The sequence below is a fragment of the Miscanthus floridulus genome, chromosome 1, assembly GCF_019320115.1.
Source record: "Miscanthus floridulus cultivar M001 chromosome 1, ASM1932011v1, whole genome shotgun sequence".
In the NCBI taxonomy this organism is placed as follows: Eukaryota; Viridiplantae; Streptophyta; class Magnoliopsida; order Poales; family Poaceae; genus Miscanthus; species Miscanthus floridulus.
The window spans coordinates 145,367,106-145,436,341 of record NC_089580.1 but is presented as its reverse complement, the minus strand read 5'-3'; the positions used below and the strand labels follow the sequence as shown (position 1 = coordinate 145,436,341).

Below are 69,236 nucleotides of genomic sequence, written 5' to 3'. Positions count from 1 at the left end.
ATGTTCACCACTTTGGTTCTAGACATTAGTTACAGAACAAATAGCACATATCCAACAATTCTGATTGGCATTAAGAACTAACTAATCGGCATATAATCACTGCCCCTCTGTACTGTAGTACTGCACATCAGCAATTCATCGAACACCTAGTGGTCAAGTACTAGCTAGCACAGCATTCGCCAAAAGAGACAGCAATACCTGAGATCCAAGGGGATACACCAGGGCATCCCAGGCTGCGGGCGTACGCCACCATCTCCCTGGCAATTGCCACCACCTGCTCGAGGTCGACATCGCACGGCGTCGAGGTCGTCGGGGGATGAGGCCGGGAAGCCGGCGTCGATGATGTCGACGCCGAGGCAGGCGAGCTGGCGTGCGACGACGAGCTTCTCGGCGCTGGTCATGGTGGTGCCCGGGGACTGCTCCCCGTCGCGGAGCGTGGTGTCGAAGATGCGGACGCAGTTGGGGTCGTCGATGAAGCCAGGGACATACTCGGGCCGCCGCCGCGGCTGCTACTGCTGAGACGACGCCCAGATGGGGCGGGCCAGCGCGCGGAGGCGGCAGCGGCGGGCGCCGGGGCTCGCCCTGACGGCGGCGGCGGAGAGGCCATGCGCGAAGCGGGGGGCGGCGCGGGAGGAGAGGGATTGGGATGCGCGAAGCGGGGGGCGGCGCTCGTGGGGGTAGGTCTCGTCGGTGGCGGTGGGTGGTCCCACAGGAGCGAGTCGAGCAGCGCCTGCATGGAGACGAGCACCGTGAGTGAGTGGTGGAGGGGATCTGGTGGCCGTCGGCGGGAGATCTCGCCACCGGGGCTGGATGTGTCGGAGTGGAGGGAGGGAGATCTCGCCGCCCGGTCTCCATCGCCACGGGGGCAGGGTGCGGCGGGGGCCATGGGAGGCGGCGGCGGGGGTAGGGGGCGGCGCCGGGCCGGCGGCGGCGGGGGCCAGAGGGAGAGGAGGGGGCGCCGACGGGAATCGGAGAGGAGGCGCGGTGGCTTGGTGTGCGGGAGCTGGGAGGAGTAGAGCTAGGGTTCAATAGATTATATATTATGTGAGTGCAATTGGAGCCATGAGATCGGCGATGGACGGCCAGAAACGGTTTGGGCCGTATGGGCCAAAACAGGACGGTCCACTTAATAAATTTTCTTTTTCTTTTTTCATTTTATTGCACCATTGTGAAGTAACACACAAAAGATCGCAGTGGTAAGTAGCGTAGTTCTTATCTTGATGACCTGGGTTCCATTCCTGTGTGGAGCATTATTTTTTTTCAAATTAAAACATGAGAAATTTAATTATAAAATACCTAAATACCTAGCACAACACCGAAGTTTTATAAGAAAAAAGCCTTCAAATCCGTGACGATTTTCATTTTCAATCTATGACGGTTACCGATTTTCGTCACAGAAATCGGGCTTGCATTTGAGCTTGAATAGACCATTTGCAGATTTGTGACGAAAATTCACAATCGTCACAGAAACTAGGCCCAAATTAGAGCCCGAATGGATCATTTGCAAATCTATGACGTTTTCTGAAATCGTCACAGAAATTTCGTCATAGATTACAAGGTTTCTTGTAGTGTCTTTAATCATACTATACTTATACAAAGACACAAATGTAGTACACAGATTAACTATAAATTTATTACGTTTATAATCCAGGAATATTTGTACATACGCTGTGTACAAGAATCTATGCATTTCAGAGAATCTATGATTTTCATAGAATAAATATAGACTTTTCAGATACACGGACATCATCGAATTATCACATCACTGATATAGACCTCTCAGCTGCAAGGACAACATGCAAGGAAGCACAACTAAACTTTATCTCCACCATCCATCTTATGACTGTTTGATCCAAGGGCTAAGGTAAAGCGGCACACGGATCGCTGACATGGCACATTGACAGGCCTCCATTCCTCCTCTTGACCTATAAATAACCACTCACTCCCTCTCATTCACACAAACAATAAGGAAGAAGAACACTCCTCAGCATTTGCTTTCGTTGTAGTACCAATGTCTGGAGGGTCGTCCAGAGGGAGAGGAAAGGGGAAGAAAACTACCTGGGGGTGGGAGGGTCCTCTTGGTCCCGATTTCTTTGAGGAAGCTCTTTATGAGAGGTTCCCAGTTGAGAGCAAAAGTGATTTCACCAAAGAGGCACCACTGACAGGATACGATGAAAGGAAAGAAGAGTGGCCAAAATGCATGCATGGTGAGGACTGCCTAGTGCAGATGTTCACCGAGGGAATAGATGGAGGTCGTCGTTTCTTCAAATGCCTGCGAGCATGGGTAATTTCTTTTACTATTTATTTCTTCATTATGTTTGTCTTGTATATCACTTACACGACATACTTTTTGTAGTCTTCCTTGACAGAAGAAAACTATGGGTTCAGTAGGTGGGTCGATCCTCGACCTATTTATCCGCATGCGGAGTACATCTATTACCTACAAGACCGTATCTTCGATCTAGAAAGGGAAGTTAGCAGCGGTTACAAGGACGACGAACAGGATGACAACAACAATGGTGCCGATTCACAGGAGGCACTCTGTAATGATCCATATTGCACCTGCCCAAACCACAAGAAAAAGGGGTCTCCCCCATCACCCCCGCCACCACCACCACCAACAACGGGAGGCTACTATGGAGAAGGTGCAACACAATTTGCTATGTGGCCACACTACTAGGATGAGTTTATGTTTTTCTTGTGGAGAAACCCAGGTTTAATTATCTAAGGCATGTTAGGTTTAATTACCGAAGGCATGGTTTAATTACCTAAGGCATATTAGGTTTAGTCAAAGAAAACTATGTACCCAGGTTCGGTACCTGTAGTCACATGCCATTTAATGTGTTTCATGTGTTGATTTCTATAATATCGTATGTCGTTAACTGTTTTTTGCAGCACGTGTTCAAATAGAAATAAGTCTGTATTATTAAGCGGAATATTAAGACCATTGATAATGAAAACAACCACATAATGAAAAGTTAGATACTATGTCATATTACACAACATATTAATAGTATAACTAAGTGCCGACAGTAGACAAAGGGGCAAATGCACTTCCAAATCCTCAATCTGAAACGTACTGAGTAAGCAACTCATCATCCGAGTACCAGTCCTCTACTACAACCCTGTTGCTGTGGCTAGGCTCAACTGCGTTGCTCTCACCTGCATGTCGCTTGTAGTAAGCGGCCTCCGCTTCGTCTGCGGCCGCTGCGGCCTGAGTGAAGAACGCGTCGTCATCCTCCTCTGCCTGTAAGCCTGCCTCTGCTAGGGCGATGAGCTCGCTCAGTCTGCCAGTGTCGTCGTCAGCCTCCTACGCCTGAATGCCCGCCTCTGCTAGAGAGATGAGCTCGCTCAGTCTGCCTGTGTCGTCGTCAGCCTCCTGCGCCTGTATGCCTGCCTCTGCTAAAGCAATGAGCTCACTCAGTCTGCTAGTGTCGTCCTCATCCTCGTCTCCATCATCACACAGCACAATCGATGATTGAACGGTGCGACCAGCTCGTGATCTATGGGCATCTAACTTCTTCTCCTCATATCTTGCACGAGCCACCTCTGCAGCATGTTCCCCGCTGCAACCAATCCCTTGATGTATAAAATGCAATCAGTTAGCAACTCGATAATATTACATTTAAAACCAGGCAACGGAAAAAGGTTTTCAAGCACTCACTGGCACATAATGTAGCAACATGCTCGTCCAAGACCTGCATCTGTACTCTTGTCTCCTCCCTTGCTTCATTCCTTGTCCTCTCCTCCTCTAACGTCGTTCGCCTCTCCAATCCTCATTTGTTAAGCCCAACATTGATCGGGTTACAAATACCGCGCTGTCTAGCAAACTCACACATCTTTTCTTTGTGATGTTTAACGAATAGGTTGACGTAGTCAGGTCCATATCCCCTCTTCCGTGCAATTACTTGCCTCTTCTTCAGTTCATCCAAGAACTTAGCTTGACCATCATAACATTCCCAACTGCATTTCCTAGTGCTCTGTTCAAAACAAATATTATATCATATATGTATTAGGAAAACAAACAAAATACGATTTCATGTTTACCAGAATTATAACAAACCTCATCATACTTAATCATATGGCCGCAATAATGACCTATTCCAAGCTCCGAAGGGACTAGGCCATAGTTGGATTTTACACCACATTCGCACATGACAGGAGGTGCTTTGTAGATTACACGTTCTTTCTTCTTTTCCTTAACCCTCCGCGGTTCTTCCGGCCATTGGTTCTTAGGACCATACAACCACTCCTTGAAACGACACTTCGCCATTGAATACACCTAAATAATGAGACATTAGTACATAAACACATATAGCTCAAGATTTTAACACATACACTTTGCACTTACTTCATGCTTGTTTGGACACACAAACTCCAACGTATTCTCAGGGTTTATCACAGCTCGATCTCCGCAATCGCACAGAGGAGGTTCCTCGAGTCGTCTAACGGCGGCTAGGTGCTTCTCCTTAGCCGTCATTGCCGGAGGGTTAGGGGGGTGGAACCCACCGCTTGAAGTGCTCACGTGGATGTCTCCCTCTAAACCAATCGTCGAAAAATAGGTACCTAGGATCAAACTTTTCTGCACCATCGATCCACTGAAAGAAAAAGCACCTCTCATGGTCCTACACAACGAGATTCCAATAATATATTAGTACCATATTTAAACAAATAAAGAAAAAGGATAGTACAAATAATTTCTTACATTAAACCGACTACATGTGTAGAAGCAACGCGCGGCTGTGTCTGGATGTTTCGATTGAAAAACATGGGCCGGGAAACCACAATCACAATTAGGGACAGGAAGGTCAGGGGGAACATGGGCATCTTTGCTAGACGCGTCGGGGTATAATTCGCGAGGACGACCCCGTTTTCGCCAAAACTCCTCCCGAAACATTTCTTGCATCTAACAAATAGGATGTAATTTAGCAAACATAAATAAAAACATCACAACAAAATATCAATGAGAACCATAACTACAATACAATCAATTTCGTTATAAGAACCAAAAGCAGTTAACATTATACCCTAAACCTAGGGTTTCTCATTTCATCCACAACAATAAAACCCATAACATAACTACATGCGGCTTGGTTTGCTAGCATTTTTCACGCCTTGAAATGAACCTACAGTTGTATAATACATATATTGAGGGATACAATGAAACCCTAAGTGATGACGATTCTTAGGTTCAAAAATCCGACTAATATATACCGAATCGATGCGAAAAAAAACAAGGAGGGGAGCGAGGATACCTTGCTCTCGAAGATCTACGGATCAAATCAAGGTTTTCAAGGTCCAATATGTCGATTCGTGAGGTAGGATGAAGTGGCGAGAAAAAAACCCGAGGAGAAAGAAGAGGAAGAACGCTCAAGGAAGAAGGCTGGGCGGGGGTTAAATGCAGGTAGCTCGGCGCCAGAGTGAGTGGCGCCGAGCTCGGCGCCAAGATCTACGGCGCCGAGCTCGGCGCCATCCGCTCTGGCGCCGAGCCCCTTGCAGGCCGTTTGCCCGTGGCCAGGAGCTCGGCGCCAGTCACCGTGGCGCCGAGCTCGGCGCCACTCACTCTGGCGCCGAGCCAAGGGTCCATTTCTGAAATTCTTTCCGCCAGGGGTCTATTTGAGAGAAACTTTCGAAAAAAGGGCCAAAAAGTAAAAAATTCGAGGGGTCTGCTGAGGTCAAGTTGGGCATTGCTGGAGATGCTGAGCCTGGCGTCGGTGTCATGCGCACGCTCACTGCCAGATTAGGAGTAGACCACGTTATTTTTGGAATATTTTGGCGGTTGAATTGAATTGCCCAACATTTCAGTTGGGGCACGTTTGAAGAAAAAAAAATCAGTTAGAGATCGTGCCTGCGGGAAGCCCTCTCGTGGGTTCAGACATGGAAAGGTCATGCGGTGGAGGTTTTAGGATTTGATTTCTTTTTTCCCCTTACGATTTGATTGGATCCTGTTGGGAGAAAACGAGAAGCGGAGAAGGTGATGCCTGTACCGTACGTGCTGCTGTCTGGTACATGGCGTGGTTGGAGTGTTGCAGGTGAAAGTTGTGCAGGTCACGGGCACGCAGTACATGAGTGTGTGGGGCGGTGCATCTCTTGTGCAGTACGTACGTGCTCCAGGACCTGGGCCAACGTCCAATCTAAACAAGGCCCATGTCTGCACGGTGCGTGGCTTGGTTTGTGAGAATCATGTGACTGCGTCGTCCCCTTACTCCCTCCTGACTTCTGTGGTACCTGCCACGTGAACAAGCAGTGCTCCTATGTGTATCATCTGATTTGAACTAGTGATTTTCCGACAAACAAGGTACTACGACGCAATGATGCATGTACTGGTTCTTTCAAAGAAAAAAAATGCTTGTACCGAGGTTGTCACAGCTCACACGTGCTGCTTACCCAAAGTACTACTGATGCAGATGCAGGCATGCCAAACCCTGAATGTGCATCACATGATGACACTTTTCCTGAATCCTGACTAAAAGAGAGAGATTTCCGCAAAGTACAACTCGGCCACATCCTTTGCTCAGGAAGACTTCACTAACGGGACATGATTATTCGCACTAGCAGCGTCTCAGTCTTGGAGATTTCCGCAAAAAGAGAGAAAAAATCTCGAGCGGAAACCAAAAGATACTTTGGCGAGGAGGCGGAGAAGACGTCGGCTCGAAGCCGGCCGTCGTCGTCGCCGCATTTCCTCCGCCGCCTCAATAATTCGCAATAATTCATGCAGCTCCGGAGGACCATTTCGCGACGGCGGCGGCGCGATACGTCCATCTCGTCGCATTGAACGCGCAGTTGGGTCTCGTTCTCGTCTCCCTTCGCTGCAGCAGCCAGCATCAGCCATCAGGTCGACGACGAAACGCCGCCGTGCTGGTGTGCTAGCTCAGTGCAGTGTCAAACCTGCCCTTCGGCTGCAGCAGAGTAAATGCGGTTCTCTGTATCTTGACTAGGAGAAGGCTTTCTGTATCGCTTTTACGTTGCTGGGAAGATGGAGATCGCCGGAGGGCGCAGTCCTGTGGATTCTGCTTGGAGCTGCAACCCCCAGACCAGTTTAGGCCCCATTTAGATGCGATTTTTTTTGACTTTTGGTTACTGTACCATTTTTGTTTATATTTGGCAAAAATTGACCAATTATGGACTATTTAGGCTTAAAAGATTCGTCTCGCCAATTATGGGCAAACTATGCAATTAGTTATTCTTTTTATCTACATTTAATGCTCCATGTATGTGCCGCAAGATTTGATATGACGGGGAATCTAAACATAGCCTTAGTTATGGCTGAAACAGGGCTCGCCTACATCCGTACATGGGCAGATCGGCTGGGCTACAGCAGACAGTTCAGATGCCCACAACCACGAGAGATCACGCACGGAGTCGTCGTAGACAAATCCAACACAGCGGTTCCCCGTTTAAAAAAAAAACAGCAGTTCCTCAAAAAAAAACAGCAGAACCACAACTCCACAAGCACACAACTAGGGCTACACACAACACGGGAGTTCAAAAAAAAAAGAGTTGAAGCAGGGGCAGGGGCGTAGGTAGATTCTGGATTGGATGGTGTGATAATCGAACAGGGAATAATTTGCATTGCCACCACGCAGGCAGAGCTCAAGGTGCAGGGTGCACATGCACTCCCTCCGGATATCAAGGCAGAGCTCAATAATTTGCACATGCACATGCACATGCACCACAGTGGGCAAGTGTCCACCCAGCCTGAGGTACCTTGCCATCAAACATGGGGCCCTGCTTTTCAATCTTACATACAAATCAGAAAGATTGCACCAATTGTTGAGCTGCTTGCCATCTAATCCAACAAGATCCTCTGCGGGTCTCGTATCTTTGCCTTGCTCCGCCTTAGGCTTAGGGTATAATAGACAGTATTGCGCAAGATCTTGTCGCAGGGGCCGTCATACGGCGCTGGCGGGGGACGTCCGGCCCACACTGCATCGGCGAACCAGCGGCCCTCTACCCGCTATCCGGTGGACCGGTACGGAAAGTGCTTCAAGTGTCTCTCCACCACGCACAGGTGAAGGCCCTAGTTTGATTTTGGTGAATTAATGAAACCCTATTATGCTAACATATTTACTCTAGTGATCATGAGATAGGTAGCACTTTCCGAGTGGTGGAGCAAATGGAGAAGATCATGATGATGGTGGTGATAGCCATGTGATGATCAAGCTCCGGGACTTGGAAAAAAAGAAAGAGAAAAACAAAATAGTTTCAAGACAAATGTGATATCCATAGGGTCATTTTGTTTTCGGTGATCGAGACACTATAGAGAGTGTGATCACATTTAGGATAGATGGTCGTACTATTAAGAGGGTAGCTCTTATCGGACAATTCGATCATCTAGTGCCACTAGGTGTGGAAAAACATGCATACGCATTTTAGGCCTAGTGCACAGTCGGTGAGAAGTAAATAACCTTTGAAAAATGATTGTGAAAATGCTAACACACTTGCACGTGATGGTGAAACACTTGGAGTGTTAGCACATTTGCAAAGGTGGTGAAAAAGATGAAGAAAAAGAGACGTTGCAGGGCTTCGGGTGCTGCCACGAGGGCACCGCCATGCCCTGTCTAGTGCACCGCCATCCCTCTGGCGGTGACCGGCTAAGGAGGCCAAAGAGGAGGTGCTCGGGTGGGGCACCGCCACCCCTAGGGTGGTGCCCACCTGGACGTTGCTGAGAAGCAACAGGAGTAAGGGTGTCATCGGAGTGTCCGGTGTTCACCGCCGTGGTGAGGGCGGTGCACTGCCTGGTCACCGCCACTGGTGGGATGGTGCCACCGACATATTTTTCTAGAGAGCGGGGAAAAGTGACTTGGTCACCGCCATGGTCATCGCCGCTATGAGGGTGGTGCACCGACATTTTTTTTAGAGGCTTGGTTTTTTCCGTGGGTTGGCCAGGTGGTCACCGCCACCCCAGGGGCGGTGCCACCTCCACCCAGTCCGGTGACCACGGCCAGTCAAACTAGTCGTTGGATTCGACCGTTGGGGGGGCACCGCCACCCCTAGGGCGGTGCCACCACCGTCATGTCCGGTGCCCTCGCAAAATCTGCTCCAAAGGGGTAATGACTCTATTTGCTTGTGGGCTTATAAATAGAGGTGGTGGCTGGCCTTGGCCACCCTCTTGGCACTTCTAACAACTGCATACACCCTTTGCGAGCTGAGCACATCACTCCACTCACTTGCACACTTGATTTCATCATATTGAGTGAGATTGGAGAGCCTCTAGTGTATTGCTTTGTAGTCTAGCATCTTGTGGCACTAGTTGGGCGATTTGGCTGGTGGAGATCTTGTTACTCTTGGTGTTTGCCGACACCTAGACAGCCCGGTGATTGGTGGATCGTCGAGCGGAGGAAAGTGATTGTCTCCGGCTTCGATCATTGTGATTGTGAGGGGTTCTTGTGCCTTCTCCGGTGGAGCGACAAAGGCAACTCTAGTGGATTGCGTGTGGCTTGTGGATCCTCATCTTGTGTTAGTTGTGCGGCACCCGGTTGCGGGTTAGGCGTGTGATGGCTATTAGCGCGTGAACCTCCAAGTGAGTGAATCGTCACAACGGGGACTAGTTTGTCGGCAAACACAAGTGAACCTCGGAGGAAAAATTAATTGTGTCATCATTGTCTCCTTGGTATTCTTTGGTATTCATTGATTGATCACTTGCCACGGCGGTATATCACTTCTACCATTCTCCCGCATTACTTTGTATTTACCTTGTGTAGAGCTTGTAGCTAGTGTAGCTCTTTAGTTGTAGTTCTCTATCTAGTTTTGATCACCTAGGTGTAAATTAGGGACATAGCTCTTGTGTGATATACTAGAGATCATAGAAATTAGAATTGGGTAGGTGGCTTGCAACACAAGTGTAGTGCTAGCACAAAACTCGCTTCGCCATCTTATTTACTAATCACTTGTCTTAGTGTTGTTGTAGAATTTTTTAATAGGCTATTCACCCCCCTCTAGCCATTAGGACCTTTCAATAGGGTGCCAACCTGTAAGCTGCCACCACGCTACCTCTGATGCAAGGGTTTCCAACACCTCGTGCGGCACTGTAAGCGTCGGTGGACGGAGCCTCCTTCTAGCTTTGGCACATCTGGTGCCACAGAAGGCCGGCCACGACGACCTGACCTAGCGCGTACATTGGGCGTTCGACCGTGTACCTAGTGTAACACCTCTAGTGTTACGAGCTTGCTTAGCACCAAGATTAAGACCTAAAAGAGATTAGCAAAAGGAACTCTTCTTGCATCCCAATCCCCCTCTGCCCACCCACTATAAGATGCCCTTGGCCCTTGCTCTCTTCTCGCATCCCAATCCCCCTTGAATTTGAAGCAAAGCTCATAGAGTGTAGATCCTTTCCGTCCGTGCAAGTTGGAGTAGCTTGGGAAGTGACCAAGTCGAGAAAGAAGTAGTTGGAGACAGAGCTACGAGATCCAGTCATCGTTCGGGGAGCTAAGAAGAAGAAAGGATATGGTTTTGTCAAGAAAGTTCAAGTCCACCTCTAGCTAGTTTTGTTCTTAGGGTTTACGATAATATATTACACACCCACTTGTTTATGGATCTGTTGGCATACGCCATGTTCTGGATAATCATTTTCTTGTTGCTTCTCCATTGTCCCTGTCTTTGCCGATTCCTGGAGTAAGCTAGTGGTTGTACTAGATTTGTTTGGAACCGTGTCATTCTTAAAATCCTTGAGTGGTTTAGTGTGCGAAGTCGTGCAACCTCCTGTATACCTTCAGATCTATGAAATGTAATCATGTTTTCTCTTTTTGGTTCTTGCTTTGAATCTTGGGACGAGATACTTTTAACAGGGGGAGGTTGTAACAGCCCTAGTGTTACGAGCTTGCTTAGCACCAAGATTAAGACCCAAAAGAGATTAGCAAAACAAGTTCGTTGGGTTTAAGAGTTTAAAACTTATCTGAAATGATAAACAAATTCTATGTGACTCACTTTTGTGGTTGAGAAAAATCAAAATAAATATTGTTAACTAGTGCTCTTAGGAGCTTAAAAATCAAATTTGAAGTTAAGATAATCTCTTTTCGTTAAGTCGGCAAACACTTGAACTTACGTTTAAAGTACTATTTTTGGTGATTTACTGTGGGCGAAATAATTAATTAGTGCTTAAATATTTTGTTCCTATGGGTTAGTATGAAGTATGGACCATTACATGAAATACTTGTGGGTTGAAGTTAATAGGGTTTAGGTCTTTTAAAAATTGTAACAAAAGTGTTAATGGCTATTAGTTTGAACTGAACCTTAACTTTTCTAAGTATGGGAAAAGTAGTAAGACAATGCAATCTTGACATTTAAATTCTAACAAAAATATTTAAACACTAGTTGCATGTTTTGGTATTGTTATTGCTTCTAAGTGAGCACTTGGGCATGGTGTGGGTTGTGGGTGTGTTGTACATCACATTGCCTTCCTTTAAAATTGCTCAAACGTTGTTAAAACGTGTGAAATCATGCTGTGGGCGCTATGTTCACGAACTGGCGTTCAGCGTGATGAGCTCGTGTTGGAATGCTTCTATCTTTCTCTCTAGTTACCCTTTTGTCATGAAGATTGCTTTCTTAGATATATGATAATGTCAACTTTAGGGTAGTGCATTTGGTTAAGCCTTAGTCGAGTTAATCAGGAGTTTTCGTGTCGCTTTAATATCCGTGCATGTCATCGTTTGTCGTTACTCAGCCTGGGTCTGCAGTCACCTCGCGCGTAGGCGGCCGCTGCCTAGCCATGGTAGTGCCATGGTCGGCCTTACTGGCTGCTGGTCGCGCACCAGGCTACGACGGCACCAGCCGTCTTCCATAGGGATGGGCCGAGCTACGGTGCTGCTGAAGCGTGGCTACCATGTGCACGCTGTCGTCCAGGCTATGCGCGGAGTCAGCCAACGCTGCGGTAGTTACTGTCGGGCCATCGTCCCACCCGCCTCTCCACTCATCCCACCTACCCGCTGTGGCACTGCTTGCCTCGGCTGATTCATAGTGTTGCTATCTCACCACCGAGGTCCTATCGCCACGTGCCATTGTCGCCTAGGTGCGCTATGTCTGGCACCCTTGCTTGTCCCGTTCCCACCATTGTTTCCCCCCTGGCAGCCGACACCTGCCATGCTGTTGTTTGTCTTCACGTCATTGTACCCGCCTCATCCTCGTTCCTATCTCCTCGCTCATCCTCATGCCGTGCTCATGGACGATCGAACCCCCTGTCCCTTTCTCGCTCTCTTTCTCTCAGAGGTGCTTAGCCTGCCTTGGCCACATCAAACTCTAGTCGAGTTCTGTCGATGCCGTTCATGCCATCCCAAGCGTCTTAGCTCAATTCTTTGCAACCATGATTAGCTTTGGAAGTTGGCTAGCCAGCCGACCCACTACGAGCCCCTCAATCCTTTATGGCCGGCCGAATTCAGAATTTCTGAGTCGCCGGTCATCTCGCCTCCGAAATAAAGCACGACTTGGGGGTAAGGCCCTACCCCTTGGAAGGGGTTCAACTAGTTGTTCCTATGAGCTCACCTTGGTCCCCTCATGGCGTTGATCATTTTTGTTTGACCAAGAACGATGTGGGTGAGGACCTGACGCATTGGTGTCAACCTTGGAGCGTCGCCGATCGAACTGTACGCATGTGGCTAGGCCACCTCGGCACTTCTTCGCCTCAACCGCCACCATAGCGTGAATCCCGGTGAGCTACTGGTGCTTACTCGCTATCTCTACCACTCCGATAGTGCCTTAGGCCCCCGGAACAGTTGTGCTGCCGCATGGTTCTACCCATTGTCGAGGCTAGGCCTAGATAGTGCACCGTTAAGCTCCCAACCACCGGCCATCCTTGCGTGTTTGGCCATAGAGCTCGATCGACCCCTCTGTCTCACCAGAGTGCCGCTAAGTTGTCCGACGTATCCGCCGTATGCCATCGGTGAGCCACGCCGTCGCGCGCACATGCCCAGGGGCGTGCCATTGCAGAGACAAGTTTTTACAGAGTGTTAGATGCGAGGCGTGCCTCTTCTGCAATAGTACGCATAGTGTCACATAATAAATTGATATATCAAGGTCTTTTATGCAAAATAGCCAGCGAGCACGAGGGATCCCGCCGTGGGCCGCTTGCTGGGCCAGCTTGTTGTGCGTGCCCGCATCCTGCGTGTAACACCTCGGGTGTTTAAATACTAAAAACTGCCATGTCATCATATGCATTGCAAAGCATTTGATATTTAGTGAAAATTTTGATATGCATACATTAAAACAAGTTTACTTTTATGTGGTATGTGTTGAATTGAATTGTTTGAATCAAGTTCAAAATTTGGTTTGGATTTGAATTTTCAAGAAAACCCTGATTTTCAGCATTTAAATCCTACCCTGAAAACTCATTTCAAAATCTAAGCACATTTTGGGGTTGAGCCTTAAAGCAAAAGTGTAGAGCTTGTCAAGTTATACAAAGTTTGTTTTTGGAGTTTTTAAAGTTGTTATGAAAAATTTGAAAAGGCGTAATTCCTTAAATGTCCCCTATTTGAATTCAAAAGTTCATTTCAAAATATAGACTGGATTTGGGGGTGGTTATAAAAGCAAAGTTGTAGAACTTTGAATTTTGAACAACTTTTATTCTTGGAGATTTTTTAGTTGTTACATGAATTTGAGAGTAATTTGGTTTTGAACACGAATGGCAATTCTGTAATTAAGTGGAACAGTGTTCACCGCCTAAGCTACACCGCTGGCGACCATCTGCTTGCTTCTAGGCGCGATCGTGGCTGTCTTCGGCGTCGTGCTGGCGCGGTAAAGACCGTGGTGTGGCTTCCCCTTGTTTCTAAGCCAAGCTATTTAGCCTGAGCCGTCGTCGTTCGTTTTCGTTTTCCCTTGCTCTGTTTTCCTGTCGCCACCGTTCAACTCTAGCGAGCTCCCACTGTCGCTGTAGTGCTCCACCGTTGTAGCTAAGCCAGTTCCAGCTCCGTCTCCTTCTTGCGCATCCATCCAGCTAGCTTTGGTAGCCTGAGTCAGCTGGGAACCCGCGGTTGGAACCCTTCTTCCTTGTGGCCGGCAACCTCACCAGAGATCTTGTTTCACCACGGCCAGCGCCCTTCGGTGAGCCGTTGCCCTTGATCAGTGTACCTATGGCTTCATCTCGATGCTGTGGTGCTTAATCCCTTGTTGCTTGGTCGTTTTGCCCACTGCAGTCGCTGGAACACTATCACCGACGATCCTTGCTCCACCGTGATCACCGTGGATGTCGACCCGCGTCGTCGTTGCTCCTCTAGTCTCGCTCTTTACTTCAACACGTTCGGAGTGAGCTACTGATGTTTCCTGAGCCATTTATTTAATTGCTACCGGTCTCCTATCGCTGGCGTAGTGCTGCCATGCCGCCGCGTCCGCCATGGCTGGCGTTAGCCTTGAATCATGCTGTGATTGAGTTAGCTAGTGTCTCCAATCGATGCGCCATGTTGTTGTGAGTGTTTTGGTACTTTGGCCATCGCCGTTGGTCTCACCGTTGGCGAGTTAGCGTCGGTCAGCGCCGTCGCCGTCGCGGTCAAAGCTAGAGGTTGGGGATGACAGGTGGGACCTGAGTGTCAGCGGCTGTGTAGTTCAAAATGAATTTTCTATTTTTTAGATTTGAATGAATAGTGATGCAATTTGTTATTTTTGTGTAGATTTATTTAGAGTTTCAAAAATTATGAAAATTTTTGTGTGACCTCTCTATGATGTATAGTATTTAAGAAAAATATGAAATATTGTTTTTCAGTACTTTTTGAATGTGATGAAAATTGCTCAATTAATTAATAAATGGATTTCCATGATTTTTCTAGGCTTATTTAATTATCTAAAAATTATGAAATTTGTTTTGCCACTTACTTATCATGTGATGAACCTTTACGAAAATTTTGAGCTCAATTAGAATAAGTTGATTTATTTTATAATTTTGAATTAAATAATTAATTCATAAAAGCAAATAGTAAACTTTAATGATTTAGGTTTTTCTTGAATTTTTTATTGAGTGATGACCTTGGGTCATTAGTTGGTAATGATCCTTGGCAAATGATGTATGAGTTATGAAAAGGGTTTAGTTAGTTTGACTTGCAACTGTACCGCGAAGGAAATTTTTGCATCCATCATCGAGCATCATGTTTCGTATCCCGCATCATGTTAAACATGGCATTGTTACTACGTGTAGTGAACGAAGGTGAACACATGGTAGTTAATCAAGTTGCGGAGGAGGTTAATCCGTCTGTTGAGGTCGGATCGGATACTTGTGGAACGTCGCAGGAACCTGACTTTTCCGTGAACCAAGGCAAGCCCCGGATGCATTTAAACCTACCTTGTGATTTACAAATTGATTTCGTTTTTTCTTTTCTTTACTGCATTAAGTGATTAGGAGTTAAGTGAAAACCTAATTGGTGCATTACCAACCTTGTTTTTCCATATCCACCTTGTTACCAGTTTTAATTCGCATATGCCTAGTTATGCTTAGCTATACTTAGAGCGATGAAAGTCGGGTGATTACCTGTCACCTGTAAGTTTTAAACGGATCCTTGGTTACTTATGTGATCATGAAATGTGAGCATGTGGAGTAATAAATCTAGACCGGGCGGACTCAGTGTGTGTGAGCCACAAGACATGGAGGTCTTGTGAGCGGGTACTTTCCGCCTATGTCGGTTAAGGTCCGTCCGTTGTTGAACTGTGTGCGGTGAGAATTTATAGTACTAACCACATACTCCGGTAAGCCTTAACTTGGCTATTCTTTTATGAGAATGGCTACTCGCGCACTAGGAGTGGAGAGATGGTGGGGATAGCATGTACCCACGTGGCAATGGGCTGGATTGGTGGAGTACTGTATTCTCGGATGGCGCGGACCCGTTCTTGTTTTAGAGGATTCGAGGGTAGGTTGATATATGTAAGTCGGGGACCTGCATATGTCGTGTGGTCTGGAATTCCCAGCTGGGTTTAATCGGTTTGAATCGTCGTTGCTCCTCGGTTATGGAGACTCACTTCTCTGTTCATCATCATAAATAATAACTGAAACTTGAGATAGACTGAGAAAGTGTTGTGTACGAAGTTTCATGATCTCAATACGGATTGTGTCATCTTTGTATATAATTTTATGAAGTTTTAATTATCGAAATAAAGAATTTTGTTAAAGAGCTTTTACGCAAAAAGAACTTTGGTTATTGTTAAAGCCATACCTTGAATCCCTGAGCCTGCATTCCTAAGTTTATCAATTCTTATTTCGGTTAAGTCTTGTTGAGTACTTTTGTACTCAGGGTTCGTTGACCCTTGTTGCAGGTGAGCCTCATGAGCAGATCTATTTTGGATCGTGCTGCATGACTATTGTTCGATCTGACGATGAGAAGTAAATGGGTGGCCCTTGGGCAGGGCAGTTTTATTGTGTGTTTTGTATTATATTATATCGCCACTCCACTATTTCATTTTGTAATAATCACCGAACCTAGTTGTGAGGTTTGAAACTAATGTTTTATAAACTAAGTTATTGTAAGACTTCTGTTGTTTTTACTCTGATGTATATATTTGAATAAATGTTGTAATATTGTAATGACTCTGTAATGTGATCCTGCTCAGAAATCGTGGATGATTCAAGGTTCCCCGAGGACACCCGACAGACTTCTTAAGTTACCAGGAATATATGCATAGTTGTCAAAGGTCGTTGAACAGTGATAAGTGCATGTGGGTCCTATAATTTAGGAGGTTCTGCCACACCGCATTGGGCCAAGCCAGGCTACTGGGGCGAATTAGTTGTTGCCGATTTTTTCCTTTTTCTTAAGCAATTCCTAATTTAGTTTCTAAGCAAACTTGTAAATTCAATATAAAATTATGTAGCTGACCAAAAAAATTGTGAAATTAATTTTGTTAAGTTTCTAAAATCATGACCTATCTGCTAGTATATTTTATTCGCATAGTTCATAGTATTTCCAAGAGTAATCTAATTAAATTGAAATACTTGACATGGTTAAAATATCAACTAGTAGGAATTATTGCGGTAAATCAATAGTAGTGTTGGCTATAGAATCTTTACAGTAAATTCCTAACATTATTAGGTGCTCACTATAATTTTTGTAGCTTCATAAAAATTAGTTGCTATGGTTGCTAAATGAGCCCTAGTACGAATATATGTATTTAATCAATAAAATGCCAAAACACCTTGGGGTTATAAAATGAAAACATTTTCCAAAAACGAAGCCTTACTTAACAACGCGGATATGTAGCCTAGTGCATTAGTCATTAGAGCTAGCTCATTAGCTTACGAAGCGTAATAGTGTTTTTAGAGTTGCGGTTGTCGTTGGTTAATTGTGTTTTCTACGCTGCATCAGCGAATATCATAATAGGAAAATGATGGATCTGGAGTCGATCAGAGTAGCAAGAGAATGGTGCCTTGGTGATCGTGTTGCCACGGTGGAATGCAAATCCTTGGTTATATCTTGCCCAAGCAAGCCCCAGTGCATAACCTCTAATATTCTACACTTTATTTTATGCTTGTGCATTAAGTTTTGAGGAGTTGAATGAAACCCACTTGCATGCATATATATATAAACCCACTTGATATATATATATATATATATCCTTATCCTATGAGTCTTGCTAGTATGTTAGGATCGTGTAGATTGCTATGCTATAGGATCTAGTAGAAGTCGAGTGATTACCTGTCACTCATGAGAGATAGGAAGGATATTATTGTTGTTATTATATTACTATGACATGGAATATATATGAAGGATAATTAGAGACCGGGCGGAATGGTACTTTGGATCTGGACTTGGATAGGCCTTCGAGCGAGGCTCGGATTGCACTTGTTCCGTTGTGTCGATCGAGGACCTTCTGTTGCTGTGCAAGGTAGTCAGGTCACCGATTTATTATCCTAAGCACATATTTGCTTATGGGAGGGGGAATACTTGTTGCTCTCTTGTCATGAGTTCCGACTCTTTCTGGACTAACTTTTAGGGGTGGGTATTAGGTGGAGGTCTAAGCACCATACTGAGACTAGGTCTCAGGTGTTGGGGGCTTGGAGTCTATGTTTGGACAGGGACCTGGACCCCTTGACAAGAGGAGGACGAGTTGGTCCCATTTATGCCCGAGGTACAAGCAGGGCGTGTGTTTCGGGGTACCCAGCTAGGATACAATGATTTGCGAATCACCATTTCTCTGAGACGGTACCACCTTGGCTATGGTCTAGCACCGTAGTAAGAACTGGAATATGAAAGATGGTAAAATGGTTCTGATTGCTTACCACCTCCTTGAAAGTAGCATAGGTGCTTACATAGAAAGGTTAGTTAAGGAACTAATGATGACTGATAATAAAATTGAATATAAGGACGCACGTTTAGTAATGCTTCTGCAGTTGCAATAACCCACAAGCCAAATAAGCCTTGCATATCCTTAGAGTCATTTATTTTCCTCTTGTCGAGTAAGTCTTGCAGAGTACAATCGAGTACTTAGGGTTTATTCCCCCTATTGTAGGTGACCGATGGATGGTAGACGACTTTTGTGTGTGGAAACCTCCTGGTGGGCTCAACGAGGATTTCCTTCTGTTGTTGACGTAGAGTTTATTCAAATTGTCACAAAATGTTTTGCAAAGGAAAAGACTTATAATCTGTTATCATTCCATGTATATAAATGTTTCTCATGTTAGCGCTTAAACTTGTCGTTATATACATTTCCGCTGAAAGCTCTGATTACATTATTATATTCTGATGTTATAATCAATTGAGGTAATATTCTGTTATGGTAATTAAGTGATGTAAGAAATGGCTAAATATGTTATAAGCTTTATTCTCTCATTTATGATCCTGAAGGAAAATTGTGAATTTTCGAGTTCTCCCCTTGGGGTGTGCTTGACGAAACGACATGATTTAGTGCACTCTCTTGGGTACTTCGTATCTAATAGAAGACAAATACTCTTGAGAGGGCATTAGATTATGCGGTTCTACCACACCTTGGGCAACATGCCAAACTTGGCTGGAGCTGTGCTGGGTGCGGCTACATGCAGCAATAGTGGGTTGAAGGGAGACGACACCGCTGTGGCAATGGGTGTCGCCACCAACAGTCATGGGTGGTCAGCAGGGGCCGCCCAGACGGCATTGACCTTCACCTCAGTTGCTGCTAGAGCTTAGGCAGGGCATAGTGAGCTGACCAACAAGGCGGGCATCGTCGAGCCTGACCCATTGACGCTGACACTGTACTCAGATGCCACACATGATCGCAACATCACGGAGGACCCGATGTTAGAGGAGTTCTCATCCTCACTCATCGGTTGTTGGATCATCACATGGCCTTCTCTTGAGCGCCTATCGTCTCCTTTGGTGCCTCCCAACTATAGGATGAGGCCCCAATTGTCGATGTTTTGAACCACCGGCTAGTAAATTTGTATCTACGCATCTGTCGAAGATGGTGTGCTCAGAGGACACAAGGATTTATACTGGTTCGGGTGAAATGTCCCTACATCTAGTCTATTGCTGCTCGTGTTACCGGCACTAGTTTGTAGTAGGGGTTACAAATGGGTGAGAGAGGGAGAAGGTCCCAAGTCTCTGGTGAAAAGATTGAACGGAGTTGAGTCTTGTTGAGGTTGTTCAGTCGTGTGCTCATGCTTCCCCCCTTCATGGGGCATCTTGCTTCCCCTTTTATAGGTGAAGGGGACGGCGCAGGTTACAGAGAGAGAAAAGGAGAAAAGTGAGGGAGAGGAAGGCATCTAGGGTCGCGCCGTCCTTCATCTCCTTTATGCGGGTCTCGTCGGTCCTATAGATGATGATGGGGATGGCTCCACGTCGTGGCCCTATTTGTCACTAGCGCTATATGCAGGCGTCGTCAGCCGGTCATGACATTCCACCCTGTTCCAGAGGCGGCGTGGTCAACAGGTATTCCCATCAGAAGTTGTATGGGGATTAGGTAGCATAGCGTCGGCATGCCCGATACTGTTGGTGACGTGAGCCCTTAGGTATGGTCTGTCATGGCCATGGGTCACATCAAGACATGCCTGCTTCCCTCCCGGTGTCAGAAGTTTGACCCTAGGGTCGTACTCTTAGACACGTAGTGGTTGGAGGTGATATGGATCCCCATCGGGTGAGACAGAACCCGTGCCTGAGGATTCTGGTGAGAGGAAGCCCACGCCCTCGGGGTTAGACAAGACAGAGCCCACGACCAAGGGGTCTACTAAGATGAGGCCCGCACCCTTGGGGTCGGGCGAGACAGAGCCCACGCCCGAGGGGTCTGGTGAGATGGGACCCATGCCCTCAGGGTCGGGTGAGACAGAGCCTGCACCCTCGGGGTCGAGCGAGGCCTTAAATACGTATTGGACCATCCTAGCGAATTAATGTTTGTGGATGTTAACTTCCTTCCTCTGAGTATCCCTAATATCGATACCCGACACTAGCCCCCTAGCCCACGGAGGAGTAGAATATTCCTTTGGAGGATTTTTTCAGGCAGAAGGACTCTGAGGGCCTCGGTCTTCCTTTGTAGCCCGCGGGGTGTCTTTGTAGGGTTGTGATTCCCATGTGTCACTATCGGACTCCTTGGGAACATTTAGCTATGGGATTTGGGGGCGGAAAAGATTTCCCTTGATTCCGATCCCTCCCTAGGATCCGATTGATCCGCCGTCATCATGTGATCGCATATTCAGTCTCCTTACGAGTCCAACTTCCCTCAAGCCCCCACGTGTAGCAGGGGTCCGACCAAGGGGTCAGCTCGTCTTGTGATCGTCCTTCCCCAAATGTTTTTTTGTTAAAACGGATGGGCTAAGCCGTGCCATGTTTTCCTCGATGGACGAATCATGGTGCTCAGTGAGCTATTAACGGGCTAGTCCGAGGGGGCCCTGGCTTCCCGTTCGTAGGGGTCTAGCATGGGTCAGCTAGTGACTGACTCCAAATTCTTGGTGGCTAATCCATATAGTTCTTGGGTCCGTTTGACCGGTCCTAAGGGCTCGCTGCCTTTCTTCGAGGAAAATCCATGGGCTATGAACCGACCAAGACTTAATCCATATAGTCGCTAGTGGGTCCATCCCTTTCCACCCCTCACTCTAAAGGTGCCTTGGAGCAGTTGTGAACCCATCGGTGGGGGCAACCTTCGAACTACTAGGCCTAAAATGGGTCGTGGGAGCATTTTTAGCTCCATATCCCTCCTTACCTGTGGCAGTTCTCGGCCCATCTATCGAGCGAACTGTCATACGGCGTGTCCTTTGAGGGAGCGGCTAGAGGTAGCGTGTGCACGATCTCCTAGCATAGGACTTATCCACCAAGATAGAGGATGAGATCATCCCCTAAAAAATTAGTTAGTTAGATAAACAAAGTGGTGGTCTTGTAATAAATGAACAAGTTTTAGTTCTTTTGTGTTATATAAAAGTTACCGCATTCTGACCATTTTTTGTTGTTAAGGCTAAAGAGCTTAAGGAGCAGGCGAAAGAACCCTGATCACGCTGGTGAGCAAGAACGCCATAGCCACTGGGGCGTAGGTTCCTTGCAGTCCGACCAACTTTACTCAGTGTTCGTTTCAATAGTTCTCGTTTTTAGATCTTAACGTGTGAAGGGGTCGGGCACAACGATTGTTTCTAAATAGGTATGCTCTTATCAACCCCGAGTGAGGCCCGGCCCCATGTCGTTGCTGGGGTCAGGTGTCACTAAGAATTGAGGACAAGATAGCAAAAAAGAAAGCATTTTTGTATTTTAGAAACACCATTCTTAGTTTTCATGGGTACATGCATATGCTAAGGGTAAGAACAACGTAGCTGCTCAATGTTCCATGTATTGACGAAGACCTTATCGTCGATGGTCTTGAGCTTGTAGGTGCTGGGTCGAAGAGCTTCTACGATGACATATGGTCCCTCCCACGATGGAGAGAGCTTGTGATGGTTTTTGTTGCTCTAGACGAGGCGGAGTACCAAGTCCCCGACATTGAAGGCCCGACCCCACACTCGACGGCTGTGGTACCAGCACAATGTCTGCTGGTACTTAGCCGAGTGGAGGGCAACATCATGCACCTTGTCGAGCTGATCCATGGCATCCTCGAGGGATGCCTTGGCTCCCTGCTCGTTGTATGCCCTGACCCTCGATGCTCCATAGTCGAGGTCCGTTGGGAGGATAGCCTCCGAACCATAGACCATGAAGAAGGGTGTGTAGCCGGTGGCCCAGCTGGGGGTCGTCCATAGGCTCCAAAGCACCATGGGGACCTCCACGACCTATCGTCTGCCAAACTTCTTCAACCGGTTGAAGATCCAAGGTTTGAGGCCTTGTAGGATCATGTCGTTCACGCGCTCGACCTGTCCGTTCATGCTGGGGTGCGCCACGGTGGCCCAATCGACACGGATGTGGTATTCATCGTAGAATCAGAGGAACTTTTCCTAGAGAACTACATGTCGTTGTCCGTGATAATGGAGTTCGGGACTCCAAAGCGATGGACGATGTCAAGTAAGAACATCACGACTTGCTTGGACTTGATCATAGAGATCTACCGAGCCTCTATCCACTTCGTAAACTTGTCTATGGTGACAAGCAAGTGAGTATAGCCCTCGGGCGCTCACTTGAGAGGTCCGACCATATCGAGCCACTAGACCACAAATGGCCATGTGATGGGGATCGTTTGAAGTGCTTGGGGCGGTAGGTGGGTCTACCGAGTGTAGTATTGACACCCTTCATAGGTGCGCACAATCTATTAAGCGTCGGCTACTGTGGTCGGTCAATAGAAGCCCTGTCAGAATGCATTTTCAACCAGGGTCCTAGGTGCGGCATGGTGCCCACAGACCCTACCGTGGATATCTCTCAGCAACTGCTTCCCTTGTTCGATGGAGATGCAGCGTTGTAGGATCCCGGTTTGGCCTCACTTGTAGAGCCCCCCCTTATTGTAGCCACTAGACAAGAACTGCTTCATGAGGGCATAGTCTTTGTATATGTGCTTGATGAGAAAGACATGGTTCGGGCATGGCCCTTCGAGCAGCTTCTATAAGTGGTCTGGGGTACCCTCGACGGGCTTCCAACCCTCCTTGCGGTCGGCAGCAGCCATGAGCGAGCCCTCGTACCATAGCTTGTTCTTCTTCTTATTGGGGTGGTTGGAGGCACCTTTGCCGGCGTCCTCGTCTCGCTTTGCCTTGCCCTTAGGACGGTCAAAAATTGCTCCAACCGCCTCCTTGCCCATGGTATGGCTGGTGGCGATGTCGAGGAGCTCCTTGGTGGTTCATGGGCCCTTGTGTCCTAGCTTATGAACCAGGGACTCGTAGGTGGTCCTAGATAGGAAGGCTCCTATAACTTCAGCGTCGGCGACGTCGAGCAGCTCGTTGCACTACCGGGAGGAGCACCAGATGTACTCATGAAGAGTTTCCCTAGACTTCTGTCGGTAGTTCTTGAGATCCCACGGGTTCCCAGGACATGTGTAGGTGCCCTAGAAGTTTCCCACAAAAATTTCCTGTAGGTCCGCCCAACTTTGAATCCGGTTGGGGCGGAAGGTGCTCCAACCAAGTTCGCGCCAAATCGACCAGGAATAATGGGAGGTTGCGGATAATAAAACTATCACTATCTGCTCCACCGGCTTGGCAAGCAAGCCGATAATCCTCGAGCCACAGTCCGGGGTTTGTTTCCTTGAAGTATTTTGGGATGTTGGTCGACGATCGATACCGTGGTGGGAAGGTGGCGTTGAGGATGTGTCGGTCGAAGGACTGAGGTCCTGGTAGGTCGAGGCTCGGGCTTCGGTCCTCGCCACTGTCATAGCGTCCACCACGACGAGGGTGGCAGCCACGGCCAGCTTCCTCCCTCTCGTCGCTTTGTCCATGCCTACGGGCATCCAAGGTGTTACGTGCATCAGGTGGAGGCTAAGACACTCATGCACTGGGGCCGTGATGCGCCCCCTACCACCATGTGGCACCTGGTAGATAGACACGTCCCTGACATGTCTTCCCAAGGGCGCACGCTAACTAGTGTCGAGCTCGCATTGCTGAGACAGCGAGCTCTGTGCTTGCTGCACTGCCGCACGCTCGAGTAGCATGTGGATCTCGCGATGGGCCCGATGATCCTCGGGTGTTGCGGGCTCCGCATGCGAGGAAGGTCCCCTAGTGCCGCACCCTTGGCTGTTCCACCCACATGCGAGGAAGGGCCCCTGCATCTTCCTCGACCTCATCATTGAGGTTGTTTGGTGGGGTAGCCACTCCCTCGTGGAAGCTTTCGACGTGTCCCTCGGGGGTACCAGCCATAAAACATTCTCGTGAGGGGTGATGGCTCCCCCTGCTGGAGTTAGTGTCGAAGAGCAACTCTGAATCTCCCGCGAGAAGGTCGTGGAAAGATTTCACGATGTATTCGGTCATCCCACAAACCCGTCGTTCGTAGGGGATGAGTGCAAGCGCTGCACCACGAGGTGGCCAATGGTCCCCGCAGCATTGCGCAGACCGAACGGGAACGATGCCAGGGCCCGAGGCGCCTCGGGTGAGGTGTTTCGGTGAGAACGGTTCCCCTCCGACGAGTTGGACCATGGCGTTGGCAAAGGAGAAGGTAAGGAAGCACAGCTCCTCTCGGTACGATCGGGGTCTTAGGAAGGCGTCGAGTTGACGCTCCAGCCTCCCATAGTCGAAGTCGAGGAGCCGTTCGCTCCTAGGGACACGGGCCTCTGATGTGTGCAGCTATAGCTCCTCAAGTGCCTCGACGATCGCGTCGAGGACAGCAGAGTGGAGAGGCTGTATGGCGGCGGGAGCCTGTGCCAACTCTTCCTCCGTCGTGACAATGAAGTCTAGGGTCCCGAAGCACACATGCGCGCCCAGGACCTAGCTGACATCGTGACTAGCCATGCGAGGCTTGATGTGTACATCGAGACATGCGAAAACCCCGTACCTGGCACGCCAACTGTCGGTATTTTGAACTACCGGCTAGTAAATTTGTATCTGCGTGTCTGGCTCGGATGGTGTGCTCGGAGGACAAAATGATTTATACTGGTTCGGACGGAATGTCCCTACGTCCAGTCTGTTGTTGCTCGTATTACCGGCACTAGTTTGTTGTAGGGGTTACAAACAGGCAAGAGAGGGAGAAGGTCCCAAGTCTTTGGTGAAAAGATCGTACAGAGTTGAGTCTTGTTGAGCTCGTTCAACCGTGTGCTCGTGCCTCTCCCCCTTCATGAGGCATCCTGCTTCCCCTTTTATAGGTGAAGGGGAAGGCGCAGATTACAAAGAGAAAAGGAGAAAAGCGAGGGAGAAGAAGGCCTCCAGATTCACGGCGTCCTTCATCTCCTTTATGCGGGTCACGTCGATCTTGTAAATGATGACAGGGACGGCTCCACGTCGTGGCCCTATTCGTCACTGGCGCTATATGTAGGCGTCGTCAGTCGGTCGCGGCGCTCCACTCCATTCCGACGGGCGGCGTGGTCAACAGGTACTCCCGTCAGAAGCCGTAGAGGGATTAGGTAGCACAGCGCCGGTATGTCTGACACAGTTGGCGATGTGAGCCCCCAGGTATGGTCTGTCGTGGCCATGGGTCACGTCGAGACATGTCCGCTTCCCTCCCGGGGTCAGAAGTTTGACCCTGGGGTCGTACTCTTAGACCCGTAGTGGTTGGGGGCGGTATGGATCCCCGTCGGGTGAGACGGAACCCGCGCCCGAGGGTTCTGGTTAGACGAAGCCCGCGCCCTCGGGGTCAGGCGAGACCTTAAATACGTCTTGGATCATCCGGGCGAATTAACATTCGTGGTCGTTAACTTTCTTTCTCTAGGTATCTCTAATATCGATACCCGACACTGGTGGTGGCGGCCGTCCAGCTGGAGGATGAGGACCCAGCGGTGGTCTCCTATGAGCCGCGGACACCACCCCGCGCCCCATTCAGTGGGCAGTGGACTCGCCGAAGACACACACGGAGCACAGCTACCCGCCAGGCTTTGGACCGGTCGACCTCACGGTGGATGCTGGCCCTTCCAGTTCATCACCGGTAGATACCCACCAGACCATGGACAACGACGACTCCGCCAAACGTTGCCTCAACAACTTCATCAACAATATGACGCGTAAGAGGGACTCTCCGCTGATTCGTAAGCCTCCCAAGCAGCCTCCTTCTAAGCCCGTGCTGCCGTGGCGGAGCAGGCGGTTGGCAGCTCAGAGCCTCTCCCGAGTACCTGCTTCCAAGCGATGTAAGATGTTGATCATGCAGCGTATGGGTTACATTAACGATTCATCAGCGCCATCCATGTCGGAGTTGGAGCCCTTTGACAAGCTCTTCGATGGCAACATGATTGAGTCCAACGCCGAAGCGTTGGACGCGCTCTTCTCGGGCGTTGCAAAGGGCTCGTCTAGGTAGCCGTAAAGACGCAAGGCCACCTCCTAGGTCGCACACCGCTGCGTCGGTATCGGTTGTTTCCTGTTATGTAATATCGAAACAAGAGGTGTTTTGCTAGGATGATCCAGCCACGACTGTGTTAGGTTGACCTCCAGCGGCGCTCGATAGAAGCGCATTGTATGTTTGTTCAAACTCTTCTACTTAATACAATGACACGTAAATCTTTTGCGTATTTGAAAAAAAAAAGTCTTCACCAAAACCTGCATCTGCAGAGCGGGAAGGTGCAGGCTTGACTCCTTTTTGGATGGATAGCGTAATCTGCGAGTGTCCGCCAATCCACAAGCTGCTGACGGTCGCGAATCCTCAACCATCAGCCACATATATTCTTTGCCCAGGAACACTCGACTAACGCCACCACAAAAAATGATGAACAAGATTTCAGTATTTTTCAGGCCAACCTCCGCTAAGAAAAAAAAATCTCAAGCTGAAACCAAAGCAAAAGATATTTGGCAAGCTAAGAAGCACGAGAAGACGCACGTCGCGGTTCCGGTCAGGGCCGGCCGTCGTGGTCACCGCAGTTCGTCAGCCCACCCCCAATAATTCACAAACCGCATTGAACGCGGCGGTGTGTTGAGGGTCGCGCTTCGTTTCCCTTTCCCCTCGCCGCCGCATCAGGTCCACGGCCAAGCGCCGCCGTGCCGGTGTGGACGTGTGAGTAAATGTGTTTCGCTGTACAAGTTTACCATTTTGGTCTCGTTCGTTTCGCTGAAAAAACAAGCCGAAACACTGTTCCAACTCATTTGTTGTGAGAGAAAAATATTGTTCCTGCTGAAAAAATAAACTGAAAAGTACGGATTATAAGACAAGTGAACAAGGTCTTCGTGTCTTCCGCTCCGACGGCCCAATACTTTTTCCAAGAGAGTTAAGGCCTTGAGGGCCTGTTTGAAATGTGAGAAAAAATTTGTACTTCTGAGTTTTTTCTTTGAAGTTGAACTTTATTGGATGTTCCTGCGTTTCAAATAGGTCAAGTCTTTTGGTGTCTTGTTGGAGCCTGGAGCACCGAAGATGCTGGATTTTTTTATTTTTTTTATTTTTAATTTTTTGCTCGTGGAGAGGATCCGGTGTAAGGCACCTGGTGGTGTGGATCGTTGTTTTTTATTTGTTTATAGGCTGATCCTTCTTTTGTTTCATCTTGCAACCTGTTCGTATCTCCTAAGTGAGGTGGACAGGTAAGGTTGCTTTGTATGGAGTTTCTCTCTTTTTTCTCTCTAATTTATAGATACGCAGTTTTTTTTGTGTGTTTGAGAAAAAAAAAAGTATACGATTTCGTGCAACCAGGCTGCTGCATCGAGCCAGAATGATTTTTCTCCCCCATGGCTTTTGCGTCGCTAAGAACCTGTTTGGCTTTCTGTGAATGGCAACCAAACAGGGCCGAACTTGCTCACAGTCGTCACAGCCGAGTCCACGTCGAGGTGTGGGACTGGGACTGTGCGATCGAGGCGAGGAGCTGAGGTGTTATACGATCTAGATAACCTGGATAGAATGGAGACTGGGAATAGCAAGCAGAGATAGGAATTTGGGGAAGAACACGGCTTGGCCCCGAGGTTTTGGATTCAAGTAGGGAGATTACAAACAACCGTCTACTTCGATGTCTGAAACACACCACCGTCTCCAACGGCTTATATTCACGCCGGACCGATTACAGACTGGGTCACCTCTACTACTAGGGGCCCAACACACACGACATAACGGCCCATGACTCTATACCCGGCAGCCCACCAGGTAGCCTTCCTTTCTTTTGATTTTCTCCATTCGCTTGAACTTATCGTGATATAGTGTAACAGTATTGTTAGTGTGGCTTTTCAGCGAAATGAACAGTAGAACTTGAGTTGGAGTTCGAGTTGAGCCTGCTGTAGTCAGATGGGAGAAGAACTCCGGCGGATCGGATTTTGGTTCGTTCTCCGATTCGGCCTATTACGTTGCCGCTTTGATACGATGATATCTACTACCCGTGCACCATCTTCCGCATCGCAAACAAAAAAAGCTCGAATATCTGTACGGATACAGTTAAATTGGAAGTCTCACACAGGAGGCGTGCTATGGATCCACCACCTTCAGGATGCAATGAAAGCCAACATAAAGAAGAAGAACAAGGAGACAGGCTGAGCGGTCTCCCTAACGACATCCTGCTCAACATCCTCGAACGCCTGGCTTTGCGCAGTGCCTTCCGAACCACCACCCTCTCCAGGCGATGGAGGCACCTCCCCGCTCATGCTCTCTCATGCCTTGTCTTGGATATGTTGAAGAGTTCATCATGGAATGCTCTGACCACCGTCGTACACTGCGTACGCTGATGACTTCCTTCTGTAAAGCAACAACAAGCTGCTTGCAGCATCGACAAGCAGGGAGTGTGCCGTCGTCAAGGATCTTCCGCCTAATCTTCTACCTTGCGGACCCAAGTTACCTGCTCTCCATTGGCCAGGCTGTTAGCGATGCCATTGAGAGTGGGAACGTAGAGTTTCTAGAGTTCAGTATATGGCCAGTTATCAGACCCACAAGATGCAGCGATGAACATCTCATGTTATTTGGGGACCGCTTCATGTCATTCTTAGAAGCATGCCCTGATAACGTCTTCAGATGGCTGACAAGCCTCACCCTACGTAGAATGCGATTTGGTGATGAGGCTGACATCCAAAACACCTCACTTAGGAGATACGAAGTCTTGAACCTTGTTTCCGTTCACTTAAGACATTTTTTAGACGAATACCTTGATTAGGGGCATGAACACTACTATGACTATTGTTCTTACCTGTGTCGTTGGCAGTCTGAATTTGATCACCACCATGGTACTTATTCTTGACTGTCAGCTTTGCCCGTTCTCCTGTGATGTAATCTGTGGCACCAGTGTCGTGTACCAAATGGAGTCGACAGTATATGAGCTGGTGGCAGCTGCAACTAGCTTTGAATCTAGCACATAGTCTTCTTCAAACCTGTGTCAACAGGGCTCTGTTGTATGCCCTTTCTGGTGAAATGCTATACAACAAACATGTGTTTTAGCATAAAAAAACACATGGATTTTTTTTTATCTCTCCCTCTCTCTTTCTCACCGGTGACCACTGGCGCCGGCGCCGGCGACCGACGAGCTCGCCCCGGCGCCAGCGCCGGCCATGGCAGTGGCGGTGGCGGCGGCGGCGGATCTGTGATTTGTCCTTACATAGAAAAAATTATGATCTACGATCTGTGATCTGTGGAGGTTGGAGGCTGGAGGTAGAAGAAGGGTGGAGGTTGTTGGATCTTAATTCTATGGTGCAAAAAAATCATGTGTTGAAACTGCATAAAACATATGGTTGTGTAGTAGATAGACTCTTCTTGTAACATACCTGACACAAGGGCCGATCGCCTTCTGTATTTTGAGGAGACGCGCGATTATTGTTGTTGTTGAAGCCACGAGGACCTCCTCTGGGTGGTCCACCGGTGCCGCGACCACGCTGAGATCCATGGCCGCGACCGCCACCGCGTTGATGCCCTCCTTAGCCATGCAGTCCACCTCGGTTACCACCGCGTCCGTGGCTTGTCGCATTTGCCGATATACCACTGGAGTTCCCGTATGTGAGATCCATATAGGTCTCAAAATTAAGCAGTTGCGAGTACAGCTCCCCAACAGAAATTGGTTCTACCCATGCTGTGAGAGCAGTTACCAATGACGTGAAGTCCTCGCTGAGCCCGATGATGATGAACTGCAACGGTTCTTCATTATCGAGACATCGTCATGCGACCGCCATCTCATCTCCCAGCGACTTCATCTTGGCGCGCACATTCACGGTGCACGCCCGAGTCTGCGAGGCCAACATCTCCTTGATGATCTTCCATGCTGTCGCCGTAGTCTCGCACGTAGATACTTGTATCATCACGTCCTTGGACAGTGATGTGAGGAGAAAGTTGAGAACTTGTTGATCCGCCGCCTCCCATTCTTCATACGCCGAATTCGGCTTCTTCACTTCTTTGTCATCCATGATCAAATGAGTTTCTGGTGCTACAGAATCACCAGTGAGATGACCCTGAAGCCGAGCGTCGTGTACGTCTTCATAAGCCGCCTTGACTTACGCCTTCCATAAGGCATGATTGGACTTGGTGAGCTTTTCAGCAATGATGTGACCAGCGAGAAGATTTCCCACCGAAGAAGAGCTCGCCATGGAGGATGGAAGTGGAAGATTAATGGCTGGAAATGGAAGATTGATCTACTGAGATTCAATCTTTGAAGAGCTCGCCATGGAGAATGGAAGTGGGAGACCGTGGATACTTTGGGCTAGAATTCATCAAGGAGGCTCGAGAGCAAGTTGTCCTTATCTAGAGTCATTTGAAGGTAGCTCAGAGCCGACAGAAAGCCTATGCAGACAAGCGAAGAAGGCCTTTGGAGTTTAAAGTTGGGGATTATGTGTACCTCAAGGTATCTCCTATGAGAGTAGTACATCGATTTGGTATCCATGGCAAGCTAGCTCCCCGATACGTGGGTCCTTACAAAATTTTGAGGCAATGTGCCCCGTTGCTTATCGTCTCCAACTTCCTGAGATTTTATCTGCGGTACACAAGGTGTTTCTTGTATCATAATTGAAGAGATGTTTGCGGGTACCGGATGAAGCTATAGAAGTTGAAGGGCTTCCCCTCCAACCAGATTTGACTCACGTTGAGCACCTTGTCAAGATCCTGGACGAGAAAGAAAGAGTGACCAGAAATAGTGTGGTAAAGTTCTATAAAGTGCAATGGCAAAACCATTCAGAGGATGAGGCCACATGGGAACAAGAGAGTTACCTATTGAAGCATTACCCCCACCTCCTCTCTAGTTCTGATAGTTAGTTGCTGCGTTGAAATGTAATTCCTACCTCCTTCTCACACTAGGCACATGAAATCTCGGGTCGAGATTTTATTTTAGGGGGATAGATTTGTAACACTCTCGGTGTTAGCTAAAACACTGTATGAGCATCATACTTGTTTGTACATGGGTGTAATATAGGGTATAAATCAACGTACGACACTTGAAATGTTCATCCGAAACAAGAAACAATTGTTACATTTCATGTCGTTGTATATCGTTTAGTATTCTAAGTGAATTTTTATCGAACAAAAATGCTATAGAACGTTTATGCGAACTTTGATAAGGTTTGTAGTACGAACTTCGTAGGCAACGATAAAATACATGCGGTTGAGGACGGGGTTCGCTAGTTAGTGTATCGGGTAACTTGAAAATCGCATTCGACGCGAAATCATTACGATAGCCGAAATTTCCCACGTCGGACAATGCGTTGATGAAGCTACATTCGGCAATTTTTGTAGAACCATCGGGTTAAGAAGTGACAAGATGCTTTGGCTTAGTTCGATAGCCCTAGGTACCCTCTTGAGTGTAGAATAGCTGGTTTGACTCTTGAATCATTGGGTTTGAGTTTTTGAACGGCTTTAAAAAGCGTGCAAGTCATGGGTTGAGCAATGCCAGCGCCTGGGGCACGGTCACCGCCCGGCTCTCAGCGCTGCAGTACCGGTCGCCGTCGTGCCTGCGCGTGCACACCCATGCGTTGGCTCTACGCTGCCAGCCAAGGTCTCCTGCTGCCGTGCTTTGGCACACGGCACGCGTATGAAAGCTCTAGTTTGGTTTTGGTAAATTGATAAAACCCTAAGTGCTAACCTAGTTTATCAAGTGATCATGAGATAGGTAGCACATTTTAAGTGGTGAAGCAAATGAAGATCATGACATCATGATGGTGATGCCATGGTGATGATCAAGTGCTTAAACTTGAAAAGAAGAAAGAGAAAAATAAAAGGCTCAAGGCAAAGGTATAAATGGTAGGAGCAATTTTATTTTAGTGATCAAAACACTTAGAGAGTGTGATCATATTTAGGTTTGATAGCCGTACTATTAAGAGGGGTGAAACTCGTATCAAAATGCAGTTATCAAAGTGCCACTAGATGCTCTAACTCATTGCATATGCATTTAGGATCTAGTGGAGTGCTAACACCCTTGAAAATGTTTGTTAAAATATGCTAACACGTGTGCACAAGGTGATACACTTGGTGGTTGGCACAATTGAGCAAGGGTTAGGAACTCTACCGGCGCCCTAGACAGAAAAGACGAAGGTCACTGTAAGTGACTGGACGCTGGTCTCGGTTGGACCGGTGCGTCCAGTCAGTGGCAGCAGAGGGCGCGCAACGTCGGTCTCTGACCGGACGCTAGGTCACAAACTGACCGAACGCTAGAAGGCTGCGTTCAGTCCTGCTGATGTAGCAACATACAGTGTTGAGGGTGACTGACCAGATGCTACCTATGCCCGGTCAAGCATGACCAGACGCGTCCGGTCGTAAAAAGTAATCTCTGGATGCTTACTGAAAACGACCGGACGCTGGGGTTCAGCGTCCAGTCACTTTGTGCTGCTACGTCCGGTCGTCTCTTGATTATTGAGATTGGGCAATCAACATTTGAAGAGAGGGAACACGTGGCACGCATCGCGTGACCAGACACTGAGGTCCAGCGTCTGGTCAATATGACTGGAGCATCCGGTCACCCCATGCTGTGCCTAGTGAAGGGGTACAATGGCTCTATTTTGTGGGGGCTTCTATTTAAGCCCCATGGCCCACTCAAGCTCACTCTTTTGGCCATTTGCATTGACATAGCAACCTTGTGAGCTTAGCCAAAGCCCTCACACTCATCTCCATTATTGATTCATCATCTTTTTGAGATTGGGAGAGAATCCAAGTGCATTGCTTGAGTGTTTGCATCTAGAGGCACTTGGTGTTCGTGTTTTGCTGTGGGATTCGCTTGTTACTCTTGGTGGTTGCCGCCACCTAGATAGCTTGGAGCAGCGAGGATCATCGAGCGGAGGTTGGTGATTGTCTCTGCCTCCGATCGTGGTGATTGTGAGGGGTTCTTGACCTTTCCCCGACGGAGAGCCAAAAGGTACTCTAGTGGATTGCTCATGGCTTGTGTGATCCTCATCTTGTGTTGGTTGTGCGGCACCCTATCGAGGGTTTGGCGTGTGATGCCAATTAGCGCGTGAACCTCCAAGTGAGTGAATCGCCACAACGAGGAGTAGCTTGTCGGCCAGCAAGTGAACCTCGGTAAAAAATTATTGTGTTCATCATTTGATTTCGAGGTGATTGGTCTTCATTGGTATTCATTCTTGTGATTGATTGGCTCCTTTCTCGACGGTGGTATAAACAAATTGCTCACTCTCTTTACTTTATCGCAAACTAGTTGTCAAGCTCTTTAGTGTAGCTAGTTGTGAGAGCTTATTATTTTGGTTAGTGTGGCTCTTTAGTTAGCCTTTGAGAGCACATTAACTTAGTGTAGTGTCACAGCTTTTGTGTGGATAGAAACTATATAAACTAGAATTGTAGTAGGTGGCTTGCATTTTTAGTAGGCTAGCGTAACACTCGCTTCGCCTCATAATTGTCTAATCAGTTTGTAAGTGTTGTTGTAGAATTTTTTAATAGGCTATTCACCCCCTCTAGCCATTAGGACCTTTTAGCGTGCACGCTGGGCCCGGCCATGCCTGCTTGCTCTGCCCCTTCCCATCATGTCCGCCTGAAGTTGCTGCTCGCCGTCACGTCGCTTCGCTCGCACTACGCGTCGTTCGGCGCTACCGTCCAGTTACTGCTCCCGTTGACATTGGTTGTGTGCGTGTGTGGGCTTGCCCTGCTTGCCTCATTCTCACGCTTGCGCGCGAGGCCACGCCAAAAGTTCCAGTCATGTTGCCTAGAGGTTCGTCGGCTGGCCGAGCCACGCTAAAGCCAACCGATGCACTGGCCCCATTCCGTGTACCGAGCACGTTTGGTGGTCGAGTGGAAGGACAGCTTCGTGCCTAACTGGCCACTGTTGCGGTGGTACAAGGGAGGGGTGTGAAGTTAAATTTTTGTCATCGCCGACCACCATAAGTCCGTAGGCGCCGCCCTGCAACTGGCCTCGCATACTCCACCGTTTTCCAATTAACCGTGCACACTACGAGCTCAGATAGTTAGCTTTCGATTGGAGTCATCCCGATGTTCATTCAGCCTACAGTGAGGTGAGGCGGGGTGCTTCTCTCGTGGTGGTCCACCATGGCCGCCGAAGCAGGCTCACGGTCAGGGCGTCGTGCGGTGCTTTACAGTTTCAATTAGGCTACGCATTACGCAGTGATTGACTTGGTGACCTTGCTCATGTAGTGGTTTCGCCGACGGAGCCTTGGGTCACCGGGAACGTCATCGCCGCTCTCGTCGGGAACCATAGCGACCCCACGTACATGGCCAGTTGCCTTGTCGTGCCCCGCGACCTCATCCAAGCCGTCCTATGTGTCGCTGGTAAGGCCCTCTTGCTCCTAGGATAGGCGGTTGAGCCCATTAGTGGCTAGGTAGCCCAGAGCGCGTTGGCAGTCGCCGGTGAGCTAGCTTAGATGTCGTTCCTATGGCTAGCTTCGTTGGGCGCGATAGTGATTCAATTAGGGCTTCAAGGTGGCTACTCTTAGCCTGTAGATGGTTACCGAGTGGCAGTAGAGGCGTACGGTTAGGTGGTTTCACCGACATCGGGCTACCGCGGCCAGACCCTACCGTGGCACGTGGCCACGCCTGCATGGTGTGCCATTCTTGGCATTTGTTACCTCAATGCGTTGCGCGTGGCATGTAGAAGCCCATAGGGTGTTGGTGAGTGCCGGAGAGGTCTGTCCTCGCCGATGTTTGGCCGGCGAGGCCGCGGCCCCTGTTAGTCTAGTCAGGGGCTTCGTAAAACATGAATTCGAATAGAAGTAGGGTCCTAGCTGTGAAGCCAATGACTCGTTAAAATAGTGCTCGGGTTAGTCTTGCGAATAGGGTTAAGAACGGGGGCTTCTTCGCTAAAGCGCCAGACGCGTGCGGGCTCCGCTGTGGGCCGCGTACTATGGGACACGCCGGTTGCTGTGCATGCGCACGGGCGGGGCGCCGGGGTGGGCCGAGTCGTCGCTCGCGGGCCGCGCGGTAGAATTCATTTTTCAATTATCCAGTGAATTACAAACGTTTATTCAATATAATTTCTAGTTGAACTTTGATAAATTGTAGTAAATTATGTAGTTGTTCAAAAATAGTGAAACCAATTTTGTTAGGTTCACAAAAATACTATCCACCTGTTAGTGTATTTAGCTTATAGTTAGCTATGACAACGGTAGGTTCATAAATTCCAACTAGAAAAGCTTAGTATTATGTAGATTAATAATTGTAGGAATTTTTGTGATAAATTGGTGATAGCTATAGCTATAAAAATTTTACAGTAGGCTCGCTAGATTATTATGTACTTGCTGTAAATTTTGTAGCCTTAGAGTAGGTTGATAAATAGAGTAGCTATTACCCTTGCTTTATCGTATATAGCGTAAATCAGCATTAGAAGTAAGAATACATGTAGTTGCTATAATAATGTATATCATACTTCATACTTTTTATTGGTAACAATAGATAACTTAGTACCGTGGTCGGTAGCACTAGCTTAGTAGTTAGATATATGTACTTTATTTTAAGAGTTGTTGTTGCTATATTATTAAGTATTGCATCATCATTTCATGCATGTAGATCATGAGTTGGTAGAGTGCGTGCCCGTCGATGAACAGGAGTATGAGGAAATCATCGAGGAGTATGAGGAGGAGATCCTCATGCAGGAGGAAGCCCTGGAGCCTTTTGGTGCTGACTTTGCTGACCCGTCGCCTATCCAAGGTAAGCCCCGGTGCATAACCCCTATTTTATGATCACTAAATATATATATATATATATATATATATATATATATATATATGATGTGCATTTAAGTTACAGGCATTATATGGAAACTACATGCATAAATATATCCACCCATGAGTCCTACTAGTATAGGTCGAGTAGCTGCTATGCTCAGGATGACGATAGCGTGAGTAACCTGTCGTTACTCACAAATAGATGATAAATATGACCACTCATGATAAAATGGTGGAAAGAAAAAATGGTGACCGGGCAGGGATATCGTTTGGGTACTGGTGGGTGTAAGAGGTTGTGTCCTGCGGTAAATGGGGTATAGCTTGGTTACACTTTTCCCTGTTTGACCGGTTAAGGACCGGTCGTTGCAATGGACGCGAGGCAAGTCACAGATCTATTGTCTAGAGCACATACTTGGGTATGGGCGCAGAGAAAACTTGTTGCTCTCTTGTCATGGATCCGGCTCTTTCCGGACCGACTGATTGGAGGTGCAGATGGTGGAGGTCCTTACACCACACTGAGACCAGGACTCAGGAGTGAGGGCTTAGAGTCCAAGTTTGGACGGGACCTGGACATCCAGGACAGGAGGGTGATGGGTTAGTCCTGCTTGTGCCTGGGGTATAAGCGAGGCGTATGTTTTCGGGGCACCTAGCTGGGCATATTGGTTCGCGAATCGCCGCCAAGTCGGTACGACTTGTCTTACCTCTAGCATCGTAGTAAGAACTGAAAGTTGAAAGAAGAAGAAATAGAACTGATTGTTCAACTCTTGTTTGAAAGTAGAATATGTGCTTATATAGACTGGCTAGATAATAACTTAATACAGCTGATAATAATAACATAAATAAGGACTCACAATTAGCAATGCTTTCTGCAAAAAGCAGACCAGCAAACCATAAAGCTTATCATACTCCTTAGAGTTGGGAAACTATCCCCACTAGTCGGATAAGTCTTGGGAGTACATTATGTACTCAGGGTTTATTTACCCCTGTTGCAGGTCACACTTGAGGAGTATCTTTGTGTGGAGGATTCTTCTGGTGGGCACAGATGGATCCTCGTTCTTTACCGCTAGTTGTTTATCTTAATTCCGTTGTTTATTATTCCGTGCTCCGATATTTTATAATGTAATAATGTACTTTTTAAGAACTTCTGATGTATGAAATGGAGTATTATAACTCGCTCTCATTATTGGATCCTCGAAAAAAATGTGGATCTTGCGGGTTCTCCCTCGGGGTGTGCCCGACGGATACCGTCCGTTGTAGCTTACTTTCAAGGTGCTTAGTGTTTGGTAGAAGGCGAGCACCTCCGTAAGTGTGCTATTTTCGAACAGTTCTGCAACAGCTCCCACCCAGCCTGTAAAATTATCTGGTTACACTTGTAACTCCCATTTAGCCTATAAAAGTTATCTAGTTCCACCCGTAACAGAGAGATAGCCCACGCCCTGTTGCACGCATAGGCAGGGACTCGCCGTGCCCCTACCGCCATCCCCCTTCGCTTCCCACCCCTCTGCTTTCCACGCGCATGCACGACGATAGGTGGGTCTCATTACAATATGTGCAATACTAGATCTACTTTTGCAATATCCAGATAAAATACTTGCAACATACGTCTGGAACACCAGAAAAACACGTGTGTAGCCATTGCAAAGTATATGCAACATCCAAATAGAACATTTGAAACATACGTTTGAAGTGAAAAAACTGAACACTTAAAAATATAAGCTTGCAACCATGTATATATATGCAGCATCTAGATCTATTTTTACAACATCTAAATAAAATATCTGCAACATGTCTAAAATAGATGAAACAAGTACACGGCTCCTCTGCATTTACGTCGACTTTGATCGGCTACGTACTTCGAGCAGCTCACCATCTTGACGGCTGAGAACGCCACACGGCAGTGTTGTCCCGCTACAGAGTACAATTTGATTGTATTCTAGTTTCATGTGATCGGTTGCTAATAGGCACATGTTTATGTTCACTGAAATAAAGTAATAAACCTGATTTAATTTTTAACACTAGGGTCTAGGCACAACTGGATTCAGGTTCTTTGCCGAGTGCCTGAGGCACTCGGCAAAAGCCAAATTGCACTCGGCAAAGCCTTTGTCGAGTGCGGCACTCGGCAAAGAACACATGGCAAAAAATTGATCGGCAAAGCCCTCTTTGCCGAGTGTTTTTTATCGGGCACTCGACAAAAGCTTTGCTGAGAGCTCCGGGGACACTCAGCAAAGAAAAGCGACTGTTACGGCGCCGGCCCCGTTGACGGTCGCTTTGCCGAGTGCCAACCCTGCAGGCACTCGGCAAAGTTTTTTTATTTTTTTAAAAAAAATTCTTTGCCGAGTGCCCTCTATCCGGCCCTCGGTAAAGATGTTTTATTTTTTTTTCTAAAAATTCTTTGCCGAGTGCCCCTTGGCCGGCGCTCGGTAAAGTTCGAAATTTTCTTTAAAATTTTTCTTTACCGAGTGCCCTCTGGCCAGCACTCGGCAAAGTTTGATTTTTTTTAAATAAAAATCTTTGCCGAGTGCCATGGTCATGGCACTCGACAAAGCTGGAAAAATGGTTTTCCGAGCGCCCATTTTTCCAGCTTTGCTGAGTGCTGTGACCATGGCACTCGACAACGGGATCCTTTGCCGAGTGCAACACTCGACAGAGTGTCTCAAAACGGTAATTTTTTATTTTTTTTACATTTCATCATGACAAATAAATTCATACAAACATATATCACATATATATATCTCATCCATCACATATATATCTCATTCATCACATATATATCTTATCCATCATATATATATCTCATCCATCCACACATTCATCCGCACATATCACATCCGTAACAATATATATCACATATATAATAATAAGTGCTCAAATCCATCCAAATAAATCCACAAGTCCATCAAAGTCTACAAGTGCATCATAAGTATATCACAAGTCCATCACCAAGTGAACAACAAATGAAAAAAATACAATGTGCACTCATCTCGGCCACTGCGATTGTGGTGAAGGTCCAGCTCCATCATTCAGAGGTGCATGAGGTGGATTATTCGAACCACCGTCAGATGGAGACTGCACAAAGGAAAAAAGATTGCATGTGAGACAAGATTATTTGGATAGCTAATCTAGGAAGGTAGAGGCCATACAAGCAAAGCACAAGCGAAAGTAAAAAACTTTCATACTCATAGGAGTAGCTGCAGCTGCAGGACGCGGAGGCGGAGGTCGAACCGACAGCCCAGCTGGCAGAGAGAAGCCCACACGTTGCCCAAGTCCTTGTAGGAACTCCGTAATGTCCATCAGCCACTGTGCCTGGGCCTGCCGCTCGGCCCGCTTGACCTCCAGCTGGGCTGCCATCCTCTGCTGCCCCGCCTGCCCGGCCTCTAGCTCCTGACGTTGCCTTATTTCTTGTTTCAACCGGGCCTGTAATATTTCACTCCAATGTTTCAGTAATGCAAAGCTAATTAAGGTGTGTAAAAATCAATGTATGACGAGTAAAATAGGAATAACCTTGAGTGCGTCGACCCGATGCTGTGCAGCGGTCGGCCATGTGCGAATGGCTGGGCTCTCGCTCGTGCTCCGTGCTCGAATCTAGGAGAGAGAGGGAGTAGAGGCCGTGTCGATGACGCCGTCGCCAAGCCAGAACCGCCCATGCTTCTTGCCTTGCCCCGCCCTCATGACGGCCTCTCCATCAAAGTCCTGGGTGCTCGAATCGTGGTCTGACCCATGGAGCGACCTCGCCACCTTAGTGTACTCACTGATGCGGGAGTGGACGCTCGGGTTTGTGTATGCCTTGGGCGGGTCCTCCAAGTTGAAGGAGACGTCGGACGTCGTCTTACCCTTGTGGGCCATATACCATGCCTAGAAGTCCGACCAAGCCTGGTCACTATATGACGCCGACTGCGAGAAAGACAGCATGATGATTAGAAATCAGGCAGAACTGCGCGTCATAATAGATAAATGAATTCGCGTACCCATGCTTGTTTGTATCCGGCGAGGCTACGGCTATCTTGATGGTGTGCTGGACCTTGCATCTGCAAACGATGATCCCGAGCATCCCTGTGCATCTTGAGGTACTCCTCCATGAACCACCTCTCCACCATCATCACTCACACTTGGGATACGCTTGGCACCACCAGGGAATCATCTACACGTCATCAAGTATTAGACACGTAAGAAGATCAAATTCAACCAACTTAATCTCAAAACAAATCAATATCGATGTTCTTCATTTATCTTAAGGTGCTGCTCCCGGGTCAGCTGCATCTCTCTTACGTCTTTCTTGGTTTTCCTCTCTCCAAGCTTCGACCCATAGTAGGTTACAATGGCCTGGATGCGCACCTCATGATGCATGTCGGTGACGAGTTTTTTACAGGCTTTGGTAGTCACCTGCTCCGCCCTAGCCTCAAATCCCTCGTCGCATCTGTAATAAGTATGCATACAAAAGCGATGTATCCATTTATTATTTCAAGAAAAGTTCAATGAATGCAACGTATTGAGCAATGTTGTGCGAGGGAGACTTACCCAAAACTATGCCTTCACCCGCGCTGCCTTGTTGGGGTACTCCGCATCGAGGGCGACGGCGTAGTGGTCAAACGAGTAGGTCGGCTCCGTCTTCGATGCGTACGTGGCAATGCCGGGGAAGTGTTGCTTGCACAGAAGACCCAGGATGCTGTTGACTAGCGGTGCGCTACCACCTGACACAACCACCTAGTTCCTGCACAAGTGATTAAGAAAACTTATTAGTTTTTTTCATCATATCATATGAAGTAGTGGTGAAACATATAAAGTTACTTACTTTTGCCCTTCGGGGTGAATCACTGGGCGTTGGTGAGGAAGCAGAACCTGTGGAAGGCTCGTGGGACCTCACAAGTAGACACTCAAAGAGGAGTCGGAGGAAGCGGAACCTGTGCCTGCCGCCTCCCCTCCTCGTCCGTCTGCCAAACCAACTCCTCGTCTAACTTGTCCATGGGCGCCACCTCCTCCTCCAGCTCCTCCTCACGCGACGTGGGAGGAGATGGCCCCCTCCTGCGGCTGGCGGTCCTCCTCCTCCTCCTCCTGTCCGATCCCTCCGCTGCCCCCTCCGCCTCCTCCTGCAGCCAGCATGGTCTTTGGTAAATCGAGTTCACGGACCTATGACAGTCGTCCGCCATCTTTGTTCAATCACCTGCAATAAAAAAGAAAAACAAGACATAATTAGAAATAGGTGCAAAAATGAACAAAACATAATTACAAAAAACATAGTAATACATGTATTAGAAATATATGAAAAAATGAACAAAACATAATTACAAAAAACATAGTATTACATGTATTAGAAATAATCTTCATAATTGAGATTAGCTGGATCATAGGTCTCGTCATCACTATCAACATTGTCCAACTCATCAATACTATCCGAAGGAGGAATGTTGTCTTCATTGTCATTGCCTAAACATAATCGCTCAAGCATTTGTATGTCCTTCAGATTTCGCACCTCATGTCCAGCGTCCTCATCATCATCCCTTTCATTGTCTACTTCCATTCATATCTCTTCGGTTAAGTCTATGTCAAATCTCCCTTATAGCCCCTCTTCTTGATAGAACTCTCCATCATATATGTTTGGGTTAAAGTTGTAATCTTCATCGTTTGGGACAGGTAGTTTACCGTGTGGCGATACCTTGTGCACAATAGACCAACCCTTAAGATGCTCGGTGTCTTTGCACGCATATGACGTATAATAAACCTGGATGGACTGTTGAGCCACAATGTAGACATCTTTTCCCGGATAGACAGAACACTGTTGAATCTTGACTAGCCCAAGCTTAGAGGAGGTGATGTCGAAACTCTGTCTCGGACGGGAGCAGACCATGGAAACTAACCCATCTACGCATCCGTGGGCTGTCCAAAAAACGTGGACAATCCAAAACAGATACGGTCATAGATATGTAAAGATCTATATACCTCCAACCGTATCTCTTTCAAACGGGAGACGCCTAACTGGGTTACGCGATCTACGACCATGATACGAAAAGAGGGGTTATACCTAGGGTGGCAGTAGAGTCAGGCTAGCGGGGCCATGGCGGGTCGGTGCAGTGGTGAGGTGACACGGTGCAGGCAGACCGGCATGGCGACGGGAACTCCGACTCGGCTCCGACGGGCTCTTCTCTACAAAAATGGAACAAAAAACTTTCATTTAAAAAAATCGGCAGAACCTCCCCTGCACGATGAGGTTCCAAAATCTACAAAAAAACAATGGCACAATGGCCGACAAGCACATATGTCTCAAGAGAAGCCATGTAGTTTGGGTATCAATCCATGCATAAGAATATATCCAAGTAGTACCACTACTTCTACTACTAATTCCACTATTGCTACTACTACTACCACTAGTTCCACTACTACTACCACTACTTCTAATACTACTACTACCACTAGCACTACTATTACAACTAATACTACTACAACTATCTCTACCACGACAACAACAAGAGAGAGGGCATACCTGACGGGCGCCGGGGGTAGAGGCGGGCGGCGTCGGGGTCAGGGTCGCCGAAGTCGAGAACGGGGTTGGGCACGGGCGACGTCGGGGCGGGCGGTCCACGGTGTGCGGCCGGGGGGCAGGGCCAGCTCCTCCTCCTCCCCTGCTCCCCCTCCTCCTCCTCGCCTCCTCCCCCTCCTCCTCCTCCTCCCCTCCTCCACTCGCCGGCATTGGTGGGCCGGCGTGGGCGAGCTTGCCACGCTCGGCCACACGTGGGCGCGGGGCGGGTGCCGACATGTGGCGCAGGGAGGGGCTATGCGCGCGGCGTCGACGGCGGCCCGATGGCTAGCGGGGGCGCGGGTGGCCGGGCGGCGCGGGCGCGCGGGCGGCCTGGCATCGCGGTGGCGCGGGCACGCGGGCAGCGCGGGCAGCGTGGGCGTGCGGGCGGCCTAGCGTCGCGGTGGCGCGGGCACACGGGCGGCGCGGGCGATCGGGCGGCCGGGCGGAGCGGGCGCGGGCGGCGGCGCGTGCGTGTGTGCGGGGTGTGTGGGCCGGCCCAGCCGACGGGGTTAAATCCCCCCTTTGCCGAGTGCCCCCGATCTGGCACTCGGCAAAGGTTTTTTTTATTTTTTTAACCGCCTCTTTGCCGAGTGTCACCTGGCCTAGCACTCGGCAAAGAAGGTTTTTTTTAAAAAAAATTCTTTGCCGAGTGTTCCAGATCTGGCACTCGAAAAAGTTTTTTTTAGAAAATTCTTTGCCGAGTGCCCCTGACACAACGCTCGGCAAAGATTCAATATTTTTTTTAAATGTCTTTGCCGAGTGCCCACTGATTCGGCACTCGGCAAAGATAGGAATTTAAAAAATTACTTTTTTTGAAATGTCTTTGCCGAGTGCCCCTGTGACACATGTAGAGATGTCCTGGTTTGCAAGCATCGTACGTGACAACGTGCACAAAATCTTCTAAAATTTTTATCATAGCCTCCACATACAATATCACGACATCTCAACAAGTTTTATGATTTTTGGACTTCGTTTGCTTTTTATAGAATTTAAAAACACTTCGCACGCAAGTTCGCAGTCATGTTTCGTGAATAAGATGTCCGAAATTTTGGGTCCGTTCCTGGATACGGCCTCACACTACGCTCAGTAACATGACTATCATGTTTTGAATCATTAAATTCCATTATTCGTATCACGTGAAGTTCAAATTTATATTTTTCGAAAAAAATCAAGTAAACGAAATAAAGTAACTAAATATATCAAAAAGCCAAAAAAATTCCCAAATTCTAACGAGGAGTTCCTGGTACTTTAAAAGGGTTGCACAAAAAATTTGGAGGCATGGCACTCGGCAAAGGGGGTCTTTGCCGGGTGCCAAGAATAAGACGCTCGACAGAGGATTTTTGAATTTTTATTTAGAAATTTCCTCTTTGCCGAGTGCCTTCACAGGGGCACTCGGCAAAGACATTTCAAAAAAAATATTGAATCTTTGTCGAGCACCGTATCAGGGGCACTCGGCAAAGTATTTTTCACAAAAAAAACTTTACCGAGTGCCTAACAGCAGACACTCGGCAAAGAAGGACGTAGCCGAACACCGTTACGTGGGGCAACCTATGCCGAGTGCCACGATTTTACCGAGAACGTGGCACTCGGCAAAGAACTCTTTGTCGCCGAGTGCGGCACTCGGCAAATAAGGTCTTTGTCGAATGTCCGATTTTTGACACTCGGCAAAGCAGTTTGCACTCGGCAAATGCCCTGTTTCGAGTAGTGAGGCCTCGTGATGAGTCTCATTCGTATTAAACTGCGTGCAAATTCGGTTCTCAAGTTGATGCATGTACTGGAATTGTAGACACGGTTGTTATTATACGAAGAAATCCAGAAATGGGAAGAATGATCCCGATGGGGGACATCAAATAAGGAAAAACTTGCCTTCTCAGTATATCTTGACAGCAACCGATCAGTTTCATTGTCTAACCAGTAACCAGTAACCACCAAGGGAGGTTTAGTACGGCATCGCTGACAGCAGCCATCATCACCAGTGAATTTTGGCAAACGGGTCAGGAGAAGCGACAATGAAGGGCCTATCCACCTTCCACCTGGCAATATCACATTTAGGCAGCTTGCGTATGGACTGAGTCACTGAGTACATGGAGCGTGCAAGAACAAGCTGAAGAGAAGTTTCAGGTAAGGATGCAGTCCCAGGGCGATCCTATTTCAAGCTCAATCTCTTTCCAGAAAGCTATTTCCAGTTTAAGTTCATAATGGCGTAACCTTCGGATACAAGTAACCTATTTTCAGCTTGATATCTTGCAATCTTATCTTGGAGAAAACCAGAGAAGCTTGGCAACAATCACAGCCTACGAACGTTAGCTAGCTAGCTAGCAGCTTGTTTCGTCAGGAAAGAAGAGAAGAGTAGCTGGGACTCAAATGATTGGACGCTGTGCTCTGTAAGTCTGTATATCCTATAATAATGAAGTCGGGATGCAGCACATTGTTCTGCCCCAAGCGAGAGCATGCATACTTTGCATTTTGCAAGCTAAAGATACAGCTAGAACATGGCATCCTCACGTACCTACTCTCTTTCCGTGCCGTTGCACCTCCTCGTGATAGGAGTATGTTGTTGCAGTGAAGCATTGCCCATCGGCCATCACCCCGTCGACCCGACCTGTCCTCCAGAGCCGACGGCGACGTCGGCGGTGGTGGTGGCGGCCGTGTCGTCCTCCAGCCACGGCGAGCCACGCCGGTGCCAGCCGCCAGCGCCGCACATCCCGGTGGCCGTGTTCCCCTACGACGTCGACCCGATGCAGTTCGCGCTGAACCTGGAGTACACCGAGGCCGAGTTCTTCTTGCACGCCGCGTACGGCGTGGGGCTCGACCACATCGCGCCCAAGCTGGCGCTCGGCGGCCCGCCGCCGGTGGGCGCCCGGAAGGCCAGCCTAGACGAGGTGACGTGGCGCATCGCCGCGGAGTTTGGCCTCCAAGAAGTTGGCCACATCAGGTAGGTTCGTGAGCGACTGCGAGCGAGCGAGGGTGCCTGCTCATGAAACTACCATGCATTCTCTGATGAATTTGTGGTTGTGAATTTTGGTTGGTTTTTTGGCTTCTTGATTCTTGTGTCCACGACTGCACGTACGTACATACAGGGCTATCCAACGCACGGTCGGCGCGATCCCTCGGCCGTTGATAGACCTGAGCGCCCACAACTTCGCCAGGATGATGGACAAGGCGTTTGGGTACCGTCTGGACCCTCCCTTCGATCCCTACATCAACAGCCTCAACTTCCTGCTGGCCTCCTACGTCATCCCCTACCTCGGCATCAACGGCTACGTCGGCGCCAACCCCATCATCGACGGCTACGAGACAAAGAAGGTGAACATCTGAAGGAAAACATGCGAAGCTCGATCTGTCACGTTCTCGCTCACGCCATTAATTATTGCAATAATACACGTACGTCTGTGCTGCCCACGCAGCTTCTGGCAGGGCTGCTGGGGGTGGAGGCGGCGCAGGACGCGGTGTTCCGCGCGCGCCTCTTCGAGCGCCTCGGCGACGCCGTGCCGCCGTACAGGAACATCACGGTGGCGGAGTTCACGGACCGCGTGTCGGCGCTGCGCAACGGGCTGGGGCGGTGCGGCGTCAAGGACGAGGGGCTCACGGTGCCCCGCGCGCTCGGCGCCGAGGGCGCCATCTGCACCAACGTGCTCTCCGCCGACAGGGACTCGCTCTCCTACGCCCGGACGCCCGCCGAGCTGCTCAGTATCCTCTACCTCACCGGCGACGAGCGCGTGCCCGGCGGGTTCTACCCGGAGGGCGCCAATGGGAGGATCGCCAGGTCCTTTCTTGGCAAGCCACACGGTGGTGCTCACGGGGTGCCTGGAAACTAGCCAAGCTGCCTGTGGCCATCAGTGCCTTGGGTAGCGTATTGGTAGTTTAAGCGATTGTTTTATGTTTATATATCAGTGTGTACATTCGGAGCTGAGCTCACCGATTTGAACTAAGTGTCCGTGCACAAACATGCTGCAACTGGAGCATATATATATGGTTGGATGAACTTGCAAAGTTTCATAAATAATGGTGGATTAATATCTACATAAATATGTTTATATTTGTATGGTTAAAATGTGTAATGAAAAGAGAGGTAGCAGTAGCACTAGTACACAGAAAGTGAGCCAAATACCAGGCATTAGACGTTACTATATAAACAATTTTTGGAGCCCCTGAATTTCTTATAAATGCGGTAAAGAGATGAGGAGCTAATGGATCGCTTCTAGAAACTGATTTCCAATAGCGATTCATAAAACCATCGGCCTCTAAAATAATCTTCATTCTCCATGTTTCCAACCACCTATAAAAATAGAGGCCATTTCTAAAGAAACTGTTGGCATATATTAAAGTCTTATTTTTCCTCCTCGAGATACAACTATGGCCTAAGGAGGAAAAGGAGCATAACAATTAACAATCCACTAAAAACATTAGAATGGAAAATATTTTTCAATTAACAACTAGTTATGCCTTCTGTCGTAGGACGGAGGGAGTAAGTATGAAATTGAGTCTAAATGAAAAATGATACCAATCATATGTGATTTTAGTAGCTAATTGATAACATAATCAAATAAATTAATGTGATTTGCTAGTATATACAAGCGTGACTTGGATATAGGCAACATAAGGATCAAAGTGATCAAACCGGACGTCAGCCGAGCTGCTCTCAGGATCCTCTACTGACTCACCTTAGATTCTGTTTGCCAGTGGAAATAAGTGGATCCTCCGAAACGTCTCTGGCTCCTCTATAGGAGGAGCCCTCTCAAACTAAGATCTTAGGCTCCGTTTGGCAGGGCTTCTCCACCGGCTTCAGGAGCCGTTTTCTACCAAATGGGATAAAGTAAAATAGCTTCACTTGTGAAGCGGGGTGAGATGGAGCCAAAAAAAGTGACTTCTCCCGGCTCCTCCTACAGGCCCCTAAAAACATGCTCTCACAGGGAAGCCATTTTGCCAAATGGTTTACCAAAACCGCTTCAGCTCCACCGGTGAAACTGAGCTAAAGCAAAAAAAAAAAAAAAAAAAAAGGCCTTAATCTGAAGCCAACAACACTCACGTTTGGGAGCTACGGCGGCTCCGTCGCTCCAGAAGCCCTCTCCGGCATCAAAGGTCAGGGCCTACGTATTTCTCCTACTGTATCAAGGAGTATATGTGTGTACTAGTCTCCGCATTGTTAAGGTTAAGTTTGAACGAATATGCGAGAAGATTGACTCTAAACATGATGAAATTCCAGAAGCCCTGAGTCGCTCATCTTCACAGCTTGCTGTGAGTGCAGGAATAAGGTCTGAGATGCAGCAATCCAACTACGGCCTTGTTATATTAAAAAAAACTAGAGCCTTGTTTGGATACTCATGTATTCACGGAATGGTTTGGTGTGGAATTCAAACCAAAATTTTCACACCAAACCACTCAGATTGGGGTGAATACATAGGTATCAAACAAGGCCTACATGATTTGATAAACTCGTAAACTCTGGTGCATTACTAGCAACCGAATATGGAACAGCAGCCAGCTATTAGAATCGTACGCTGACTTGAGCAAAACTGAATCCAAAATCACCACAAATTGCAGCTCAAGAACCAAATGGCAATGCAGAAGGGAATTAAAGGAACCACACACATCTAACTCAGAAGGAATCCAGCAAAGATACCAAGTCTTTAGATTTAAGATACCAACTGAAATCACAACATTGCATATGGTGACCTGAAATCAAAACATAGCTTAGGCAGGGTCCCTCAAAGTGTCCGATTCTTGGTAAACTACATGTAAGATCTACTGCTTGATCTCAGCCTTCTTCTTCTGCCACAGCCTGTCCAAGGAGCTGTCTGCATCACCCTGTGCAGAACAAAATATGAAATCAGAATCTACTCCAATACAATGAGATTCCACAACCAAACAGAGCAAACAGGTAACTGGATAATCCACTTGACTAACATATAAACCATAACAAGAAAATATGTCCACTAACTGCATCTGAAAATCAAAGAACACATACAGGTCATAACATTCAATGCATCTGAAAATCAATCAAAGAACCAACTCTGAATTTGAACAAAGACTACATAATGCCTAACCCTGCTAGGAATTAACCAATACCAAAGCCATATCAATCAAACAGGCAAAGAATCAATTCAGCTGAAAAGGTAAAACGGATGCTACAACAACCTTTCCATATCAATGCACTACATCAGGTGTCAACAATATGAAACTCAGGAAACACACATTTGCGGTAGAAAGTTGCATGTAGGCATTACATTAAGCTCTGAATTTTATGGGCTAGACTAGACACAATGCAATAAGAATATCATGGAGTATCACCTGAGCACGGACAAACCCAGAGAGAGCAAACGTGGTGAAGCGACCATCGTACAGGCCATTCGCATCCAAGTGACCAATGTTGATCTGCACAGAGGCATGATCCTTGGCAGTGATAATCCTGTTCGTGGCCGAGCTGCAAGAACAGAAATTCAATCTTAGCACACAACAAAACCAACCAGGCAGAGCAGAAACATTTCTAAGTACAAGATGATGAGGCAAACGTACCACTTCCTGGGGACGTAGAGGTCCACCATCTTACCCTCCTCGTTCTGCATGGTGACAGTTGGGGGAACTACCGCAACAGCAACTGAAATAGATGAGAACAATCAATCAGGCACATCAAAAGAGAAGAGCACTATGCACTCGGAGGACTCATTCAGTTCTGTAACAATTCCAATTTGATGAACGAGGCAAGTCTATATTCATAACTATGCATAACTAAGACTGAACTATACAGATCTCGAAGTAAAGCAATTCTTTGCAATTCAACAAAAGGATTGGAATCAATTCATCCATGTAGCTAAAACACCAAATACCAATAGTTAAATAATCCCTTCCACCTCAGGCACGATTGCACGAAAAATGGTAAAAAAAAAAATCGTACTAGTTGATATGCTAGCAGGTAGCAGCAAACAAAACGACGGATACTCGTAAACCAACACGAGGAGATCTCAAAACGACCCCTTGCCAAACAATCAGGCACACGCGCTAGGATGGATAGGCAACAGACCAGTGACGTCTTGGGGAAGGAGAGGGCACGCACCTTGACCTCTCGAAGGGAAGCACGGGAGACAGAAGACAACTGCGGCGGCGGCGTGAGGGTTCCGGGGGTTGGGAGACTTGCTGGCATTTATATCAGAGAGCGGGTCGTAAACCCTAGCGTTCGACTCTGGGACCCACCTGCAGCGTCACGTTCCTTAGGTAGGGCCGTGTCGCAGTGCGCCATTCTTCACTAACTAGTCCATCAGTAATGGGTCTGGCCCAACATGCGAAAACAGCCCGCGCCACCTACACCCGGTTTCTGTTCCATTTCCCTCTCTCCCTCCCCGACCCCAACCCAAACCAAGAGCAGACTAGACCGCGGCGGAAGGAGAGCAGGCGGCGGCGGCGCCGATTGCGGCCATGGAGCTGTCGATGAGCGGCGGCTCGCTGCGGACATTCGGCCGGTGCGTGACCTTCCTCGCGCGCGTCGCCTCCGAGCTCGTGCTCCAGGCGCACCCCGCCAAGGTTCGCAGCCCCTCTCGTCGCCTCCCGACCGCCGCGTGGGGAGTCCCCTCATCCCCCGAGTCTTACGAGCTCTCTTCTCTGACGTTTCATCAGCTGGAGATGCACACGCTCAACAGCTCGCGGTCGGCGTACGCTTCGGTCTCCCTAGCGCGCGACTTCTTCGACCAGTACACCCTCGACGCCGCGGCTTCGGCGCCGCCTTCCACGCCGCTGCAGTGCAGCGTCCTTCTCAAGTCCCTGCTCGCCGTCCTCCGCACGCCGCACGCCGCGCTCGACCGACTCGCCGTATCTCTCCCAGAACCCGACGCGCCCAAGCTCCAGATCACCCTCCACTGCCTCAACGGTGCGCATACACGCTACCCTCTCCTTTCCTGTCCCCATCTACCCTCTAAGGTTTTCACTAAGAAATTTTTGCGATACATTTCCCCGATCTTGTGAATTTCGTGCTTCTGGCTCGCTGTTCTCTGCACTCCAGCCACATTTTTTACTGTTTGGCCGGGCTCTTCTTCCACTCGTAGCTCTGATTTCTCCCAAATCTTCTTGTACTGCGTTGTTAAGGTGTGAGGAAGACGTACTGGATCGTGTGCAGCGCGGAGCCTGAGGTGCAGTCGCTGTCGCTAGACCGGGGACGTTTCCCGAGCCGCCTCGCCATCCGGCCGCGGGAGCTCGCGCGCCTGCTGTCCAACTTCCAGTCCTCTCTGCAGGAGCTCACAATCATCGCCACAGATCCTGCTTCAGGGCTACTTGATGCCGGCGGGGACGTCGGGGGCAAGGCTGTTGAGCTCCGGAGCTACAATGACCCGACAAAAGGTACTTCTCTTCTGTTGTTTCTGGATTGGTTGTGGACGTTGTGTTCAGGCTAGTGATTGGGCTTTGAAACTGTGCTGGTTTATGGGGTCGCAGATGACTGTGACACTAGACTGCACACACAACTGTGGATCGACCCTGCCGAGGAGTTCGTGGAGTTTGTTCATGCTGGTGATCCGGTGGATGTCACCTTTGGGGTAAAAGAACTGAAGGTGATCAATGATCTATCCCTTGCTCTTGTGATGGAAACAGACTGTAATATGATATGCCTTTAATTGGAGAATAACTTTGTAGGAGCAGCAAGGAATTATGAAAAATATATGTCTGTGACTCAGCACATGAATTACATTTGCAACTCCCTACTATCGTGAATACAAGAAACATGTTTGCATGTTAAAACTTTTTTCAGTGTATTTCCAAAACTATTATTTCTCTTGGATAGAAGTTTTTTAGTTCTTATATCTCACAGTTGCTAGAAGGATCTTACTTCATGAGCCATGATAACTGGTATGCTTAGAAGTTCATATATTCTGTAGTGGATTTATTTGAGACATTTGATGCCGACGATTGCTTTCTCATCCTGTAATACTAATGGAGTCTTCGCATTTTTCTTTCTTTTTTTTTCCCTTCTATACTAGGCTTTTTTAACATTTTGTGAAGGATGTGAGGTTGACATCCTCCTATTCTTTGAGAAGACTGGCGAGTAAGTTGTCGTGCTTATGGAACTTCATTGTCTTTTTGGATTGGTCCACATGAGCTTTCACTGAATTGCAGACCTGTTCTTTTGGTCCCGAGATTCGGATTGGATGATGGAGCAACTTCTGATTTTGAAGCTACTCTAGTTCTGGCTACTATGACTGTATCGCAACTATCTGACAGCAATGATGCCCAACAACCAGCTACATCAGCACAACATACGGGAGAACCAAGGGCTGCTGCTACACCAGTTCCCGAAAATGTCTCGAACCATACTAAAATCTGGTCAGAGCTTTCAGGTGTGTATCTTTCTTGTGAAATGCTGTTTCCAAGTAACCATTGGTATGGTTGCACTACGTGCATGCCTTCGTATCCTATGTCCAACTGGACATCATTGTGGTCTGATCGGAACCAGGGCAGGGACCAAAGGGCCTATGCAGAGCATAATGGCCATTTTTGGCAATTGGCATTGCCAGTATCAGACCACAATGAATGGACGGTTATATGCCTTGGTGTAATCACACTAACTGGTGACTGAAAAACTGCTTTCATATCTGAATCCTTGCATTGGCTTTGTCGCTATACCATCAGGTTAGTTAAATATAAGCAAAACCTTCTTAAACAGGTAGTACTCCCAAAAGCTTTGAAGCTAACAGAGAAAAACATGCCCAGACGCACAGAAATGCAAGCACTAATGTGCTGAATGACACGTCAATGCTGCCCAATGTTACAAATGCTCCAAGCAAGCCACCAGTTGCAGATAATGCAAACAATACGTATCCTATAAGTTGTTTTCACTTAATCCTTGCTAATTTACTCAGTGTTATAATTTGTTGCCACCTGAATTATCAATTCACAACTTCGAATCTGTTGTATTTCTTTTCAATCCTCTAATTAGCTAATCAACATATGTTGTAAGGTAAACCTAACAACACCTTGATAACTGATCTGCCGCATTAACAAGAACTGATTTTCTCTTTTTCCTGTGATGTAAGGAAATTTAAAACTTTTTACATTCTTTATCTGGGATGTTCAGCATCCCTTGACATGGGACATTTCTGCCCTGTGTTTGAAAGATCTAAACATACAAAGCTTACTAGTCTCTGTGTGCCTACCTGTCTTCTGTCTTCATTGGAGTAAATGTTTCTATACTGATTAGGCAGTTGAAGTTGGCTTGCAGAAAACAAAATGGTGCAAACATTTTTTATAGGGCCTAGATTATACGTTAGGGTCAAGTCTACAATCATGCTAGTTGTATAGTTGGACTAAGTAACCTAGTTGAAGATATGTTGATATACAGTCTCTGAGTTTGATGAACTTTCTTGCACAATATGTTGACTCCATAAGAAACTGGCATTAACTATGTGGGGAAAAGTTATGTCTTGCTATCTAAAGTGCTAGTGTATGTGACGTTCTGAATTGGTAGGCCAATTCAATGAAGTCATAAATGCATTTGTTTGGTGTTGATGGACTTTCTGTTTGTTCGTAATCACAAGTTGGTAGGTATAAGATGCTACAGTGAAGTTATTTTCTTTGTGCTTCCTTAACTAGCTTGCACCACAGAATGCAGCCTTCACGAATGGATCACATGGAAGAACATCCTGGTTAATTATCAAACAAAACCATCCATTACGTTATGTCATTAGTTACTGATAAATTTCTACCTTGTCAGATGTTTAGCTAACTTGCTTTTATGATGTTGCAGAAGTTATCAGTGCTATTCCTCGATCGCAGCATCACCCAAGCAACTGGGTAGGTGCTGATGATAACGATGATGACAATGAAGAAGACGAGGAGCTTTTAGTCCAAACAACACCGCACTATATGGACTGAGGATAAATGATGATTCTAAAATATGTAGGTGCATTTCAGCCTAGTGTATAGTGGATGAACGAATTAGGAATTAGCTGAAGGCTTTTCGTTTACTCTTAGTAGTTCTAGTAGGGCAGGAGTTGGTGACTCTAACTGAATTTCCCCAGACATGTAACACAGTAATGACTCTCTTAACTCTGTATCCATTGTGACTTGCATTTCTTTTTGTATTGTAGAGAAACATTAAGGTTGATTTGTTCCAATTCGCATAAATGTTATTCCTTCTCCATAAGAAAAGAAAACAGTGCATTTGCATCTGATTTCTTCACATTTTTCTACATCCCCGATGTATTTTGGGCGTGCAAAAGCACCTGCCCGTTTCATGTGTTGAGTTGCATCTCTCCATAAATGGCATTGCTGCAAAGTGCCCGGGGGCGTGGACATTTTTAGCCGATTATGTTCCCGTATTTCAACATATCTGTGAACTTATTCATTTGTATTTGTACAACAGTTCAACACCTAACCTAGCTTCCGTTCCATCATCACCTGCTGTCAGTCTCTGTTACGTGTGTATGGCAATTTGGTTTGTTTATGACTGTGTTCCTGCAGCAGTGTGACTAAACAATGTGGTTTTTTCACTTTAACTGTCCTTGGAAGACGGTGAAAGGAAACTGAGATCTGGGATGGAAACTGCTTCCTTAATAGAGGTTTTGCGTCTTCCCAGTACCCTGCACCGGAGGCCATGCTGGTTCAGGCGTGCAGCTCGCCTGGCTATCATTGGAATCTGTTGTCCCGCTAAATGGTCCGATGTGAATTATCTCATTTCCTAGTCGTCTTTCATTTGCATTCATGAACTCATACGATCATGTTATGACTTACAACTGATCAGGATGCTCGTTGTTCTGAAGTTCCATGTGAACATCCCTGGTTGCCCTGGATCTTATGCATTGTTTAGATTGAGTTTTTTCACTCTCTCTCCATCACATCAAATCTTTAGACATATGCATGGAGTATTAAATGTAGATAAAAAAAATAACTAATTACACAGTTTTATTGTAAATTACGAGACGAATCTTTTGAGCCTAGTTAGGCCATGATGGAACAATAATTGTCAAATACAAACGAAAGTGCTACAGTGCCAAATACTGATTCCAAACCTCAATCTAAACGAGGCCTTACTTCACAGTTTTATTTTTGATGAAAGGCTGCTCTAAAAAATATTTTTTTGAAAGGAGTTTTGGAGGGTGCTGCTTCTGCGTGGCACTGATATTTCTGCATAAAAGGATGCAGCTTTTTCATCGTACGATTGAATATCTTTTGATTTGTCGAAGCAGGGTGCCGCGTCCCATCCCATAGGCCAAGGCCATAGCAATCCAAGGCGCTTCTGGAATTTTTTTTTTACTTAGGCCTTGTTTAGATTAGGATTATGAATTAGTATTTGGCACTATAGCACTTTCATTTATATTTGATAATTATTGTCCAATCATGGCTTAACTAGGCTCAAAAGATTTGTCTCGTAATTTACAATCAAACTGTGTAATTAGTTATTTTTTTTATCTACCTTTAATACTTCATACATGTGTCCAAAGATTTGATGTGATGAAGAAAGAATGAAAAAACTTGCAATGTAAACAAGGCCTTATTGATAGCAAGAGGAAATGGTTAGAAGATTTCTAGGTGGTCAACCTGCAGCAAGAATCGCGCGCGGGGGCAGGAGACTGCTAGACGTTTGTGCCTCGACACGAGACCACGCATTCTCGACGCCCAACGTTGCTCGAGCAAGGTCAGCGTTGGTGGCATCACCATTCGCCCATACACGATGCCAGCGCCCAGCACCGATCATAACATTCCCTCCCGCCCTACCGTTTAAAACCGGAGCGCCCTCCACCGCCCAAGGCGCTCACTCGCCACTGCCAGCTCCACCGTGCCGCCCGCCACCTCGCGCGTACGTCTCAAAGCCCCGCGTCCAGTCCACCATGGCTTCGGCACGTCACACGCTGCTACCGCTGCTCCTCGCGGCCGCGACGACGATGGCGACGCTCGCCGTCTGCGGCAGCGCCACGGCGTCGGAGGAGCTGATGATGTCGACCATCCACGCGCGCGTGGCGGCGGAGTGGGCGTGGTCGGCGGCCGGGGCGTCGTCGTCGTCCGACGACTCGTGCTGGGGCTCGCCCGAGGAGTGCCCCGTCGTGTACGACGTGGACGCCGAAGGCGGCGCCGCCACACCGAGGGGCCGGATGCGGCTGCAGCTGTACGACGACGTGAACACCGTGGCCAGCCTGCTGCCGACGGCGCAGTACCTCAGCTACAGCGCGCTGATGCCGGACTCGGTGCCGTGCTCCGTGCCGGGGATGTCCTACTACAACTGCCAGCCGGGCGCCGACGCCAACCCCTATACACACGGCTGCTCCGCCATCACCCAGTGCCGAGACTAGCTCGCTTGCTCTAGCTCTTCTCTCTGTCTGATTTTTTTTACGTTCCCGTGGCGTGGCACTCTCCGGCCGTGGTTTCTTGCTGAGTTGCTGTGTGCTCCTGTCGACCTGTGCGTGTTGCGTTCTCGCCTGGCCATCTGCTGGATGGCCTCATCGTCTCGAGGGTGATGGTTATTAGGTGCTTTTATATACCATCCTGATATTCTTGATAAGCAGATCAAAGAAAATGATTACAGTGCAAAACACATGCGAAGTTCTCTGCTTTCTTTCTTTGTTTCTTTTTTTTCCCCCTTTTGTTGTTGTATCAGCTGCCTGATTTGTTACTCACGAAGGGCACTGCATTTCTCTCCCGATTACTATGACTCTGTTAAAAGCTGCGGTGTTTCATCGCCAACAGCATTTTCTCGGTATAGCTACACGGCCCTAAAGTCCCACACTCCCACGCTCCCAACACACACGGAGTCTTGTTTAGTTAATCCCCAACCCACACGATTGAAGTGGATTGAGTTGAGAGCTTATTCGGTTAAACTTCAATCTGAGGGGATTGAGGGAGATTTTAACCTCTCGATCCTATCTCAATCCTTTTGGATTGGAGCTAACCGAACAAGTCAGGGGATTTCAACTTTTATAGAGGATAAAATCTCCCCTCAACCCCCTCCAATCACTTTGGAATTTGGATTAACTGAACAAGCTCAGAGGGGGGGAAAGCTAACAGTCGATCGAGCGTTTAGCTTTCGCTGGCACCTAATTTTTCTTCTTCATTCACACATGAACTCGCTCATCTTCTTGACTTTTGCGAGGTCATAATTTGGGTTAAAGGCTTGGGATTAACCGGGGGTTCTATTCCGGTCCAGTGAGATTGGAAGGAAGCCAACAGTGTGAGGCTATCTCGGTAGCTTGGTTGGTGCCGGCACGGTGGAGAGGGGATGGCAACACCGCTGACGGTGTGGCCAGTAGATGGGTCAAGGTGGGGATGGCCACGACAGTATGACACCATGGGAAAGTTGCCTCATGCCCGATATAGGGAGTGTTCGGCTGGTGGTAAAGCTGCTGGTGCTGATTTGTATGGCTGATTTTTTTAGAGAGAAAAATATTGTATCATGACTTATAAGCCAGCAAATAAGCTGGCTGAAACAACCAGCCGAACACTCCCATAGTCTTGCAAACTTCGTTGACGATGCAGAGAGACCCTAGCACACTACATCAAAAGACAAAAGGGGCTCGGAGAAAGACAACGACGTCGGCTTCACCTGCTTAGTGGAAGGGAAAATATAAGGGCACGTTCAATCCCTCCATCAAAGACAAACTAAGACCACTTTTCCGGTTCCTCTCCTATTCTAAGCCACTACAAGCATGTGGAGCTAAGAAAAAGATTTTGGAATGGAAGCACCATAGCAAGAGAATTTAAAAAGCAGACACCCTATGATGTGCATTCCTTCAGCTAACCCAAAATGACAATTAGTGGGATAGGAGTATCTTTTTCTTTCTTTATTTGACAATGGCTCCCACATACTATGGGGTAGAGGAGCCGTAGCAACGTTTGCTAACATAACCTCTTTCTTATTATGTGGCAGTGAGATAAAGTTTTTTCATATATAATAATTATCATGAAAAACAATTAGCTAATAGCCTATTACAAAAGAACAACTTAACACAACACGACCTCAAGATAATAAGCTTACATCAAATATTAAGGTAGTCTTCTTCCTTCAATTGCCCACTGCATCTTGAAAATTGCTTAGAAGTAAACTGAGTTGGGTTAGGTCAGATGTGCCCCGGGCCAAAAAAAGGCTTGACTGATTTTGAGGGTGTTATTGTAGCCAATCTTAGAAATATTACTGGGGAAAACACATTTAAATTTGCCCTGTCTCTTTTAATGCTCACTCGATGATGGTTGGTTTGATGTGATCGTGGTCCTGCATGGTTCGAGCAGGATTTAGGTTTTCTTTTCGTTAAAAAAAAAAGAGGGACTTAGGCTAAACCTGAATAGCCCAAGAGGCCCATATTATCTTTCAAAAGCCCACGACAAATCATGGACCACTCCATTCATCTCCCGAGTCCCGACCAAATTATCCACACACACGCGCCTCCGCCTCCCCACTCCCCCAAGCTCGCACGCCGCGGCGGGAGCACCACCGCGGCCGCCCACCATGACCTCCGCCTCCACCTTCCTCTCTCTGCGCCTGTCCACCCCGTCTCCCTCCCACGGCGCTTCCTCCCCTTCCCTCCCCCCGCCTCTGCTCCGGCAGGCGCGTGGCGGCGTGGCGTCCTCGACGCTGGTGGCGCGGGCGGCAGGGCCAGCGGGAGCGGCGGGGGCTCCGTCACCGCTATTCAACCCCCGGGGAGACCCGTTCCTGTCTACCCTCGCAGCCGCCTCACCGGAGGACCTTGCGGCCGCCGCTGGCGGCGAGCGCCGTGGAGAGGACCACCTGCCGTTCCTAGAGATCTTCCAGAACGCCAAGCTCATGGCCTCGCCCGCTCAGGTGAGGGTTCCGCGTTTGTATCGGCTGCAGGAATGGAGCTTCTGTTATCTGTTATGATGCTGGTATTGGCAAGAGGGGAAATTTATGGTTTGGGTATGAGTTGATTGTGCTTGTTCGTGTATTTCTAGCAGCAAATTAAGATAACATTATAGCTTCAGTTTTCATAGTTTTCATGAAGTAACCCTCCCATCTGAAGCCTATCTTTAGCAATTCTGATCTCCACACTACCTGGCATGTTAAATTAGGTTGGCTATTTGCTATACTTCTCAAAGGTTTTGAATATAGGTTGAGAAATTAGAGGTACTAACTTATCCACACGGAGATATATCAATCATGACACATTGTCAAAGATCAACCTGTGCTAATATTTTCACGTGTACCTTTGCTTCTTGTTATCTGCTGCATGCACCTTGATGATCTTTAGTATTTGTAGTATATATGAATTGCACTTCACTTAATCATATCTTGCCTATGATTTGTGATTGTCAGGTGGAACGGTCTAACAGCTCATACAGTCAGCACAGGCCTAGAAGGCCTCCTCCAGATTTGCCTTCATTGCTTCTTCATGGTCGAATTGTTTATATTGGCATGCCGGTATGAATCTGCGCCAAGGTTCTTGATGCCAAGTTTCCTTTCATGTTATTACTCTGCATTCATGGATGCCTAGGCTTGATAAACGATTTGACTTGGTGTTAGATTTATAGCTATCAGCTATGAAATAGCAAAGGCATGATTGCACGGATTAGATCATTGTAGCCAATATAGTTTGTATTTCAAATATCAACTCCTTCCGCACTCCACATATAAGCAAAGAAGAGAGCATTCCTGTGAGTTCTGGTGGGCAAAAGAGGGTAAAAAAAATGATGCACAATAATGTTTTCTCGACTCCTACTGTTGTTTAGTATTACAAAGAAATATTCCATTTGTAAAGGGTTGTTCATATTACCTAATCAGGCTGTTCAGATTGCTACCTGGTCCTTCATGATTACATGTGAAGGAACCTTTGTGTTATAGGTCAATTGCAACTTCCAATAAAATATTATAGGCCTGTTTGGTCTGGCGATGCAAACAACATGTGGGAGAAGATGGCAACATGCGTTCGGAAGGTTGCTTCAGAGGTGCTTGGAGTGACCAAAGGGAGCGGATGCGACTCGAAAGACACTTGGTGGTGGAATGAAGATTTGCAAAAGGCTATTAAGGAAAAGAAGGAGTGCTATAGGCGCTTGTATCATGACAAGTGTGCAAACAACATAGAGAAGTACAAGGTGGCAAAGAAGACTGTAAAACGAGCGGTGAGTGAGGTAAAGGGGCGGGCCTATGAGGACCTTTACCGACGTTTGAGTACGAAGGAAGGAGAGAAGGATATTTATACGATGGCTAGGGCTCGCGATAGGAAGACAAGGGACTTTCAACCAAGTCAAGTGCATAAAGGATAAGAGGGAGCAGCTCTTGGTGAAGGATGATGAGATCAGACATAGATGGCAAGAGTATTTTGATAAATTGTTCAATAGTGAGAACGAGAACACCACCGTTCAGCTGGACGACTCGTTTGATGACACTAACAGGCGCTTTGTGCGGAGGATTCAAGAATCGGAGGTCAGAGAAGCCTTGAAAAGGATGAAAGGGGGCAAAGCGATGGGCCCTGATGGTATCCCAATCAAGGTGTGGAGATATCTCGGGGATATAGCTATAGTATGGCTAACCAAGATATTCAACAATATCTTTCGATCGAACAAGATGTCTGAGGAGTGGAGAAGAAGCATATTGGTACCAATCTACAAGAACAAGGGAGATATCCAAAGTTGTACTAATTATCGGGGAATTAAGTTGATGAGCCACACTATGAAGTTATGGGAGAGAGTCAGCGAGCAACGCCTGCGAGGAACGACGCAGATATCAACAAACCAATTTGGTTTCATGCCCGGAAGGTCAACCACAGAAGCAATCTTCTTAATAAGACAGGTTATGGAGCAGTTTAGAGAGCAGAAGAAGGACCTCCACTTGGTTTTCATTGGCTTGGAGAAGGCTTATGACAAGATACGAAGAAATGTTATGTGGTGGTCTTTGGACAAACATAAAGTCCCATAAAGTACGTGACCCTTATCAAGGACATGTACAACAATGTTGTGACTAGTGTTCGTACAAACGATGGTAACACAGATTACTTCTCGATTAAAATTGGACTTCATCAAGGGTCAGCCTTAAGCTCGTATCTCTTTGCCTTGGTAATGGATGAGGTTACCAGGAACATACAAAGGGATATCCCTTGGTGTATGTTGTTCGCTGATGATGTAGTGTTAGTGGATGAAAGATAGGCAGGAGTAAATAGGAAACTAAAGTTATGGCGGCAGACCCTTGAGTCTAAAGGTTTTAGATTGAGCAGAACTAAAACCGAATACATGAGATGCGACTTTGGCGGAGCTGCACAGGAAGAGGGAGATGTGAGTTTGGAAGGTCAAGTAGTGCCTAAGAAGGATACCTTTCGGTATCTGGGATCGATACTACAGAGGGATGGAGATATTGATGCGGACGTTAGCCATAGAATTGAAGCAGGGTGGATCAAGTGGCGACAAGCTTCTGGCATTCTCTGTGACAAGAGGGTACCACAAAAGCTAAAAGGCAAGTTTTATAGAACGGCGATTAGACCGGTTATATTATATGGAGCAGAATGTTGACCTACAAAGATTCGACATGTTCAACAACTGAGTGTTGCAGAAATGTGTATGTTGCGATGGATTTGTGGTTACACAAGAATGGACCGAGTTCGGAACGATGATATACGTGATCGCCTAGGGGTAGCATCAATTGAAGAAAAGCTTGTCCAACATCGGTTGAGGTGGTTTGGCCATGTCCAAAGAAGACCTCCAGAGGCACCAGTGCATTGTGGAGTCCTAAGTCAAACTAATAATATGAAGAGAGATAGAGGAAGACCGAAATTGACATGGGGGAAGGTAATAAAAAGATATTTGAAAGCTTGGGATATACCTAGAGATCTATGTTTGAATAGGAGTACTTGGAAAACAGCTATTGAAGTACCTGAACCGTGACTTGGGGCTCTTGGTGGGTTTCAACTCTAGCCTACCCCAACTTGCCTGGGACTGAAAGGCTATGTTGTTGTTGTTGTTGTTTGGTCTGTGCCCAAACCAACCATGCCAAAATTTGTGAAGCCCCAAGAATTTTGACACAGGTTTTCATTGTTGCAATACTTACTAAAGTTTTGCCAAGCCCGAGCTTTTCAGTCATATCCCTTCACCTTTTTCTGCCAAACTTTGGCCAAGTATGGCAACCAATTCCTTCACCAAATTTTTCGCTAGCCAAATGTTGGTAGGGCTAGTTTGGGCTCAAATGAAAATAATTCCATGTTTTTGGGAGCAGATATACCACTTGTTCATGTGGCCGTTGTTACTATATACACCATGCAAGTTGCATTGAGATCAATACTACCTTGGACTATTAGCTATAAGTTTTCCACCCACCCTCCAGGCACACATCTCAACTCTGGAATCAATGGTGTGGATTGTACTAGCGGCCAAATACAATTGGCATACATTTGTGCCTATGTTTCACCAATTCGTCAATCATCAAAGTGGATACTTAATTTTGGTATATGAGTACATATAACATATTGCTTGTAGCATATTTCTGCCATATTGTTTCAACTCTTAAACTCCGCCTATGGTGGGGCGCCGTTGGTGTCTCAGCATAGCAGGTCCCAAGCCCTGGTAAAGGAGGAGGGTTGTGTTAGGCGTGGCGAGCCAATGTAAAAACTTAGCCACTTTAATGGAGATGAAACCCGAAAGAAAATCGTTGGGGCGTAACCCTCTTAGCGACGCGCCATATCGGAACCCGGGTATGGTGTTAAATGGGCAAGGGCCGGGTCGTCACCCCCGTGACGCGCCGTGTCGTGATCTGGGCATGGTGTCAAGTGACCAAGGATCGGGTCGTCGTTTCCTTAGTGGCGCGCTACATCGGCGCCCGGGTGTAGTGAAAAATGAGCAAGGGTCTTCGCATCTGAGTCGACGGGTGCGAAGGGTAAGGAAGCTAGTCGAACCAACTAGAATCCGTTTAGGTAGTTGGAATGTAGGGTCACTTACAGGTAAGTTAAGAGAATTAGTTGATACCGCGACTACGAGGCGTGTAAATATATTATGCGTTCAAGAGACTAAATGGAAGGGTCAGAAGGCGAAGGAGGTGGACAATACAGGTTTCAAGCTGTGGTACACAGGGACAGTCGCGAATAGAAATGGAGTAGGAGTTTTGATTGATAAGAGCCTCAAGAATGGTGTGGTGGGAGTGAGAAGGCAAGGAGATAGGATTATCTTAGTCAAGCTTGTCGTTGGTGATATGGTCTTGAACGTAATTAGTGCGTATGCCCCCAAGTAGGCCTCGACGAGAGTGCTAAGAGACAGTTCTGGGAAGACTTAGATGGCCTGGTTAGAGCTATACCTAGTAGTGAGAAGCTTTTTATAGGAGGAGATCTTAATGAGCATGTAGGTACTACAAGCGCAGGTTTCGAGGCAGTTCATGGAGGTTTTGGGTATGGTAGTAGGAATCAGGAGGGGGAGGAAGTTCTGGACTTCGCGGTAGCTTTTGACCTGATGATAGCCAACACTTTCTTTAGAAAGAGAGAATCTCATCTAGTGACCTTCAGTAGCGGACAACACTGTAGCCAGATTGACTTTGTCCTCGCAAGAAGAAAGGACAAACGAGCATGCTTAGATTGCAAGGTGATACCAGGAGAGTGTGTTGTTTCTCAACATAAGCTTTTGGTGGCAGATTTTCGTTTTCAGGTGCGTGCCCGTAGGGATAAACAAGCTAAGATTGAAAGAACAAAGTGGTGGAAACTGAAAGGGGAGACGTCAGAGGTATTTAGGGAAAGGGTTATCAAAGAGGGCTCTTGGAAGGAAGAAGACGACATAAACAACATGTGGGACAAGATGGCAACCAACATTCGGAAGGTAGCCTCAGGGGTGTGTGGAGTAACCAAAGGAAGGGGACGCGAGGCTAAAGATACTTGGTGGTGGAACGAGGAAGTCCAAAGGGCTATTAAGGAGAAGAAAGAATGCTATAGACGCTTGTACCATGACAGGAGTGTGGACAACATAGAGAAGTACAAGGTGGCAAAGAAGACTGCAAAGCGAGCTGTAAGTGTGGCAAAGGGTAGAGCGTACGAGGATCTTTACCAACATTTGAGTACGAAGGAAGGAGAGAAGGACATTTATAGGATGGCTAGGGTTCGTGAGAGAAAGACACGGGACTTCAACCAAGTTAAGTGCATTAAGGATGAAAGGGAGCATCTCTTGGTGAAGGAGGATGAGATCCGACATCGATGGCAAGAGTATTTTGACAAATTGTTCAATTGTGAGAATATGGACACAACCTTTCAGTTGGATGACTCTTTTGATGACACCAATAGGCGCTTTGTGCGGAGAATCCAAGAATCTGAGGTCAGGGAGGCGTTGAAAAGGATGAAAGGAGGTAAGGCGATGGGACCGGATGGTATCCCAATCGAGGTGTGGAGATGCCTCGGGGACATAGCTATAGTATGACTAACCAAGCTGTTCAACCATATTTTTCGATCGAACAAGATGCCTGATGAGTGGAGGAGAAGTATATTGGTACCGATCTACAAGAATAAAGGGGATATTCAAAGTTGTACGAATTACCGGGGAATTAAGTTGATGAGCCATACTATGAAGCTATGGGAGAGAGTTATCGAGCATCGCTTGAGAGCAATAACGCGGGTCTCTATGAACCAATTTGGTTTCATGCCCGGAAGGTCAACCATGGAAACCATTTTCTTAGTAAGACAAGTTATGGAGCGGTATAGGGAGAAGAAGAAGGACCTACACATGGTTTTTATTGACTTGGAGAAGGCTTATGATAAAATACTAAGGAATGTTATGTGGTGGGCTTTGGACAAACATAAAGTCCCAACGAAGTACGTCGGGCTCATTAAGGACATGTACAACAATGTTGTGACTAGAGTTCGAACAAGTGATGGAGACACGGATGACTTCCCGATTAGGATAGGACTACATCAAGGGTCAGCTTTGAGCCCTTATTTGTTTGCTTTAGTGATGGATGAGGTCACAAGGGACATACAAGGGGACATCCCTTGGTGTATGCTTTTCGCGGACGATGTAGTGCTAGTTGATGAAAGCCGGACAGGAGTGAACCAGAAACTGGAGTTATGGCGGGAGACTTTGGAGTCCAAAGGTTTTAGACTCAGTAGAACTAAAACTGAGTATATGAGATGTGACTTCGGCACTACTACTCGGGAGGAGTAAGATGTTAGTTTGGAAGGTCAAGTAGTGCCTAGGAAGGATACCTTTCGATATTTATGATCAATGCTACAGAGGGACGGGGATATTGATGAAGATGTTAGCCATAGAATCAAAGCAGGGTGGATGAAGTGGCGGCAAGCGTCTGGTGTCCTATGTGACAAAAGGGTACCACAGAAGCTAAAAGACAAGTTTTATAGGACGGCGATTAGACCTGCTATGTTGTATGGTGTAGAATGTTGGCCTACGAAAAGACGACATGTTCAACAGCTAAGTGTCGCGGAAATGCGTATGTTGCGTTGGATTTGCGGTCATACAAGAAGGGATCGAGTTCGGAACGATGATATACGTGAGAGATTAGGGGTAGCGCCAATTGAAGAAAAGCTTGTCCAACACCGGTTGAGATGGTTTGGACATGTGCAACGGAGACCTCCAGATGCACCGGTGCGTAGCGGAATCCTAAGTCAGGATACTAACGTGAAGAGAGGCAGAGGAAGACCGAAGTTGACTTGGGTAGAGGCAATAAAAGGAGACTTGAAAGGATGGAATATACCCAAAGACTTAGCCTTAGATAGGAGTGCTTGGAAGACAGCTATTCACGTGCCTGAACCTTGATTGCTTCTGATGGGTTTCAACTCTAGCCTACCCCAACTTGTTTGGGACTTAAAGGCTTTGTTGTTGTTGTTGTTGTTGTTGTTGTTGATTGTTTCAACTCTTAATTTATACAACAACAACAAAGCCTTTAAGTCCCAAACAACTCTTAATTTATTCAACTCTTAATTTATACAGGGAAATATTCCTTCACATGTATTGCACTGATACTGTGACAAAAGAATGCTCGTTAATTTTCTATTGTTGGTGTTAGTTTGATTCTGCTACACATTCAATAAACATGCCAAGCTTTTTGTAACAGATGCAGAAGAACCTTATTTAAAAACCGATTGATGAACATTGTTCATTTTGATGGTTGGATAAATTTTGTTTTCAGTATACCTCTACTCATTATATTGTAAACAGTTCATTCTAGATATGTAACAAAATGGTATGTTTATATCTTTGATTCATAATGCATTTCTTTCATACACCATGCTGTAAGAGTAGAATTGATGATTCTTTCAGCATATTCCATAATCTCACAAGATTGTCTTCCATTGTTTTCGTAGTTGGTACCAGCAGTGACTGAGCTCATTGTTGCCCAGTTGATGTACCTTGAATGGATGAACAGTAAAGAACCTGTTTATATATACATCAACTCAACTGGAACGGCTCGCGATGATGGTGAACCGGTAAGCAAGATTGTTCAATTGGTGACTTCAGTCAAGTATCTCCAGTATTGGGGTCAATACTGGTAGAATGTGGCTTATTCATGTTCTTCTAATTGGGGTAGACTATAAGGTCTCTTTAGCATTTTATCATGTCGTCATGGTTGCTATATAATCAAATTGTTCTTTAATTGATTGTCTATATTTATCAGGTCGGGATGGAGAGCGAAGGTTTTGCAATCTATGATGCAATGATGCGTTTGAAAACTGAGGTGCTATGCCTTACATTTACTATCTGCGGTTCAGTAGTTCAATGTTGATCATTTGGTACAGATTGATGCTAATCATTTACTAAAACATCTAGTTTAAGCAAAGGAGTCCTCAGTGGACATAATTTATTTTTAAAAAGAAGAACTTTACCGTGTATGCAATCTCGATCTGCCTAGTTCTGTAGAGATGGTTTAATGAATATCTTGTTGATCATTTGTTTGAACTGGATGGAGCATCTAAAAAAACCTGACCAGCATTGGAGGAACTAGGTGGCAATGGCATCATAAATAAGAAGAAAATTAGGCTTCCAAATTTGAGATGAAGAGGACTCGAACTTGGGCCATGGAGGTGTTCACCAGCAGCCCCCACCAACTTAGTTACACTCAGTTCCTGATGGAGTGTGTTAAGGACTAAAGGCAAAGGCAAACTTCTTTGTGTATTTATTTGTTCAACAAAAGAGTGGTCATAAAGGCAAACTTTGCCCTGTGTGCTGATATTTTGAACTGATCAGCTCCCTGTTTTCATCACCATAAAAATATAAAATTAGGATGGGATGTTTGTATCAAATAAATTTACAGTTTAGCCAAACTTTGCACTAGTGCTGATACCAATAACTTGGCAGATCCCTGTTTCATCAACATAAGATTAGGACCGGATGTTTGTACGAATTGAATTCAGTGTCCAAACTGTGAATTTTGTTAAAGTTTATCAATTTTCTACATTTTCTACATTCGGTGTCCAAACTCTGTAGCATCGATCCCTGTTGTTCGCTGATGATGTAGTGTTAGTGGACGAAAGCCAGGCGGAAGTAAATAGGAAACTAGAGTTATGGCGGCAGATCCTTGAGTCTATTGGTTTTAGATTGAGCAGAAATAAAACCGAATACATGAGATGCGACTTTGGCGGAGCTGCACAGGAGGAGGGAGATGTGAGTTTGGAAGGTCAAGTAGTGCCTAAGAAGGATGCCTTTCGGTATCTGGGATCGATGCTACGGAGGGATAGAGATATTGATGCTGACGTTAGCCATAGAATCAAAGCAAGGTGGATCAAGTGGCGACAAGCTTCTGGCATTCTCTGTGACAAGAGGGTACCACAAAAGCTAAAAGGCAAGTTTTATAGAACGGCGATTAGACCGGCTATGTTGTATGGAGCAGAATGTTGACCTACAAAGATTCGACAACTGAGTGTTGCAGAAATGCGTATGTTGCGATGGATTTGCGGTCACACAAGAATGGACCGAGTTCGGAACGATGATATACATGATCGCCTAGAGGTAGCACCAATTGAAGAAAAGCTTGTCCAACATCGGTTGAGGTGGTTTGGCTATGTCCAAAGGAGACCTCCAGAGACACCAGTGTATTGTGGAGTCCAAAGCCAAGCTAATAATATGAGGAGAGGTAGAGGAAGACCGAAATTGACATGGGGGGAGGCAATAAAAAGAGATTTGAAAGCTTGGGATATACCTAGAGATCTATGTTTGAATAGGAGTACTTGGAAAGCAGCTATTGAAGTGCCTGAACCGTGACTTAGGGCTCTTGATGGGTTTTAACTCTAGCCTACCCAAACTTGCTTGGAACTAAAAGGCTATGTTGTTGTTGTTGTTGTATGATGAGGTTACTATTTGTCATGCAGATCCACACACTTTGTATAGGAGCTGCAGCAGGTCATGCATGTCTTGTGCTTGCGGCTGGAAAAAAAGGCAAACGCTATATGTTCCCTCATGCCAAAGGTAGTAACGTGCTAACTTCCATGCCTGTTTGTTTTGTTGGGAAATACTCGCATTTGCTCATCATTTCCTGCTAATTCTGGATCATACTATGTCAGCTATGATTCAGCAACCACGTATTCCTTCTTATGGGATGATGCAAGCATCAGATGTTGTTATTCGTGCAAAGGAGGTACATAGCCATGGTTTCTTTTTTTAGTTGCTTATATTCTTGAGTATTATTTCATATTCTGATGTATGCTAATCAAGTATGTATGAATACATTTTGAGTTATTTATGTTCACTTTTAGATTTGTGAAAGGTGAACACACATTTTTCAGTCATGACTCACGACCTATCTTCACATTATTATCCATTTATCCGCTGCTTGTAGGTTGTGCACAACAGGAACACGTTGGTCAAACTTTTGGCAAGGCATACTGGAAATGTATGTACAACTTGTTGCATCTTTTTTATTATATATACTCTATATCACTTGTGTTTCTGTCAGTTTAGACATAATTATGTTTTATAACAGCCACCAGAGAAGATAGACAAGGTAATGAGAGGACCATTTTACATGGATTCCTTGAAGGCAAAGGAGTTTGGGGTCATCGACAAGGTATTATTGTTTTTCTTCTTTACCAGTGGCTTCCTGATCTCGATCTAGCTCATGGCATATCTGCGGTGTGAACAAATATTTACTATTATTATTTAGGCAGCATAGTAGACGATAGCTACATGCAGACTCTTGGTCCGTCCAAAACGTGTTGATTCTTAAGGTTTTGTGCTTGTCAGATCCTTTGGCGCGGTCAGGAGAAGTACATGGCTGACATGCTCTCCCCAGATGAGTGGGACAAAGTTGCCGGAGTCAGACGTCCTGATCCAATGTGATGTTATACATTGGAGGTTCAACATTTAGTAAGATTTTTCACTGCTCTGTAGATGTTATTACAGTCTTCATTTGGATTCAGGGTCACCAAGATTATGAATATTTATTGACTTCTGATTTGACATTGTGCAGGTTAGGCTCAAAGCTTGCAGGGGGCGGAAACAGCTGGCACTGAACAATAATGCTTGATTATCAATGATAATGGTTGGTAAGAGCCAAGGGATACTTGTTTAACTAGGTAAACTTAACTTAGAGCTCAGGGCTGGGGCTGGGCCATCAAGATGTTGTTAATGGTCTCTGGATGAGAGCAGGCACGTGTTTCTCATGAATTATTGTTGTTCCCCCACATCAATTCTAGTCCAGATTTTGGTATTTATCAGTATATAGTCCACACATTTTGATCGACCCAGTGGTTGAACTAGCCAAGTTCATAGTATTATCAGCACGAGACGTGATGAGCATATGATATATTGTCCTTGAAATTTCCATGGCCATTGCACCCTTCTGGACGTTGGAAATCCTATGTATATATGGTTTTCAACCATCAAAGCACTCTGGTTTGTGTCATTGTTCTTTTATTGTTATTATTTCCCACTTTTCGCCAAAGGAAGCTAGTCCAGTTGGTCTAGTCACTCCAGCTGCACCGCCAGGTCCTGAGTACCTTGACTGGGGCG

General features: G+C 46.9%; 6 protein-coding genes across 10 annotated transcripts in view; 4 read left to right on the top strand and 2 right to left on the bottom strand.

Moving 5' to 3' along the window:
- Positions 1–999, bottom strand: part of LOC136496997 (2-isopropylmalate synthase 2, chloroplastic-like) — a 2,907-nt gene extending 1,908 nt beyond the window's left edge. For all 3 annotated transcript variants that reach the window (XR_010769173.1, XM_066492788.1, XM_066492781.1), the window contains exon 1: positions 199–999. Coding sequence is in view for 2 of the 3 variants with exons in the window: in XM_066492788.1 (XP_066348885.1) it covers positions 199–401 (203 nt within the window). In the remaining variant the exon portion in view is untranslated. The remainder of the gene's footprint in view (positions 1–198) is intronic.
- A 43,819-nt stretch (positions 1,000–44,818) lies between these two features.
- LOC136496987 (ferritin-like catalase Nec2) lies at positions 44,819–46,419 on the top strand. Its single transcript, XM_066492771.1, has 3 exons — positions 44,819–45,336; positions 45,482–45,707; positions 45,809–46,419. The coding sequence occupies exons 1-3, from the start codon at positions 44,894–44,896 to the stop codon at positions 46,217–46,219; spliced, it is 1,080 nt and encodes a 359-aa protein (XP_066348868.1). The 5' UTR covers positions 44,819–44,893; the 3' UTR covers positions 46,220–46,419.
- Positions 46,420–48,008: 1,589 nt separating this feature from the next.
- On the bottom strand, positions 48,009–49,531 carry LOC136496976 (small ribosomal subunit protein eS21). Its single transcript, XM_066492762.1, has 4 exons — positions 49,456–49,531; positions 48,918–48,999; positions 48,693–48,825; positions 48,009–48,209 (listed from the first exon to the last, which is right to left on the bottom strand). Exons 2-4 carry the CDS (start codon positions 48,965–48,967, stop codon positions 48,147–48,149), a joined length of 246 nt encoding a protein of 81 aa, XP_066348859.1. The 5' UTR covers positions 48,968–48,999; positions 49,456–49,531; the 3' UTR covers positions 48,009–48,146.
- Positions 49,532–49,712: 181 nt separating this feature from the next.
- LOC136496956 (uncharacterized) lies at positions 49,713–53,557 on the top strand. 3 transcript variants are annotated; one of them, XM_066492737.1, is made up of 9 exons: positions 49,713–49,919; positions 50,013–50,262; positions 50,478–50,729; positions 50,823–50,938; positions 51,365–51,429; positions 51,501–51,721; positions 52,048–52,198; positions 52,986–53,026; positions 53,128–53,548. In XM_066492737.1, the coding sequence occupies exons 1-9, from the start codon at positions 49,815–49,817 to the stop codon at positions 53,253–53,255; spliced, it is 1,329 nt and encodes a 442-aa protein (XP_066348834.1). In that variant the 5' UTR covers positions 49,713–49,814; the 3' UTR covers positions 53,256–53,548. The 3 variants fall into 3 exon arrangements, with proteins under 3 accessions (XP_066348834.1, XP_066348848.1, XP_066348840.1); XM_066492751.1 differs by lacking the exons at positions 52,048–52,198; positions 52,986–53,026 and having other exon boundaries at positions 53,128–53,552; XM_066492743.1 differs by lacking the exons at positions 52,048–52,198; positions 52,986–53,026 and having other exon boundaries at positions 49,713–50,262; positions 53,128–53,557.
- A 1,605-nt stretch (positions 53,558–55,162) lies between these two features.
- Positions 55,163–55,845, top strand: LOC136496946 (protein RALF-like 22). Its single transcript, XM_066492728.1, has one exon. The coding sequence runs from the start codon at positions 55,211–55,213 to the stop codon at positions 55,667–55,669; it is 459 nt and encodes a 152-aa protein (XP_066348825.1). The 5' UTR covers positions 55,163–55,210; the 3' UTR covers positions 55,670–55,845.
- A 1,872-nt stretch (positions 55,846–57,717) lies between these two features.
- LOC136543124 (ATP-dependent Clp protease proteolytic subunit-related protein 3, chloroplastic-like) lies at positions 57,718–68,957 on the top strand. Its single transcript, XM_066535673.1, has 10 exons — positions 57,718–58,149; positions 58,639–58,743; positions 65,597–65,719; positions 65,908–65,967; positions 67,598–67,694; positions 67,790–67,863; positions 68,065–68,118; positions 68,209–68,292; positions 68,469–68,591; positions 68,695–68,957. The coding sequence occupies exons 1-9, from the start codon at positions 57,817–57,819 to the stop codon at positions 68,562–68,564; spliced, it is 1,026 nt and encodes a 341-aa protein (XP_066391770.1). The 5' UTR covers positions 57,718–57,816; the 3' UTR covers positions 68,565–68,591; positions 68,695–68,957.
- The last annotated feature ends 279 nt before the right edge of the window (positions 68,958–69,236 follow it).

What these genes read in the sequence shown, in the direction of transcription:
- LOC136496987 (XM_066492771.1), top strand. Translation starts at nt 44,894, where the DNA reads ATGGCATCCTCACGTACCTACTCTCTTTCCGTGCCGTTGCACCTCCTC. An exon ending in CAAGAAGTTGGCCACATCAG is followed by an intron (nt 45,337 to 45,481) that starts GTAGGTTCGTGA and finishes ACGTACATACAG; the next exon opens with GGCTATCCAACGCACGGTCG. An exon ending in ACGGCTACGAGACAAAGAAG is followed by an intron (nt 45,708 to 45,808) that starts GTGAACATCTGA and finishes CTGCCCACGCAG; the next exon opens with CTTCTGGCAGGGCTGCTGGG.
- LOC136496976 (XM_066492762.1), bottom strand. Translation starts at nt 48,967, where the DNA reads ATGCAGAACGAGGAGGGTAAGATGGTGGACCTCTACGTCCCCAGGAAG. An exon ending in CTCTACGTCCCCAGGAAGTG is followed by an intron (nt 48,826 to 48,917) that starts GTACGTTTGCCT and finishes CTGTTCTTGCAG; the next exon opens with CTCGGCCACGAACAGGATTA. An exon ending in CTGGGTTTGTCCGTGCTCAG is followed by an intron (nt 48,210 to 48,692) that starts GTGATACTCCAT and finishes TGTTCTGCACAG; the next exon opens with GGTGATGCAGACAGCTCCTT.
- LOC136496956 (XM_066492737.1), top strand. Translation starts at nt 49,815, where the DNA reads ATGGAGCTGTCGATGAGCGGCGGCTCGCTGCGGACATTCGGCCGGTGC. An exon ending in CACCCTCCACTGCCTCAACG is followed by an intron (nt 50,263 to 50,477) that starts GTGCGCATACAC and finishes TGCGTTGTTAAG; the next exon opens with GTGTGAGGAAGACGTACTGG. An exon ending in AATCTGGTCAGAGCTTTCAG is followed by an intron (nt 51,722 to 52,047) that starts GTGTGTATCTTT and finishes CTTCTTAAACAG; the next exon opens with GTAGTACTCCCAAAAGCTTT.
- LOC136496946 (XM_066492728.1), top strand. Translation starts at nt 55,211, where the DNA reads ATGGCTTCGGCACGTCACACGCTGCTACCGCTGCTCCTCGCGGCCGCG.
- LOC136543124 (XM_066535673.1), top strand. Translation starts at nt 57,817, where the DNA reads ATGACCTCCGCCTCCACCTTCCTCTCTCTGCGCCTGTCCACCCCGTCT. An exon ending in TTGTTTATATTGGCATGCCG is followed by an intron (nt 58,744 to 65,596) that starts GTATGAATCTGC and finishes TTGTTTTCGTAG; the next exon opens with TTGGTACCAGCAGTGACTGA. An exon ending in TGATGCGTTTGAAAACTGAG is followed by an intron (nt 65,968 to 67,597) that starts GTGCTATGCCTT and finishes TTTGTCATGCAG; the next exon opens with ATCCACACACTTTGTATAGG.